At 25.2% G+C, this 72,089-nt stretch overlaps 2 protein-coding genes across 2 annotated transcripts; both read right to left on the bottom strand.

The window, feature by feature from the left end:
* Positions 1-1,465: 1,465 nt before the first annotated feature.
* LOC145844023 (uncharacterized) lies at positions 1,466-41,460 on the bottom strand. Its single transcript, XM_082951341.1, has 17 exons — positions 41,247-41,460; positions 39,120-39,189; positions 35,360-35,553; positions 34,304-34,372; positions 32,387-32,510; positions 31,933-31,971; positions 31,376-31,602; positions 28,082-28,159; positions 25,972-26,035; positions 22,393-22,586; positions 12,980-13,042; positions 12,324-12,453; positions 8,034-8,123; positions 5,440-5,602; positions 3,935-4,168; positions 3,704-3,876; positions 1,466-3,280 (listed from the first exon to the last, which is right to left on the bottom strand). The coding sequence occupies exons 1-17, from the start codon at positions 41,430-41,432 to the stop codon at positions 2,856-2,858; spliced, it is 2,523 nt and encodes an 840-aa protein (XP_082807467.1). The 5' UTR covers positions 41,433-41,460; the 3' UTR covers positions 1,466-2,855.
* Positions 41,461-63,381: 21,921 nt separating this feature from the next.
* LOC145844106 (protein transport protein Sec61 subunit alpha) lies at positions 63,382-69,431 on the bottom strand. Its single transcript, XM_082951454.1, has 10 exons — positions 69,324-69,431; positions 67,858-67,991; positions 67,458-67,642; positions 66,905-67,040; positions 66,449-66,602; positions 65,991-66,151; positions 65,608-65,805; positions 64,994-65,149; positions 64,690-64,802; positions 63,382-64,432 (listed from the first exon to the last, which is right to left on the bottom strand). The coding sequence occupies exons 1-10, from the start codon at positions 69,328-69,330 to the stop codon at positions 64,246-64,248; spliced, it is 1,431 nt and encodes a 476-aa protein (XP_082807580.1). The 5' UTR covers positions 69,331-69,431; the 3' UTR covers positions 63,382-64,245.
* Positions 69,432-72,089: the final 2,658 nt, after the last annotated feature.

Consider the following 72,089-nt stretch of genomic DNA (forward strand, 5'->3'; position numbering starts at 1 on the left):
AATCTTGCTGAGGTTCGAAACTATTCCGTCTTTCATAAAGATACAGCAATTTAATTACCAAGCACGAAATATCCTCATGCATAAAAGAACTTTATTAAAGATTTTATTTAATGTTTGGCAAAATTTTGATGGCACGACTAGCCACTAACTTATTATCAAGTCAACGAGTTTTACAAAACGAATACAGTAAACGTTTGCTACCAGATATTGACTTATAGTCCGTTCTCCGTTCTCCAGCTTTTATATATATATCACAGTAATATGTAGTTCATATGTAATACACAAAATTTTTCACACAGTTTCACTACGGAAGTGTCCTTGCTACAAATCATCACTACTAAAAAGCTTACAAAAACTGCTTGTTCAAGTAGGGTAGTTGTTCAGTATGTTAATAGAAAAATGTTGCAGTTTTATAAAAGATATTTTATAAACTTATACTAGATAAAGGCATTGGAAATTAAATTGTTTAATAAATTTCACGGAAAGTTTTGCTATTTTAATCTGAATTTAAAGGAGTTTTAATTAATTTTTTACCATTTGAAGCTTTTGAAAATAAGGAATTTTGTAAATTTAAACTGACAAAATTCGAATTTTTTTAGTTTTGTCAAATTTCCTGACTTTTTTTTTAAAACCCTCTTTTTTTTTCTGACATTTGTCTTTTTTTTTAGTTTTTCCTGACTCCCTGACTTTTTCTGACCTTGTAGCAACCCTGCTTACATGTTTCCCATAAAAAACATAAATAAATAAAAAACTAAATACAAAAAGTAGGTAGGTTGTACAAATATATTTATTAATTTCAGTTTAATATGAATAACTTTAAGAATATAAGAACAATTAATTATAAATTTAGGAACGATTGTAAAAATGTACAAAAATATCATTATGTACAATAAAAATAACGCACATTTAAAACTTATAAAAATATAAAATTGATCAAACTAATTTTGTAAAATAAAATACACAGTAATTTATTACTACCACATGGGAGCTTTTACAATTCAACGAGTTTTTTAATAAGCTTATCATTTTAAATAAACATAAATAAAGACATAGTAAATTGTTTTTTTTTTTCATTTTGTTGATAATACAAAACAACTTATCACGAATTTTATAATAAAGTTATAAATAAAAAGTTTTGATTAAAAAAATTAAAGCATGGAAACGATACAAAAATTTAAAGGCTTGTACTTAACTAATTTTATAATTTAAAAAAGTGCAGCTTAAGTAATGCTGAAGGAGTAAGCTAATACGAAAAAATTATACTAAAAATCTAAAATTGTTACACGCTTATATTTATCAATGTAAACTTTATAAATTTATAAAAAGGATTGATACAAAAGGTGCTGATTAAGTTTTAGAAACGTAAATAAAGTACATAAATTTAAAAAAAACAAATTACTTAATGATCAAAAAATTTGAAAAAAAAAATTATCTAGAGAAAGCTTTTATTACATATGAGCTTGAATTTCAAGTAAACTTTACAAGTTTAGTAAAACTTAAGTATCAAATAATAGTTTACAGAGAAAATTACATAAAAGTAAAGCAGGGGTTGATAAAACAAAAAACGAAATAGTATTAATAATACAATACTTTTAACTTGCAATTCTTACACTATCTTTTAATATTCTGACAATCAAAAGCAGATACAAGTTTTACTAAAGCAACATTTTAAGTTTAAAACCAAACTCATGCAAATATGTTTTAGATAATCTATGTACAATTAGCTTATACACAAGTTAGTATACAGTCACAAAAACTTAAAACCATGACACACATCTATAAGTAGTAAACTAAATTTAATTATGTTTCTTTTACTTGTGCATTGACAAATTAATTGTAGGTAATATAGAAGAAATCAAGTCATTGTAGGCATAGTTATTTAAATTTTACTTGTTTTTTTTTGTGTAATCAGCGTTGACTAAACACTGAATTCTAAGCACCTATAACATGGCTTGTTGAAAAACTTTCCAGATTTAAAGCTTTTTTTGGTTTTATAACTTTAATTATTGCCATAGTCACTCAAATAAAAGTAACCATAAGTTGTAGATTTTGTTATTTTATGTTTTCTGTTCGATTGTGTTTGCAGATTTATAAAATTTCCACAATAAAACTTATTTTCAACCTTATACTCTTAAAATAAAAAAATGAATGCAATGAAAATTAATGTTAATAAACTTCGTAAAATTTGTTTTGCTGCTGAGTTGACAGAAATATTGATATTGTCAAAAAAATTAAAAACAAATTGTGTAAAACAAGATAACAAAGGAAAAAAAAACTTTACATGTCAAAACTTAAAAAAAATATTTATAAAAAAAATTGAATTGGCAAAAAAAAATGTAAATATCTTTATTAGCTACCTGTTTCTTTCAATATGATTTAAAACGATATTTTTACCATGCAATTTATCTAAAACATATGATAGTACTTGATTGAAAAAATTATGATTGTTCTTAAATCTTTATGAACTGGCCAAACGAGGCAGACATTGGAAATGTGTATGAATAAAAAATTAACTTAATGGCTGTTAACTTTGCACTGTTTTGACTTAATAAATTTCTTTTTTTTTTTAACATTAAGTTTAACTAAAAATTGTGTAACATAGAAGATTTTTAAAAAATAATAAGGAATTGTTTAGTGTTTCAAAATTTTGTATTTCTTCATTCCAATATTAAAAAAAAAAAACCAATACAAACCTTAAAAAATACAATACTTCTGGTTATAAAAATTATATTCGAAAATATATTTTTAATCTTCTTATATATATTTTACAGGCTTACTAGATAGTTTCAGACGTTAGTTACATAAACTAAGCTAAACTCTTTCAAGAGTATATGATTCTAATGTCAATTTAAAATTTAAGTGCTTTCATTAACAATTTGAGGTGGAACGACATTTAAAGCTAAAGTTGAAAAGGAATTTTCGTATAATTTTTTATCATTTAATTTCTGTGAAAGTAATTCAGTAGGTGGTTTTGTCTCTAAAAGTAGTTTACTACTCTCACTTGATGATGAATTGGTATAACTTTCAATCATACTATAGTTTAATTTAAAATCGTCGTTACTCTGGTCTTGAGATGACAAAAAAGACGAAACTTCACAATCTTGAACAATCCCTTGATCATCCTTCAAACTGACATTATCGTCATTGTAAAATTTGCTTGTTATTTCTAAAAACTTTTCGATTCCTTTTTTGAATTGATAACCTTCGGTGGTTAAAAAGTAATCTCTACAACTCACAAACTGAACTGTAAACTTTCCGTTTACATACGCACGGTTTTTACCTGTAAGTTATTGATATAATAAACTTAAATATTTTATACAACTAAAACACTCAGTTACTTCAAAAAGTTTTATATAGAAGTCTACCTTAACAATATACAGTATATATACTTAACAACACCTAAATACTTAAAATAATTAATAGTAATTTTGAGTAAAAAGTTTAATGATCTTTAAAGTAACTCACTTATAAATTGAAACAAGACATCTTTTAAAACTTAAAACATTTTTTAATGTTTGTTTTGTAAAAAAACTGAAGTTCACAAACTTTAATTATGAGCTGTAAAAAGTGTTTTGTTTTCAAAACTTAACAGAGTAAACTCACTAAAATAGACTATTTTTATAACAATTTTAATCGTGAAGTTTTTGGTTAGCTAATAAATTAGCTTTAAAAGTTTATTTTAAATAAATATAAAATAAACTACCTTGAATATGGAAATAGAAAGCTTCAATATCGTACATAAGACGATAGTTAGTAGTAACATATTTTAAAAATTTTCCTTGGTCGCTTATTTCTACATCTGCATATGGCAGTACTAATGATATGTAACGCTTTTTGTTTGAGTACAAAGAATTTGAAATAAAGGACTCCATATACCTAATAGATATTACTTTTATTCTCAAAACAAAACAGTTTTTTATATTTTATAACTCACATATAAGCAGAATTAAAGTTACCCAACAAGCTAGGATTATAAACGCTTTTAGTTTCATTTTCGTATCTACACGTTTTATTTTGAAAATAATGAGGAAAGACAAATACTACAAATTCAGCTCTCTCATTGGCACTTTGAAGCCATTTAGTGTACCCTTCTATCAAGTCCTGCTCTTCAAACAAGTCAACGATAACGTTAATACCACATACAGTTGAAAAGTATGAACACAGATGTCTGCCAATAATAAATGCCTTAATTGTAACATTTGAAAATATTTTTCTAACATGACTTATTTAGTGTTACACTGTTTTTTTAGATTTTTCAAGTTAAATTAAGTTTGAAACACAGGCTAATAAAACATTAGTCAACAGATATTAATAAATTGATTAAAAAAGCTAAATCATTTAGGAAAAGTAGTTGAAAGCGTAACTTATATTTTCTTATAAATTAACTACCAAGAACTAATTGAAAAAGTATTAATCCTTTTAAACATTTAAGTAATGATATACTAAAATTGACAATTAAACCTTACATAGTTTTTTTTATTATATGACCAATTTATATCGGACAATATTATTAAAATTGAACCTATCTGTATATATTTCATTTAAAAAACCTTAAGTTTACTTACTTTGAAATTATTTTAGTAAAATAGTTTAAAATATCAAAACATACAAATAGTATCCATAAAAAAATTGTTAAATTACAAGGGCACTAAGCGTGAAAAAAGTTTTCTATTTTTATAGACTATAAATAACCATTTTTATAGATTTTTATGCAAAATCTATTGAGCTTTATAGAAGGGAAAGGGTCAAAATTGAGCGAAGACAAAATTGCACAAGGGCACAAAAATACTTTTGCACGAAGACAAGTTTGCACGAAAATAAAAAAAACAGAAAAAAAAACTAGATAGAAGATAAGTTAATAAAAAAACAAAAAGAAAAAAAAAAGTTACTGACCGAGGGTAAGGGGTAACAGTAAAAGTAAAAACAAAAATATAAAAATAACAAACTAAAATTATTACCATAATAAAAATAAATAAACAAAAATTTATTAATTAATTTAAAAAAAAACTACCAATCGAGGGTAAGGGTTAGGGGTAAAAGTAAAAATAAAAAAATGTTTTAATAATAAATATTACTTTAAAAAAATAAGTTATCGACCGAGGGTAAGGGTTAAGGGTAAGAGTGATAGTAAAAGAAAAAAAAATTAAAATTGATATAAAACTAGATAAAAAAATTCAACCCGTGCAAAAGTGTCTTCGTGCAATTTTGTGTGCTCGTGAAATGTTGTCCCCCTGTGCAATTTTTTACGCACGAGCAAATTTGACAGCTACCTTTATAGAATAACATATGTTTTTTTTTTAGTTTTAATTACTTAACCGAAACTTTTGAAACGGACTTAGTGCAATTAATTGTAAAAACATTGTTGTAAGTACAACACAAACGAAGTGTAAATTTAAATTTTATATTGTATGATTTATTTGTCTAACTAACAAAAAATACCTTATGTTTTCTGCATGAGCATCCCTTAACTCAGAGCTTCGGTCATCATTTTGCCATATAAGCCATATTGTGGTTGATTTCAGTACAATATCATTGAAAGTTTGCAAATCAAGCCACTTACTCATTTGAGGAGGCAATCTATTACTAATTTTGTAACACAGCCCTGGTATAAAATAATTATTAATTAGTATTTAAAATTCAACAACTTTGGATTAGTAGCGAAAATAAAACTTAAAAAATACCTGAGTACTTTAAAATAGCCTAGTAAGAATGATTTAACAGCTAACATTTAAATTTAGTTTTGCTTAATAATTTGACATAATAATAACGTAGAATTACAATAATTAAAAAAAAAGTTACAATAACTTAAAAATTATAACTTTAATTTGTTTTATCAAAACTTTAATTCTATTACCACAAACCTTAATTAAAGCATTCCTATTAAATTTTGTTTATAAATTTAAGTAAAACTGACTGAAAGCTGAAAGCAGAGCAATGTAAAAAATTTACTCATCATTAAAACAAAAAATATAAAATTAAATAGTAGACCACAGTCCAGAAATTAAAAAATATTAAAAACTATATTAATTTTATCTCATTTAACTTTTAACAAAAAAACCGGCTGAATGTGTGGCAACACTGCTTTAATAACACAGTAAGATAAAATATTAACTTTTCATTCGTAAACCTTGGTAAATATTAGTTATTTATCAAATATTAGTGTCAAATTTTGCGAATTGACAAATATATCAAAACATGAGAAATAGTTTTAAGTTTTTATTGTTGTTAAAATAAATTAAAAATAGGTTTTTACTAATACAGGGTTGCCAAAGATTGTTTGAAAAAATTTTCAAGGTTTTATTAATTTTTTCAGGTTGTTGAAAGTACATGTTTTTTCGTATATTTTTAGTATAAAAGTAAATCTATTGATAAGTACAGGTAATGGTATAAAAGTATTGAAAAGATACTGTAATGCTACTTTAAATATGTTTATAATAAAAAAATTTATACAACACAAAAAAAATTATTGTATATGATAGATTTTTAATATGTAGTCTAAGCTTCCTTATTTAAAATGTAAAAATTGACTAAGTTTCCAGTTTTTTAGTTATTTTTGTTTAAAATTCCAGGCTTTACAGTTTTTCAAGATTTTACAAGGTTATTTTTGCTTAAATTGTTGAATACCAGGTATTTCCAGGTTTCCAGATTTTTGACAACGCTGCTAGACAAATTAATAACAAAAAAAATTTAAAAATGTTAAAGAATATCTAAAATATATACTTTTAGTTCTAGAAAACTAAACTAGAATAGTGATTTTAATAAATAAATGTTTTTATTAAGGAAATACTTATATACAAAAGTCTGTTTAAATAAATTAATAATTTGTAATTCAAAGCCATGATCAGTCTTTAGTGATAGAAAAGTGACAATTAAAAAAAAAACATTAAACATTTTATTTCTAGCTTTAAAAATGCAAAAAGTACTAGCTTTAAATGATAGCAGTAAAAAATAAAGGAGTGCGAGTTATTTTCAACTAGAAATTTTGAACTAAAAGTTTTGGTGAGAGAAAATCACAAAGCTGTGAGGCCAAACAGGTTTTAGTTCCATAGTTTCTCTTTAATACCACTTTTTTGCTGAACTAACACAAAAAGCATTTTAATTAAAACAAAACAGCTAAAACGGATCGATCCTTTTTTAAACTTTATCAAGGCTGGAAATAAAAAAATTAAAGCCATCAAATAACTTAGATGCCTATAAAATGATTTAGACGGGGAGCTACCGTTAGTGTAGTGAATTAATAAAAACTCGTCAAAAATTTTCACAAGTAGTCACTTATGCACATATACTTTTAAAACGGGCACTCGCTTTATATGTTTTATATGTGCTTTCACATTTTAACTTTGTGAAATTATTAAAAAACTATGACTAAATAATGCTATAAGTAAGATGCTTGAGATTAGGACTAAAATATAATAATAACAAATTATACAGTATCCTTCTTTTATTACACTGACATATGTTTCTGTGTGTTAAACGAGTCAACACATTTCAACGGAGTACAACGTTAACTCGTTTAACACACAGAAACATATGTTAGTGTAATAAAAGAAAGATACTATATAAATTGTTATTATTATATATTCCAGTGAACTAGTTTCGCTAGGATCTTTTATTAACAAACGCTTAAATTTATATTTTTAATATATAGACTAAAAATATATAAACTAATAAAACTAGATATCAATAATTAAAATATAAACCTTGTTAGGACTAAAAAATACAATTTTGTACGGGATTTTGGTTAGGATTATCTCTTGCAAAAGTCTTTCCCAAGTTTAATACAAAGTCTAAAAACTTTGTGTAAAAATATAAAAACACACTTAAAACATTTAAAATAGTTTCTTTTTACAAAAAAAAATTCATTTAGAAACTTGAAATGATCGATTTATAAAAATATCTAACGCAATTGCATTTCGCTAATTATTTAAAACATATTGATGTTAATAGAGTAAAATAATACTTGGTTGTTTTAAAGTGTAAAAGCATTAAAGTATAAATCAGTTGTAAAGATACATCAAAAACTGGTAACTAACCTTTCTTCCATATGCAGAAGAAGAAAATAACGAAAAACATAGCCAAAGTCAAAACAACAACTGCAACAACTGTTAGTGTAGCTATTTGTCCTGTGAAATATTAAGCTGTTTTAAATATCATTAAAAAGTGCTAGGAGTTTTATGTATTAATAACACTAGTTAAGAATGATAATTTATTTTTTACATTAAAACATATACCTTGAAGAAAAAATAGACTTTTAAATTTAAATTTAAAAGAATGAATTTGATAATACTAGAAACAGTAAGTCAAAATAAGTGATAAATAATAAGAAATGTCTAGATCTAAAAAGTATTAAACTAAAATATTTTATAAATATAAGATTTATAATATAATAATTACAAAGAAACTCTGCATTAAATTTTTTTTGAGATACCCTTATGTTTTTCTTATTGAATTAGTTTCACACAATCTTATTTCAGGGTTGCCACAAAGTCAGGAAACAAAGGAAAAAAAAAGACAAAAATCAGTAAAAAATTGGGTTTTCGAAAAAAATTCAGGAAACTTGATACAAACATGTTATTAATAAGAAAGTTTATCATCACTAAAAACTGCATTTTGCTAATGTTATTTTCTAAAAAGATTTGCCTTTGCAATTCATTAGTTTTTCAGATTCTTGTTGAGTTTTTAGAATAAAATAAAATCTTTTAAAATCTTAATTAATTTTTTAAGTATTTGGTTATGTATTTTTGAATCAGTTTTAGTTAATAAATTAATTTAGAAAAATCAGGAATTTTTTATCAGCTCGATCTGTGGCAACCCTGTTATTTAAAAAATTAACTGTTAAATTAAAACTTTTTTTTTTTCTTAAAATATTTCTAAATACCATAATAAAGACTAGAAAAGCTACCTACAGAATCACAATACAGTTTAAAAATGTTCTTAATACAATAGAGTTAAACATTTAAACTTAACATTTTTAATAATAATACAAAAAGGTTGAGATAAATTATACAAATAATTATATTTTAGGCAACTACTTAGTTTTTAACAGTTCAACATTTAGAATTTTATGTAGATAGGCTGTAACAAAATTCAATGCTTTATGTATTAGTTTGAAATAGTGCTGCCGCGTCATGAATTAAAGATTTTTCTTAGACTAGAAAAAAGTTTTCAATTATACAAGATTTATTTTGAAGTATTTATAACTTAATAGTAAAGATACTAGAAACAAACAGCAAACAACAAGTACAGCTAGTGTGATAAGACTATTTTTAAGTTTTGCATGTTTACAAAACATATACTTAATTTTTACCACAGATGTTTTTGTGTTAAAACTTTATTCCGATTAATGAAACTACCTGCTGTACTTTCGATATAAATTTTATCTGGGCCCTTACTTTCAACTTTAACTTTATAAATTACATTTTTAATTAAACAATTACCTTTTAATGGCCAGTTATCTTTTATTTAAGGGCCCAGATAAAATTTATATCGGAAGTACAGCAGGTAGTTTCAAGGATAGATATGCTAACCACAAACATACTTTTAAAAATATAAATAAAAAACAAAGCACGCGTTTATCGGATTATGTCTGGAGCTTTTTTCACAGGTACGGACGGTAAAAGGCCAAACATGGAGTGGAGTATTGTTTCAAAGATCAAACATGCATCCAACGGAGTAAGTAGAATTTTCCCAACTTGCAATACAGAAAGAGCAGTAATTGCAGCAGAAGATAAAGACCTACTTCTGAATAAGCGGCAAAATTTATTGAATATTTGTCCCCACAACCGACGATTCTACTTTAAATAACTCAGTCTACTTATGCACTTATTTATTTCACAACATTCACATTAACAATCACAAACACTTGCAAATTTAATACTTCATGTTTTTAAGCTGCATAAATTATTGATCAATTTGTTAAATTTATTATGACGTAACATTTCTGCACAACTCAATTTAATTTACATTTTAAAAACTTGCCTATTCTTAGAGCTTTTTGAGGTAAGTGTTTGCTTTTATTAAATTTGTAATTTTTGTAGACAATTTTATAATTTTATGTCTTTATTCCACATAAACACTATACATAATCATACATGCTTTTTTTCTAAGGTGTGTTAATATTTTGTAGACTCCGTATATCTGTTCTTAAATTTATTTGAGAGCAGTGAAACGCCGTTAGTCGGAATAAAGTTTTAACACAAAAACATCTGTGGTATATATTCCGATAAGCTTAGCTTATCAGGATCTCCAGGATTTAACGCCTTTTAACGTTACATATTATACTTAATTTTTATTATTTCTTTGAAGTTTAAATACGCCTGTTCAAAATCGCGAGTCAAAAGTAAATAGATAAAACAGATCATTAAGTTAAAAAAGACGTATATGATTAAACAAAATTCAGGTTATAACTTATTTTCAGTACAATTCTTTCACTAAAAAATCGAAAAAATATAACTTTTAAAAGACCAGTTAATTACTTTAATGATTACTTATACATTAACTTAAATATAATTTAAAACAAACTTTAAGTATAAAACTAATAAATAAAGCAAAAAAGAGTCAAACAACCAAAAAAAATTTGTTCTATAAAACTAAGTAACAAACATAAAATATTTTGTATTCAATAAGTACAATATTATCTAATAAATAAAAAGTTTAAATAAATGATTTTTTAGTCTGCACCTGTACACAGTAATTTTAACAAATAGCGAAAATAATCTATAGTTAGGATAATATTTATTTTATTCAAAAATTTTTGTTTTGATAGTTTTCAACAACATGTGAATTTCTTTTAATTTACTGTACAAAGCTTTGAAAATTTTTGGGAGCTACTTGTGTAGGCTATACAACTTAATTAAACTTGCAGGATGATTGATATTAATTAAAAATGTTAATGTAATTTGTAAATTATATTTATACTGATCAGATAGATAACTCATTTTTGGTTTAACAGTTTTCTCATTTATTTTTACTTGAGTACCTTTTTAAAAGTATAAACTTATCTTAATTTAGAAAATATGTTGCTACTGATATTTATTAGTTTAAATATAAAACTTTAAAATAAAATCTAAGTTCATCTTATAACTTTATTAACTATAAAACGCTAAGGTAGGCTAAATAACTATAATAATGTTGTGTAATTTGTTATAGTGTTGTTATTAATTATAAACAAAATATCCAAAATTAAAAAGTAAATTTAAAACAGCACATAAAAAATTTTTATAATCTTAACATTAGAGGTTTACCAACCAAATCATAATGATATTATTTTTTAGATAGTTATATTTCTATAAATGAAATAATTGATAACTTTAGTTTTTTAACCTTAAATATTATTTTAGAATTAGGCAAATAACATGTTTTTCTGAAAATAATAAAAACAGTACAAGTTTATTTAAAAATTATTTAAAAGTAAATGATCAGGATTTCAATACTATAATAAAATTTTAGTTTGAAATATACTTAAATAAGGAACCTGTTCAGTGTTCACAAATTTGCTAAAAAAACTATTAACTTAGATTTTCAAAATATTACTAAAAAACCGTTTACAACTTAATAAAAAAATCCTTAGAACAACTAATCTCTTAAAAACAATCGATCAACATATATTGATTTTTTTAAATAGTTTTGTTCTTAAATTGCTGTTAGTTGATATATATCGAGCTATTTGTAAGAATCAGATAAATTAAGTATACTATTTGAGTATCTAACTACAAAATTATTCGAAAGTCAAACAGAGCTTTTGACCTTTAATGCCTTGTTTTTAAAGTTTTAAAGACCGTACTTTATTTATTACATTTTATAAAATTTGAAGATATGTCAAAAACTTAAAAAACTCTGTAGGAGAAAAAAAAGCTATCAAAAAGTTATTAAAAATCTTGTTTTAATAAAAAAGAACTATTAACCACTAAAATAATTTTTCTAAAGCGATCATCGAAATAACTTATTAAAAGAATAGATTTAGAGAAAAGTTGTAACAATCTTTAGAAATAACGCTCTATGAAATGTGAAGTATAAGCTAAAACCAAAAGTAATCTTTAGCTTTTTTTTAGCTGAAAATAATAAATTCAAAACGCAACTTATTTTTTTATATAAAAACTTACATACAATTGCTTGGGGCCAAAAGGAAGGGTCCTATTAGTACTTAAAAGTTGGTTATGCTTGAAGATGTTTTATCTCAGTTACGAAATAATTTTACACAACATCATAATTCAAAATGATTTGTTTTAATCAATGAAATACTAACAAAACAGTGATAAATATATAATAATTTTGATAATGTACTAAGATAACAATTTTTATTACAAAAGAAAAATTAAACATACTTTTTATTTCATGAGGTACACAATTTTCTGGAAAGTTTTTGCTTATGTAAATATGAGAAGTATCACTCCATGGTGCAGGCAACATTTTTTCTTTAATGTGAGAACCACTTGATTGTCGTATTTCTCTAAACTTTATTATGAAAGAGTATTAAATGTAAACTGTAACAAAAGAATAATTAATTCAATATTTTGTAAGTACAAAACTAAGCATTAAAATATTGGTATATGTAAAACGAAATCAAAAGTATTCCAACAATAAGTTTTGATCTCACAACTTAAACCACCAGAGAAATACTTAAAGTACACTGAAGTTTGATTATCGTTTTAGTAGAAACTTTTCAACTATTATATTATCTATCATATTAAGTTTATAATATTTTACCACAAAGCTACGGTTTGCGGGTAAAGTCGTGACTAAAGTTACTTTTTCTATAGAAGTTTAGAAAAAATATTAGAGTATTACTAATGGTCCTCAAATTAGTATGATATTCTTGATATGCTATAAAAGTGTTGAAAAAATAAAATAATGACTTAAATTAATATTCTTAACATGCTATAAAATTATAAAATAAAAGAATTACTTGAGGTTAGTTAACTATAACTCAAAAAAGGTACATAAATAGTTCCCTGAAAAAAGTTCTACCAAAAAAACTTACTTTTGCAAAATAGTGTCCAGGTTCAGCACAGGGAAATTCCTTTTGAATTGTTGTTTTGTTAAACTGTGGTGAAAAAATTATTAAAATATATTTTTTTTACTTCGCACGTAAACCATTAACAAGTTGATTAAAATTAAAACTATAATTGAATGTTTTCTTAATTGTTTCCCTATTTTAAAACATTTTTTTTAGTTTATTGAATTGCTAACTAATGCAGAAAACTTAGTAGTATATTATTTATTACTCATAAACCTTAGATAAACATGTATCGAAACTTTAAATTTATGATAAAAATTAAAAGAAAAAAAATGTTTACGCTTTTCTGCAATAGTTAAAAAAAAATTAAAGAGTTTTCGTTGTACCTTATGTTGAATTTTTTCACGAGATTCACAAATATATAATTTTTACTAAAAAAGTTTATTTTCTTAAACCAAAAGTTCTCAAAACCTTTTAAAGCTAAAAATTTATGCGCACACTAGACAAGTTGGTGTGTATACTTATATAGACTAAAACTTTTTTACGGTTTAATTACCTACAATAGTAAGTAAAAATATAGTTTGCTTATGAGACCGCTAAAAAATCTGTTTCCATTCTTAAAACAAAACAGCTAGAAAGAAGTCTTTAGTTTATTAAAACATTTTTTATTCCTATAGATTTTTTACAAGTATGTATAATCAAAATATCAAAAGGTAGCGTTTGAATACTAATTAAGATGTTTTTAAGTTTCTATCAAACTAAATTTTAGAAAAACTTTTATTTTTGATTTTCTTAAAAAGTTTCTGTTTGCAGTAATACCGCTTTTATGCTTACTATTGTGCGTACATAGCGCACACTTTGAGAAACACTACCCTAAATTTGTACAAACCTAAATGTAACTTTAAGTTTAATAAACTACCAAATGTAGTTTAAAATAGTTAATAAAACATAATGTACAAAATAATAATAACTATGTTAATTTATGTTAAATACTATAATTATAATTAGTTCAAATAGAAATATCTGTTTCCGAATGATGCTACAAATGTTTCATCGCTTTTCGCAGCTTTTCCGAAATAAAGTTGGTAGAAAATTAACGCCTTAAAATTATATTGTAAACAAACTAAAATTAATTTATTCATGCGAGCTAATTTCGAAAACACAAGTGCACAAGTAAGCTATTGATTTGAGTCCTGGACAAGACGTTAAAAGTTATCCGTGGTGTGCGAATCGATAACCGAAAGGTTCTTTGTGCACCAGGTCCTAGGACCTAATATTTTGACGGTCTTTTTTTTGTCGTTCAATAAACTGTAATAACTTTTAGGTTTTTTTAGGTTAACTCTTTAGTATCTTGCTTTATTGATTTTTATTTTTCTAAAATTTATTTCATAAACAGTGCATAATGAGCTCCATCAGTCAGGGTTGCCACAGATCAAGCTAAGAAAAATTTCTTGACTTCTCTGATTTTTTACAAAAATTTTCCCGACTTTTATAAATCAAACTCTTAATTTAAATTTGCTCTAAAAAACATAACTTAAAACTAGAAACTATATAAAGTTTTCAATCTAATTTTAATACAGATTTAAACAACAGTTTTTCTTTTGCTGAATTCAATCATCAAACTTCCACTACATCACTTAAATGTATCTCAATAAACAAAACTTTTACAATTAAAACCTTGAATTAATAACGAACTTTCACAACTAAAACCTTAAAACAATAACGAACTTTTACAATTAAAACCTTATAAGAATACATAACTTAATCAAACACTGTTTCTTTTTATTACATGTACTAAAATTTATTTTCTCCGTTTCTTTATTAGCACTTCAATTTCTTCATCTAATAAAGATATGGTTTCCTTCATCTGGTTTGATTTTCTTAACAGTTAAAAAAACCGTTTGCCTTATTTTATTTAAATTTTTCTCATCTGCTACCCCTACACTCGATGAAGAGAATCTTTTCTCTAAATGTAGCCACAATTTGGGGGCTTTATTTCTTTCCTTTTCGCACTCATTTATTTTTACTTCCAATTTTGCTTCCTCTGATTCCTCCATCTCTTCCTGCCTTTGTTCTTTTAAAAAAGCTTCATACCTGAATAAACAAAACAACTTCTATATTAAAAGTATGCTTAAACGAATTTTAATCATAAAACATTACTCCTAACACTAAAACTAAAACGTACACTCGAAAAATGCAACATACCACCTGGATCTTGCGACGGCTACCGACATCTGCATATCTTTCGAGACGTTGACTTGATATGATTCTAGTTTGTAAGCATACATGTAATCTTTAATTCTTCTTCTGGATGTAATAGTTTCTTCTTTCATATTGTTTTCAAGCAGAGCTTTGTTAATAATAAACCCTCGTTCGACCTCAGCCTGGCCATTGTACAACACAAAAAGTGATTGCAACAACTTTCCGAGAGAAGAATTGGTAGGAACTTCCAATATTTCAAAATAGAACTGGTCAAAACGATCTTGACTTCGCTTGAAGTTCTTGAAATTTAATACATGCATTAGACAATTTATCAAAGTTCTAAATTGATCAATGCTAGCATCACCTTCAGTGTTGGAGCACATTTCTTGCTTAACATTAATTGTGACTCCTAATTTTAAAGGCTATGCGGATTTAGGCATGACATATTTTTTATGAATGTAATTCCAAAAGACCTTCTGCTCTGGAGATTTTCAACCGCTCTTATAACAAATGCTCTACATTCTTTATTGAAATTTAAGACCTTTTGTTCCTCAACTAGGTCTTTTTTCCTTAAAATTGAAAGCAAATTGGTTGCAGCACAACCAAGATCAAGTACAGGTTTTAGGGAAGCTTGATCATTCAATTCAATCTTGAATAACTGGGGAAGGCAGAGGTTCGAAACTATCCCGTCTTTTTTAAAGATACACAGCAATTTAATTACCAAGCACGAAATATCCCCATGCATAAAGGCAACAATAGGCTGGGTACTTTGGTACAATGTCAAAAAAGGTTGCATGAGAAATGCTATATAACTAAAGAAATTCAATACCTAAACGTTTAATAAAAATAATAATGATTGTGCTAAGAATTATCAAATATCAAGATTTAAGTTATCATTTATTGCAATAATGTTATTGACCTTGTAAGTTAGAAGAAATTTCAATATAAATATAACAGAATTGTGCAAACAAAAGGTTTTGATTTTAAAGTGTCTCTATTTAGTTAAATTAACGATTTTGTTTCCTTTAATTGTATTTAAGTTAATTTAATGACTACTTTACATTGATTACTTATTACTCTCATTGAGCACTTGATTAATTTAAAATTTTGTTGTTTTAAGTGTAAAACTGTTTATACTTTAAGTTTGGAAAAATATTACTTAAAAAAATAAATCTACTAATATTTATTTAATATGCAGGTAGTGATGGTATATATTTACTGTTTTTTTAAATCAAAAACAAAAAAAAAAGCAAAATTTAAGATTTATAATTAAAAATCACAAAACAATTAGTATTTGTTTAATTTGTAGATAGTGTTCGCAGTTATTAACTATATGTTAAAATTTGAAATCAAATAAAAGTTTAAAACAAAAAGTAAAATACAGTTTATAGCAGTGGTTTTCATCTTTTAAAAATCTGTGCACAGTAAATTACTTAAAAACAAATTATGTGCATAGTAAATTTCTGAAATATAAAATATGTGCACACTAGACTAAAAAAATACAAATTATCATTAAAAAACTATTATTATATGGTTTAAGCGTCTTATCATATAAAAACGTGTCTAAAACTGTTACATTTCATTATTATTAGCTTTATCTAAAAAAAACTTAACCTCACTAAATTTTTTGTGCACAGTTAAATAATTTCTATGTACACATGCACAGTTGCACATCGTGGGACCACTGATTTATCGGCTAACCTTACGTCTAGTTCTACAATGGAGAAACAATATGCGACATAGTACAACTTTTTCTACTTAGAAAAATCAAAACATCGAAATAATTAAAAACGGGATTTTAGTAACTATAGAGATGATGCCCTTGCAGTCATACAAAGTTAATATCTAAGAAAGTTAAATCGAAAGCACTTAGGTAATACTTTAGTACTTTGGATTTTAAAATGGTAAATAATGGTAAATGCGGGAGTATTACAAACCGGTTTTCTAGACAGGAAACTAAATCTTAATTATAAAACATATATCCTATTTAGAAAACAAAATTCTACTACTCACGACAAATTTTAAAACGATTCCTCATAATAACTAATAAAAGACTTAACAAATTACCGAGTAACGTGTTAACCAAATAAATAAAGACTACAAAATAGCCACCACGTCCTCTAGTCATAATTCACTTTAGTATAGCAAAAACAAACAAATATAAAATACTTTAACTTGTTTCTACCAACTGTGACCACAAAAATAAGTAAGCAATTTTCAAAACTTATCAATCATGACTACAAAATATATATCTATTTAACAAAATATTTTATAGGAATACATTAAAAATATATCATGCAGTGGCATGGAAAAGTTAAAAACAATAAATCTTAGTCACAACAACAAGATATAAAACAATTAAACTCTTAAAAAAATAACAAACCTACGATTGTAGAAACGAAGAATGCCCACTAACTATTTACTGCTTAGCAATCAATTCCATTTACGAAGTCACGTAAAAACAGATGTCAAAAAAGACACAACACATATTTATCAACTACATATGGGATTCATATTTTATGAACAAAAAATACGAGTTAAAATAAAATATGAAAATACTTTGCTAAAATAAAACAAAACCAAACAATGCTTAAAATTTAATGTTTCCTCTTTAAAAAAAATGAGTTATAAAAAATAATCAAAGAAACACTATTTAATAAAAGAAAGATAACAACTATTCCTCAACAACCAAAAAAAAATTAAAAAGAATCAAATTGATTTATAAAAATAAGCAACGAAACACTATTTAATAAAAGAAAAGAAAGATAATAACTATTCCTCCTCGATCAAAAAAAAATTTTAAGATTCGGTAACTACGGTCATAGGGGAGAAAATTTTCCCAAAAACTAACATTGAACCTTGTTTAAAAGCTCGAATTATATACTATAAAATAGCATTTATATAAACAAAAATCTAGTTTTATTATCATGATATACTTAATTTTGTAAAAAGTATCCGATACAAACGTATGGACTGAAAGTTTTTCATAGTCAGTTTTCTCGAAATACAAAAATTCACTAAAATTCAATATTCTCTTTAACTTCCTGAGTTGGAGACTTCAAATTTTTAGAAAAAATAGTAGTTTTATAAAATTTTGTGTAAAAGAGGAACAAAAAGGCAGGTAGATTAAGGTAAAATAAACATAACATATAAAGTTAAAAGTTTAGTAATTGACTAACTTATTTTTTTTTTAATTATTCGAAAACCAAAGGAGAAAATAGGTTTATAGTGAAATAGTCGTTTTTTGCCTTCCATAAAAAATTTAAAGAATTCACTGATTTTGATTGCTTTTATCTCAAAAGTCACCTTGAATATTGTTGAGCGGTTAAAAGTGTCTGATAGCTAAGATTAAACTATACAAAACAAAATCACCTTATTTTTACAAATCCCCTATGGCCTTTAAATAAGAACAACAACAAATGAAACACAATATATAAAACTATTGTTATAAGCATTTTTTAATTATGCAAAGTTAAACGAATTATTTTTTGACTATATACGTTATATTTTTTATGTGTTTATATGTATAATTTGAATAAACTTTGTTTTGCTTTAACAGTACTGCAAAAATCAGCAAAACATTGTCAGCAATATCAACAGTTAGTTGCTATATTAAAATAATTATTTAGGTCTGTAACGTTTTAGGTTATATAGAAGCATTTTGAAGTAATTAGTTGGAAACACACAATTTAAGTAAGCAAAAATAAAAAATGGTTAGAGCCATCAAAAAAATCAGTCTCAGTCTTTTACAAACACTTCGAAAAGATCTTTCATTTATTAAAAACAAACATTTTCAATTCTGTAGAAAACAAAAAAAATATACTAGCAACTAGAGATATTTAGATATCGTAAATTAGATGTTTTTAGTTAAAAATTTAAGTAAAACTAAAAAAAATAATTAATGTTTTACTAAAATACTGAATTTTATACTTTTACTTCAAGATTAAGGGCATAGGGGGGGGGGGGGGGGTAAACACCCTTTTTTGGTTTTTTATCTTATTTTATATAGTTTTTACTAAGCTACAAGATGCTTTTTACAGATTTAAAAAATTCAAAATAATTTTTTAGATATAGCCGGTCAAAGTCGGAGGCTACAATAGGATCCTTATGGGAGGCGCAAACTAAAACGGCAAATAACTAGAAATTACTAAAAATCTATCTTCTCCTACATTTTTTGAGATAACTACCTCAAATTTTCAGGAAATGTTCCTTGCATGATTTAGAAAATTCTGTCGGAACAGAATTTAAAAAAATTTAAAAATAAAAATTTTATAATAAAAAAACTAAAAAAAAACTGTTTTTTTTGTTTATTTTTTATATAAAATTTTTATTTTTTAATTTTTTATAAATTCCTTCCTACAGAATTTTCTAAATATATCAAGGAACGTTTCCTAAAAGTTTGAGATAGTTATCTCAAAAAACGTAGGAGAAGATAGATTTTTAGTAAAATAGTCTATTTTTGCCGTTTTAGTTTGCGCCTCCCATAAGAAACCTATTTTTACCTCCGACTTTGACCGGCTATATCTCAAAAATTATTTTGAATTTTTAAAATCTGTAAAAAGCATCTTGTAACTTAGTAAAAACTATATAAAATAAGATCAAAAACGAAAAAAGGGTGTTTACCCCCCCCCCCCCTATGCCCTTAATAGAACAGTTATATTTGAGACTAGTCAGTTAAATTTGATATATTTTTTTTTATTTGAGAAACTGAGAAAACAAAACTTTAGATAATTTTTTTTGTTTACTGTAATTAAGAAAAACCATTTTTATAAACAACAAACAATTAATAATCCCCTAATATTGTGGTCGATAAAGAAAAAAAAAGTTGATGACATTTTCAATTTTTTATTCAAACTATTCCTTAAAAACACTGTTTATATAAATTGTTGCCTTAGTTTTTTTAATCCACCATTGTTCTGTATAGTCTAAATTAGTTCTTATAGGGCTTTATAAAAACTAGACTGTGTATGCATTTTCAATCTGTTGTGGTATTTTTTCTTGTGAATTTTTTTATAACGTATAATTAGAGCAAATTGGTCTTTTATTTCATGGTTTAGTTTAGTTTTATTTCTTTTGCATACGTTTTTGTGGGCATTCCACCTCTTAGTAAAGCTGTTCATAGTTTGTCCAATGTATAAATTTTTGCATATGTTGCAAATGTTTTTTTTTTCTACAGAATTGAAAATGTTTGTTTTTTAATAAACGAAAGATCTTTTCGAAGTGTTTGTAAAAGACTGAGACTGATTTTTTGATGGTTGTAACCATTTTTTATTTTTATTTAGTCAAATTTTCAATCCTTTCTGGTCTTTAGAATCAAAAGAGGCAGACTACCTTCATCCCATTCTAATACAATTTAAGTAATATTTAAATTGATAAACATAAATTTTCGGGGTGCAGAAGTATGCGAATTAGTTAAGTTGATCACATAGTATTTATTAGATAAGGAAAACATGTTTTAGTAAAACAAACTTCTATTTGGTTTTATAGAGACTATGGCTTAGTGATCGCATAAAAAAAAGACAGTTTCAGTTATTGAGCGGCTTTATTTAGACTTACAAAAGTGTTCAAAAAGGTTGAATTTAAAATAACCATAGATCCAATCTTGTGGGACTGATTTTTTGGATGTAGATTCAGACTTTTACAACAACACTTATGCATGCACATATAAAATCATTAATTTCAAGCTACGTATGTCAATGTAAAGTCATATCACCCTCAGTGTATGTTAACAATCAATACCAAAATCCTTCACCAAAAGATTAAATCAACACCTAACTATAAAAACTATTTTAACAGAGCGAAAGAACACTACCAATAAGCGTTAATCTTAGTCAAAGGAGGTCACGAGCATGAGTTCTACGCTTCACGCCACCATATTGTTCATTGATCGAGACGAAAATTGGTAGACGCTTATAAAAAAACAGTTAGCCAAAATGTTGGCTTAAAGCACCAATGCCATAATATTATAAACAGAAACTGTTAAAATTTCGTACTTATGGATGCCAAGCTTGAAAACCCAAATAATTTCGCACAAACAGAAAATATTAGAAGATTTAACAGAAAAACAAAGCTATGCAACTGCAAAGAAAAGAATATGTTCGATGGAAATTGCTTACTAACAAATTTAACCTGTAGAGGGACAGTGGTAAAAACTTAGAACTTTTAGCAATACGTAGATTCGTCGGGTTTAACGTTTAAAAGTAGACACAGTATATACAAACTTAAAATAACCTTTAAAAATACTTGGGATTTAAAAGATAAAAATTTATATTTTTAATTTAGGTGATAAATTTTTAGTACGGACAAACAAAAAAGGTACTTAAAACACGACTACATTGTTTGTAATGAGGAATTATTAAATTTAAAATTAAATGACGGTTTAATTTAAAATATAAAAAAAAACTTTTTGGCAGCTCCCAAAGTTGTTTAAACTTTTTTTTCTGAACATTTATGCATATCTATTATGTCTTTTTTTAAACTGATTAACTTAATGACGTAATAATACTTGTTTTTTTTTTAACTAAATGCGTACGTTTTGATTTATGTTATGTTTTGTTGACTGAGGGTTTTGCCAACTTTCAAAAGACAGTAAAACAATTAGTTGTTTCACAAAAATAAACGGGCCTAAAATTGTTTTTATAATTGTTATTAAACTTATAGAACTATCAATTTCTTAAGAAATATTAAAAGTATAAAAATAAAATAATTAAGTGTTTTTTACGAAAACTAATTTCATTACAAAAAACTACATGAAAATAATGGTTTAAATTTTTCGAACCAGTTTAAATAAGCTTTTTGTATGACTTTTGTATTGCTTCGAATCCTGGTAACAAATAAAGGCGTACTTGAAAATCGAAATTGTATATTATTTTACCTTTCTAACAAACTTTAACTGTTAAAATTGTAGTTTAATAGGTATATTTTCCTTATACTAATATATTTGAACATATTCAACTTATCAGCGAGATGATTTTTTGATAAAGATTCCAAAAAAATTATTGTTGACATGAAATTGAGCAAGTACTAAGGTTTTTAATATTTTTTTCATTGGTAAGCAATACAAAATCTATACAGATAAACAAAACACTAATACATTTTGTTTTTCATATTTTTTATAGGTTTTCTTATAACTATCATAGAACTAAAACAATTACAGTTTATTTATAAGTTCGCTTAATTTTTCTACTAAATTTTTAAAAACTATAAGCCTAAAGATTTAAAGTATAAGTAAATACCTCATGGCTGGAACGCACTTCTTCTCCGTAAATTTTTCTTTTTGTAGTTACGTTGTTTTGATATTCTTCGATGCTTAAATACTTTACGTTAAGCCAATAATATTGTATTCCAAATGATTTTGGTGCTTCTGCTATTTCAACCGTTAGTTTGTTCGCCTTGTTTGTTTTCATTTTTGGTGCAGTGGGTTTCCAAGCTACAACAAAGTAAGTATGCAATAAATATTTTAATTTCAATTATACAAAAAAGTGACTAGTTGAGAACTTACATATTATATGATAGATTATCTACAGTTGTTAGTTAGTATCTCTAAACCTAATGCTTCTGTAAATAAATTAAAAAACTAAATAAAATATTATCACAAACTACTTAATACAACATTCAAAAAATAAATTTAAGTAGAAAGAAGCAATTACCATCAAGTACTTAAGTCATAAAAAGAAAAGAAAATTGAAAACTTAATTTATACAGTATGTATTCAGCATTTTTTAACTGGATTTGAAACAGTATTTTTAAGATCTATTTTTGGTTTTACATATATTAAATTAATTTTAGGTAGAATATCGTCTGTAAACTTATTATTAAGGCTGAAATCTTTTTGTTCCCTATTTTAACAGAAATGAGCTAGAGATGAATTTTAGATCAGGGTTTTCCTTTTTTTTTTTATAAAGCCCCCTTTAAAGAAATACAAAAGCTACGGGCTCCTACCCTTAAATACGCCTAAGACCTTTTTTTTACTCTTAACCATCAACTCAAGAATATCTAAATATCTAGTGTTACAAATTATGGTCTTGCGGCTCCCCCTTTTACAGTTATGTTTAAGTCTTAATCTAAAATTTCCATACAATATCTAGCATAAGTCTTAAAACTACCCTTTTATACGCCTAATTTTATTTTTCTCTTCACCATCAAATCCAAAATATCTAGTGTACTTTCAGTATATGCCCCCTATTGCCCCTTTACTACTCATACCCCCACCCCCTTTGCAGCTTATTGCCCCTTTTTGGAAATCCTGTTGTAGATAAGCACAATGTAATTATTGTAGAGAAACTTTTATACAACTACATACCTGAAACGATAGCTTTATAGAACGTATTGTATTTATACTAGAAATCAGTCGAATCATTTAAAATGTAGTAAACTTATACAAATTATCACTAAAATATCAATCTTCAACAAAAATAAAGTGAATAAAAATAAAAATATACAATGAAATTTTTTGTTTTTATATACAAGGTCGCCAAATGCTTTTGGAAAATTTTCTCCAGGTTTTTAAAAGTACACATTTTTGGGTCTATTTTTAGTTTAAAGTTAAGTTTAAAGTAAAAAACTGTGTTAAATAGTACAAAAACATTGAAAACATACTGTAAAGCTACTTCAAATGTGTTTTTCAATATAAAAAATCTTTGTTGATGACAAATTATTTTTATCTATATGATAGACTTTTTGTGTTAAATCAGTTTTTTTTTTACTTAACATGTAAAAATAGTTTTAAATTGCAGGTTTTTCCTGGTTTATAAGTGATATTTTTCAACATTCCAGGTTTTTTAGCCTAAATTGTCAAATTCCAGATTTTTAAAGGTTTTTCCAGGTTTCCAAGTTTTTGGCAACCCTGTATATATTATTACTATAATAAACATATTTGATAAGTTAAAAATCTATTAAACAACTGTCAAACTAAACTTAGTAAGTTAGCCTTATATTTAAGTCTGAATAATATTTCTTATATATAAACACTTGCCCTTTAGCTTGCATGTTTTTTTCGAGAATGCATAAAAAATTTCATCGAAACAGACATTTATTTTACTGAACTGAATTCTGATATTCTTAAATTTAAGTGCTTGTAATAAAAACTATAACTAATAATAAAAAGCTTGTATAAAAACTAGCTTTTTCTATATAAGACTAGATATTAGTGATTATTTTTTATACTAGTATAAAAAACTAATAATGCGTAATAAACACTGTAAATTTAAATAAAACTTTCAAAGGTAAAAGTATAACCTCCTTAAGACATTAACAATTTTTTTATAACATTTTTTATCTAAGTTATTCGATTGTATTAGAAATCTTTAGGGTTATTGTTTAAAAAAAAGTTTTTGGGTAAAAAGCTTACAGTTTAAATTGAACATATTTCTTAAGTTTTAAAAGCTGTTAATAAATTGAACATATTCTAAGTATTTTTAAAGCATGGTAACTACAAAGATATATTTTTTTGTGACATATTTAGTTAAACTATTTTTAATTTTTTTAGGTAATAAAATTGGAAGAGAAAAATTAATAATCATCTCTTTACTTTCTTTTTAATTTATTTCTATCTAATACCATCAAAAGAAAAATAATCAGTAAATAAATACAATTAAAACTTATAAATATACATATTTATGATGTTAAGACATTATGATAAATACTTAATTATAATCAGATTTAAAAATAGCACAATTTTGAAAAAGTTTAATTGTAAAATATATAATTTAAGTTTTAAAACATGTGTTGGATATTTTAGCTAGGATTTGTTTAAAAAGAACTTTTGTCATAATTTTCTATGTTTTTTGAATTTAAGTACCAAACAATAATAAGTTCTTCAGCTTTAAAAAAAAAATTAAACGTAAGGTCAAACTTATAAACTTTTCGAAATAACGATATCAAACTGATAATAAATAAAACATTAGTAACATCACGTTTTAGTCTAAATCTAAATTAAAGAATTGAACATGAAACACATGCAAGTTCTAATGTCTATATGATTTTTAATTAAACTGTTAAAAACCATTATGCATTTAAAAAAAAAACTCTACCTTTATATTTTTTAGATCACTTAAGTTTTAAATTGTTATAAAACAAAGCCTTTGGTTATAAAGAGTAATTTTTTTTTAGATAGAACTATTTTATTGTTAAATTTTATTCTAAAGTATAGTTTATATTTAATTTTTATCGCTTGTTTATTTTAGATTGTTTTAATTATAACTAGTTTTATTAGTATACCAAATGTATATAGCATAAACACTTATTTAATTTAAACATTCGATTATTACGTCATTTTATATTTTTAAAATTTATACTACAGTATGATTTTATTTCAATTTGTATTCATTTTACCTTAGTAAAATACTATTTCTTATGAGCCTTACTACGAAAGTACTAAAATAAATTTAATAAAAATTAAATGTATTCTGTTATATTTTTTAAATAATTTAAACAACGATATACCAATGAAGAAAAGTTTAGAAATTGACGTATTTTTAAGTTTTTTTTAAAGCACTATTAACTTAACTTTTTCATAATGATTACAGTTATTTATTACAATTTTTATTTATTTTAACTGTATTATTATTAATAATGGATTTACTAATATGTTATAAAAGGCAACAAAAGAAATACCTATAAATAAATAATTTATACTTTAGAAAAAAAAAAGTATTTTTCAATATCTATACAAAACAGTTAAAATTAAATTAAATTTTCAAATTAAACTTGTTGGTTCTAACACGATAATTTTATATAATATATACCTGCAAAATTAACTTACTGATATAACTAAAAAAGAGTTATATAATATTTGTTAAAAATTTATTACATACTTAATACATTAGAAGCAACTTCATGATACAACTTGAACAAAGTTTCAGGACAGTGAACTTCGACCTGAAGAAAATAAATCATTTTTCACATACTTAATATCTTACATATATATCTTAACAATAAAGTTTATAGTTAAAAAAACAATATATATATTTGTTTTTAAAAATTAAACTAAGTCTTTGTTTTTCTATCTACTTGAAAACTTTAATTTTCATTAAAGCTATTAGTATATACAGCAACTTAAACAGTTATAATTTATATAACAAAATATTTTTATTGTTAATTTTTTGTATAACTGGTCAGGAAATTTGATTAAAAAAATTATACCTAAATTTACATTTTAAAAAATATAAAATTTATTTTACAAACTTCATTCATGAAAGTTTAGAAAAATATATCCACTGTTAAACTTAAAAAATAAAAAAAACTTTTAAGTACATATATATACTTCTCACAATAAACATGTAGATTGAATTTCCTAGTAAGCGTGGCAAAATATATTTGTGTTAGCTTTTATTTCATACATGTATTTTCATTAGTAAATTAAAAATCGATTTTTGTTTGCTATAAATAATTTATAGTTTTTCATTAAACTGAAAATAAAAGATTTTTAAACGTTGGTATAAACCAATTTATTCATAAAATATCTATGTCTAATACAAGATTTTTAAGATGCACTTGCAGGAATTTAATAAACTTATGCGAAGTTATTTTATAAGTACGTTTATAACTAAAAAAAATTAACTTGATGACGTAATCTCTTTAAACTTAAAAATCTTTAAAAACTAAATAAACCTTGTAATTATAAAACAAAATAATTTTCACGTTACATACGAAAAACTAATGTTTTAAGAAAAGTATGAGAGATTAGTTTTCTTATAAAAATATTGACGAAGTTATTTGATGGAAAATATATAAAATATACAATTATAATTAGTTCTTAGCATTTATTTTAAAATTTATACAAAATACAAAAACTTCTTTTTTTTTCATTATTGCATCCAAAAAGAATAATAACGAAAATGTTCCTATAAACTACATTCTAAACAAAACAAAAATTTATTTTAAATGAAACCGTTGAAAATTTGAGCATAAAATTGTTACAAACTAAAGTTTTTTTTGACATTATAAAAAACAATTAAAATATATTACTAGTACAGTGCAATACTCACTTATCCTGACGCTCACTTATCCGTACAGTTTTAAAAATTCAATATGTATTAAACACTAACATTTTTGTATGATACAAATATTTAAGCTTTCATACTGTAAGAAAACTTTAAGTGATTTTATAAATTCTACAAACGTCTATTCTTTCTTATTTTAGTAACACTTTAAATAATAACTAGTTTGTTAAGAGTGATATGTTTCCGTTAAATTGACTTTAAACTTAGTCAAAGTTTTTCGTTTTTCTTTATGTCTGTTTTTTTTTCTTTGTTTATTTTTTTTATTTAGAGAGATAGAGTTACAATATTTTTTGTTTTTAATGATAAGTTTAAATTATAATTTCTCTTAAACAAAATTTAATCTTTTTTTGATTAAATTAGTAGTTAGGGCAGGTGGAAATATAAATGACAAACTTTAGTTGCTTGACCCTCAAAAAATGTAATAGTTGCAGAGGGTTAGTAAGTAAAAAACCTTATAAAAAATAAATTAATTAAAATAAAATATAGATTTTATTATTTTTAATTTTATTATATATTACGCACAATTACTATGTATTTGTTTTTACCTTACCACTTTTATTATGCATTGCATTATATGCGGCAGTTATATCATTATATGAAAAGATTGATTTTTTGTACTTATCAGGAATTTTGGTTATCCGGACATGTTTACAGAAAAATCTTGCCCAACGTGCCGGATAAGTGAATAAGCACTGTATAATATTACAAGTACTAAATATTAACTTAATAATATCGTAACATTTATTGTCAATAATAAAAATGACGTAAACTTTTAAGTAAATATCTTTATTAATTTTCCAAAATTCTGTACTTTTATGATGGTCTTTGGTCTTTGTATTAATCAGTTTTTTAAGTTTATTATTTCAAACTTAACATTATGTAACAATCACAACGATCTACTTTTGTTCTACAAAAAACTAACCTTAACAGCCCAGTTGTAGCCAGGTAAAGGTTGATAAATACCCGAAAACTCCACATCCATGTAATCGGAATGATTAGTCTATTTTTTTTACAATACCTTTAGTTATTAACTTATACACAAATGATACTTTGAACTAATTTTAGTTAGAGTTACCTAATTTCTTTTTAAAACGAAGCTTTGATTAAATCATTGCTGATTAAATCATTGTCTATTTTTCTCAAACTAGCTTTTGTACAAAGATCATTTAAATACTGTTTTATAAACTAGTTATTTAAAACTAGCTTTTTTTTTACTTACAAAGCTCTCATATGGACTGCTATTTCTCGAAAGTACTTAAGTTTTTAAATTTATATTATCAGTTATAATCAGTTTCCTACAACAAACTAAAGCAATAAAAAAAAATATTTTGTTAAGACTTTTCCAAGTGATAATAACAGACTTTTTGTAACTATCACAAGTCATTATTTTCAATATTTATTTCATATTATAAAATCTGAGGTCAATAGAACCTTTTTTAAATTAGACTCTGTAGAGCTGTTCCCATTTTATGGATAGCGAAAGAAACATAGTAACTTGAATAAAGTATTTAAGTAAAAAATCAGTTGCTTTAAAGTTTAAAGTCAAAAATTTTCAGAACTAGTTTGACTTATTTTTGTTTAACAACTAAAACTTACAATTGATTCTGGAAAATATTTAGAAGGTTGAAATCAGTTAACAAAGTATTTAACACAAATTACAAAATTTATTAACAAAATTACAGTAACCTTTCGCTTAGGTACGCTCTGCTAGTTGGGTATGCTTTATTAACCCAAAAACGCTGTGTTCAAATTTGTTTTTGTTTTACTTTGATATTTTATAAAAACCTAAAACACGTACTTAATTTAAAATAAATTATAGTGTATTAACTATAAATAAACTAAAACTAAATGAAGCACAAAAAAGTTATGAATTTAGAAATTTTAAATGAAGTATGATATTTACAAGAATCATATTACAGTTTTTCTTATAAAAATAAAGAACAGTGCAATTTAAATTTGCATTACCCATGATTAGTATATAAACTAAAATAATGAACACTGAAAATTACATTTATATTTCCTATGATTGAAACATAATAGTAAAAAGCGTATAAAAAAACAATAAAGAACATTGCAGAATTAGATGTTTTTGAAAACATATCTGTTAGTGTAGCTTGTCGTTTCATTAAAATTAAAGAAAAAACTATCATTACTGTAAAAAGAATAAAATAAAACTAACCTGATTATTTGAAAAATTTTAAGCTAGCCTGAATTATCCTGGTTAGCTGAAGTGACCTGAGATTCTGGTAACCATGATAAATACATATAAACAAAATTAGTAAAATGTAAAATATATATATATATATATATTAAACACTCTTTCTTAAATCCATTACTGCCACTATTGCCTATGGAAACCACAGTGTACTATGATCACCACACCATTTTACTCTTTACTGGTGTGTTTTTTAACCAAGATAACCAGTTCAGGGTTGCCACAGATCAAGCTGAGAAAAATTTCTTGACTTTTCTTGACTTTTTACTAAAATTTTCTTGACTTTTCTAAATCAAACTCTTAATCTAAACTTGTTCTAAAATACATAACTTAATACTTAAAACTATATGAAGCTTTCAATCTAACTTTAATACAGGTTAAAACAACAGTTTTTTCTTTTGCTGAATTCAATCATCAAACTTCCATTACATCACTTGAACCATCTGTGTATGGTTGATGTATTTACAATAAACAGTTCCATCAGCAAAATACTTGTATTATTACCTTATAAACACAGCATGTCTGAAAAAAGACACAATTTTTTAGCATTTCTTAACATAAATGTATCTAAATAAACGAAGCGACATGTAAGGAACTTTTACACTTAACACATTTAACTAATAACGAACTTTCACAACTAAAACCTTAAAACAATAAACTTAAAAGAATAAAGAACTTAATCAAACATTGTTTTTTTTTATTATATGTACTAAAATTTATTTTCTCCGTTTCTTTATTAGCACTTCAACCTTTTCATCTAATGAAGATATGGTTTCCTTCAACTGATCTGCATCCCGCTTCATTTTCTTGGCAGTTAAAACGATTTTCCTCATTTTATTTAAATCGATCTCATCTGCTGCCCCTACACTTGTTGAAGACAATATTTTCTCTAAATCAAGCCACAATTTGTGGGCTTTATTTCTTTTCATTTTGTACTCATTTATTTTTACCTCCAATTTTGATGCCTCAATTATTTACTTAAACAAAAAACACTTTGATTCTAAAAATATGCTACATTAACTTTTGTGTAAATATCACAGTTTCACTATGGAAGTTTCCTTGCTACAGATCATCAATACTAAAAAGCTTACAAAAACTGCTTGTTTAAGTAGGGTAGTTGTTCAATATGTTAATAGAAAAATTTTGCAGTTTTATAAAGGATATTTTATTAATTCATACCAAATGAAGGCATTAGAAATTAAATAATTTTGTATACTCTAGGAAAATTTTCCAATTTTAATCTGACCCTAAAGGATTTTCAATTAATTTTTTACCATTTGAAGGGTTTTGAAAATAAGAAATTTTGTAAATTTAAACTGACAAAATATGACTTTTTTAAAATTTTGTTAAATTTCCTGACTTTTCTTGACTTTTTTTCTAAAACCCCCATTTTTTCCTAACTTTTATAATCTTTTTTTCCTGACTTTTCCTGATTTCCTGATTTTTCCTGACCTTGTGGCAACCCTGCCAGTTAAAATTCAAAAAATTTCTAAATAATAAGTAAGCAGGTGTAAAATAAATTTTATAACCCTTAATTAGTTTTTTTTAACGCAAGTAAAAAAAAGCATGATCAATGTTTTCATAAATCTTTATATACTTAAAATTAACAATAACTATACTTATTAAGAATTTTAAGGTACAAGGAAACACAGGACATATTTAAAAACTTTTTAATTTGAAATTAAATATATACATAAAAAAATGCTCAAGACTTCTAAAACTTTTAACAAGTATGTTTCGTTATTTTAGTGAAAGTTTTTGTTTTCTGAGGTTTCGGTGTAATAGTCAACTGTAAACTTTAGTGGCTTTTAACATGTTTGTATTAGGCTTAATGTAGGTAATTAAAATCAAAGAAATTCTTGAATACGGACTGCTGGCTGGGTTTGCACTTTTGCGCTGTGTTACCTTAGCGGCAAGTTACTGTAATTAGTATATTATAAAACCTTAAAAAAACAAAGCCTAATTATTCTAATTGTAAAACATACTAATAAAAAAACTCACAGTGCCTGAACTTCGATCAACATGATAAATTCTTGTATACTCCCAATCTTCAAAAATATCTCCGTTTACTCTGTCATCAGGAAAATTTTTTGCTTTCCACAATATCATGCTTATTGTATACCCGTCGACATTTGATATGCAAAGTGGAAACTTGTAGACTTTTAAACTTATTTTGTAACCATTGAATTGAGTTACCATTTTGTCAGGTAATTTGTTAATGTCATTAGCTGCAAAATTTTACTACTAAAGAACTGTTTTTTTTAGTAACACAATTATACAACTTCAAATAATAAATTACTAAAACTAAAGTACGAAAATTTTGTTTCAAGCTTTTTTTTAAAGCCAATAATCATAAGCAAAAGCATAATTATATTATAGTTTTAAGACGTTTAATTTGAAATATAATTTAGTTAAACTAATTCTAATTGATAACTCTACGTCAATCAAAAATCCCGTTTCTACTCGCTAAAAAATGTTTAATATACTAATTTATTATCGGAAATTTTTTAGTAAAGAAAATTAGAAATTTTTATTTAATTACAGACTTATAAACTTACAACATCGACATGGATCATCAATGTTCATTTCCATACAACCTAAAATTTAAAAATTTAAAGAATAAAATAACAAACTATACTTACTAATATGTGATAAGTAAGAAAAATTGATAAAAATTTTATATTTAGAATAGTTCTTTAAGTTTGAAAGAAAAACACTTATTACACAAAGAAATATTTATAAACTTTTTCTGACTTAAACCAAGTATGTAAGCTTTACTTTTGTTTAAATTATCATTATCCATAAAATAAAATTATTAAAAACAAAGAACTTTTTTTACTGATACTTTAACTCAGAGCAATTTTTGTTGTAAGTATCTATTTTACAAAAGTAATACAACTAGTTGTTTACAGACTGTAATATTTAAGTTTGTACTTTTAATTATGTACCCCTAAAGTATTAAAAAGCACTTAAGAGTCAAACAAAACTAAGTGTCAAACAATAAATACTCACTAGGTGTAGTCCATTCATTCAGAAAAAAAATTGCAATTGAAGATGCTTGTACTAAAGTCAAGTCGTAGATTTCATTGTATCCCATTCCTACTTCAAGAATAAAACTAACTTTTTCTGGAGTTTCCTAACAAAAGTATATTGTGAAATTTTATTGTGTAATTATATTTAAAAAAACATTAAGTTTCATTTTACCAGTTTTAAACGTTTCTATTACTTTTAAAATTTAATTTACCATGGATATATCGAAATTGAATACAAATTTTAGATTCCCATAATAATTATATTATTACAGTGTACAAAAAGTTTACTAAGTTGTTTTTGTATCAAAGCATTCGTATGTAGGTACAGTTGAAGAAGTTGACAAAACTAAATTGCTTACAACTTAATGTCTAAGCCATTGTCAGCTTCAATATAGTTTAGGCTCATTTGATAAGGTAATTACTAGCAATACTTCAGCTATCTTTAGTAAAACTGAGATGTTTTCATCATCATACAATGCGCTAGGATGGTCATTTTTTCTAGCCAGTGAGCAAGACTTACCAGAAAATAAAACATTTAAAATCCCGCGTAACTTTTTAGTTTGCACTACAAAAATAATACTCTTTAAATGCAAAATATCAATTAAAAATGCATATAAATAATAAGGATTACTAAATACGAAACAGCAAATTAAAAGCAACTTTCATTTATTATTAAATTTTCAATTTAATTTGAGTTTTACAAGATGCTAAAAATATGTTGCAGGATATTTTGGGTTTTTCATATCTTACATTTACCTTAACCACTAGACTGTACCGCACTACCATCAAAAATAGTTTCTGAGACCAAAAAACAGATGCTTGTGTACGGCAGTACTGAATCGTTTTTTTAAACTTAAACCGTAGTTTCTTGCAACTGTCTGGCTAATAAGTTCTAAAAAGAATAAAATCGATCGTAAATTATCTTGGAAACTATTGATGATGGTCGTGCGGACCAGCCTAGTGTTTATTGTATCATGGTAAAAACTTTTAAGCTTTGCTGAAGATAGGCTAATTATAGCTACTTATTAAACTTTGTTTGATTTTTTTTTAATCAACTTGTATAGTCATTTGTGTTGACCTTAAAAAAATGCTTAATTTACCAAGTAAACAGATGATTATATCTAATTTGTGCTATTAATACTATAATATAGTTTAGTGTGCAATATTGGACTCGGGCATAAAACCTGAACCACTTAAACAGGTTAAGTAAGACTTTTTCTCACCGCAAGCGATAATAAAATAAAATTGTTAATTAGTTAGCGCATTTTGTATTAGTCAAATTGACCTATATAAAATTATTGCTTGAGTAACACCAACTTCACTAATTTAAGGTTTAAATCTAAACAATTTAAACAGTAGTAAATTTTTAGTATATATAGCTTCATAATAAACTAATGTTAAATAAATAAATAAATACCTTTCTAAACTAAAATCTTTTATTTTTAAACGCTAGCTGTAGCTTCATCTAAACCCTCAAGTAATTAAATTTAGTTAAAAAATAAAATATAAATTTAAATATAAATTCAAACTGAATAAGAATTGTCTTGTACCTGATAGATCCCTTTTGGAGAAACACGGTTTTCAATAAAACTGAAGATAATAAATCTTATATTTAAAAAGCTATATAAAATCAGATAAGTTTTAAAGTACGTTCAAACTTTATCGGACTAATGAATTTACCTTTCTGAAATACTTGAAATAGATAATTTAAATTTAAAAGGGGTTACAAATCAATAAAGTTAACTAACTAAAAATTTTTCTATCTGAATGGTTTAGTTTATCTGGATATTCTAGAATAAAAAACATAATATTTCATAAGTGTCAAAATAGCATATATGCTTTCAGTACTAATATTAGAATAATTAAAACTTTTTAACAACATAAAAGATCCAATAACCTCATCAGATAAAGATGCTTTAAAACAGATTTTCTTTTGCAGAGATGCAGATGGTGTTGTAAGAGTTATCTGTTAAATTAATTATAAAATACAACTAAACAAACTACTTATAAAAACTTGTACTTAATCTAACAACTAAAAATATAAATAAACCCATAAAACATTAAACCAATAAAGTGATGTTTTAAATAAATTTTAAATACTTTAAAGATCTAAGATGTATGTGCTTTAAAAGTTACTTAAACTGACATGCAATAAAAAAAATAAGTCAAAAAACGCAATTGCTATGAGAAAAATACAATACGGTAAATATAAAATAAGTTTAATTAAAAAATAATTTACCTAGATTTTTTTAATTTATTACTTACTGAATAAAAAAAAAATTGGCTTTTTAGGATAGTTTTTCTAAATAGACTCATAATGAGAAGTTTTATTGACTAATAAATGTTTGCGAATAAAGACCCGATTGAAACAAGTTCATTGGAATATAACATTAACAAATTGCAAATTATTTAATTTAATGAACACTAACGTCAATACTCTATGTTAAACTAATAATACAATTCTATTGAGTCTTGAATAAATGTAAGTACTTCAAAGAGTGAAAGATAAATAGAAAAATATATAAACTACTAATATGGGTAAACAAACAATTACTAATAGTAAACCAATAAGTATTAATTGTACACATTATAAATTTACAATCATTTACTTATAAGATACAATTATTTGTAAATTAATAATGTATACGCATAATACTTATTTTAACTATCATTACTGGTTCCCACTAGATTTTAATTTAAAAGTTTATCTTGTTTAAAGAGTTTTTAAGTAATTATACAGTTGAAAGCATCTTTTTACAAAAAAGTAAATTATCATAACCAAAGTAATTACAAATATATTCTAGGCAAACAATTAAGCAAAAAAATAACAACAATCACAGGTGTTACAACTTTATTTAACTAAAATACAACAACTTTAACAGTGAACTACTTTAAACTACTATTTTAAAACTTTCAATCTTTTAATTTTGTAATTCAAAAAATAACAACATACTTTAAAATCCTTTTGAGTTAAAAAAGAATATTTTGTAGAAATAAATAATCCTGGGTATTTCTTTTCCTTATGTTTGTCTTTAAGGTATGTGACCCATACTGCTGCTAAGGACTCATCTTTATTTGTGTTCCACAACACATCATAATGAGGCTCGTAAGTGTCCGTTGAAAAAAAATTACCTCGGCAAGAAATTACTGTAGATACGAACAACAATTTTAGTATAGTTTACACAAAATACAAAAAAAGTATTACAGTTAGTTCCGAGACATCAAAAAAACTTAAACAATAAGTAGAAGTTTAAAAAATCTAAAATCAGGCCAAAGTTTGCCAAAGGTTTTTGAGAAATATATTCTAGGTTTTCTGAACTTTTTCAGATTTTTAAAAGTACAAGTTTTTTAATCTGTTTTTAGTATAAATTAAGTTTAAGGTAAAAAACTTTCTTAATTGGTACAACAACATTAAACTGTAAAGCTACTTTATATGTGTTTTTTAATTTGGAAACTGTTAATGTTCATAAAAAAATAATCTATTTATGGTAGATCTTTTTGTATCAAATCAAAACCTCATTTCTTAACATGTAAAAAATGTTTTAATTCCAGGTTTTTTTAGCCTAATTTGTCAAATTCCAGGTTTATTGATGTATAGTAGAAACATTTTAAATATTTTTTCAAACTTTGCTTATTTACTACTAGTATTTTTCAATTCCAAGTGAAAAATGAATTTAGCTGATTTTAAATTGTTTTAAGTGAATAACTATATGCTTCACTGTAGAAAAAATTACATAATACCGGTACATTTTTTTGATGTTTTTATTTTACTTTATTCTCAGGTTAGATAAACAGTAAAACTTTATTTTATTGTAGTAATACTTAATTTGAAACTATAGTTTTCAAATACATTCATCTCTCATACAAATAAGAAAGATATAAAATATTTAATGTCTTAGGAGGGTAAATATGTTTGAAAAAATAACAAAGGTTTTAATTTAAAACATGGAAGATAAATATTTTCTACTGCATTAAAAACTTGACAGAAATTATATTTCCTCTCACATTTTTAAAGTAATGAAGTTCGAACTCTTAGAATTTTTTACAAATAACTTCAAGAACTGATTTTATTTTAAATTTGAAATTAAACTTTAATACAACAAACTTTTTATTTACTTATTTAAAAGTATAAACTCTTAGAAACTAATTTTAAAATATGATTTTTATAAATAGTTCGTAATTGATTAACAATTTAACTGAAAAATTAAAAAAACAATTCTAACAAATTGTAGGATAAGATAATTAATCTTTTGTATTTTTAGTTTTTATCTTCCGTGGAAACCCTTTGAAAAATCTAACTTTGCTTGCTTTTATTAGAAAAGATTTTTTTTAATAGTAGTAAAAAAACAACCTGCAGCTTAGTTATTAATTTTCAAAATAAGAATATCTATTGAAAAAAAAAATTCATAACCCTGTGGCCTTAAGTACTTAAAATTCATTTTTATATCAGTGATTCTGTAAAACAAAGTACACAATGACTAAAAGAAATATTTTAATCTGAATTTATATTAGTAACACAACAGAAAAGATGAAAATAAAATAATATTGTTTATTGAAATACAAAAGAAAGGCGCTCAAATTTTTTTGTCTAAAGACCTTGTGTACAAAGGAACCTTTCGGTTATCGATAAGATTTACATACATCTGATTAAAAATAATTCTATTAGATATTAAATTTTACATTAGAGAAAAACAAATCATTTATGAATAAAGGATTAAACAACAATAAGACAACATGCATAGGCTAGTATTAGTAGCTTAAAAATTGTTATCTACATAACAAAAATAAACTTAAATAGTCTCAAAGTTAACTAATAAGAATAGGTCTTCTTTACAATGTTATACAATATTTTAATATTTTATCCGGATTTTTATTAATATTAATATATATTAATAAGGACTTTATTCCTTTAGTAACCTTCTACATGAATTTTGTTAGTAAGAATCACCTCCTTAAAAATATAGCGAATCAAGTTATTTTCGTTATCCTTAGAAAAAGTATTAATCGCTGCATGTATATACCTGAAGTTTAAAAACTAGCACTTAAAATAGTTATACCACCAAAGTTAGTGTTTTTATAAATTATTTAGCTTAAAAACTATAAAATAAACACTACTAAATAAAAGAAATTAAATTAATTAGAAAATAAAACAAAATTTAAAAATATAAATATAATTCACTAACAATAAAAATTCCACTAAAACATACGCAAAAGTTTGCAGAGCAGAAGCCTGGACTTTCGTATGCCGTGAGACAAGCTCAAGTTTAACAAAAGGGTTGATCATACCAATTTGATCATCAGACCACAAGCCTTTGGTAGACTGAGACAGGTTTCGTCCTGATTAGGACTCATCAGTCAGTCACAACCAAAAACATTGCAGTCTTTAATCTACAAACGGTTTATAATGCTTGCCACAAAGCAACCATTTGCTGGTATTGATCAGTGACAGCAGTATTGTCTTTTGCTGTGCAACGTTTAATACATTTTCCACTGGGCAAGACATCTGGTATGATCGTATTAAATACGATCAACAAAAACATTTGCGAAAGTCTGCAGAGCAGAAGCCTGAACTTTCGTATGCTCAGTTTAGCTCAGTTTAATAAAAGGGTTCATACCAGGCAAAAGACAATACTGACGTCACTGATCAATACCAGCAAATGGTTGCTTCATGTGAAAGTACCATAAACTGTTTATAGATTGTAGACTGCTGATGAGTCCTAATCAGGATGAAACAGGCCTCAGTCTACCGAAGGCTTGTGGTCGAATGATCAAATTGCTATGATCAACCCTTTTGATAATAAAAAATTTAACGCCAAGCTGACTTTTGCAAAAAACTCAAATTATCAGGATGAAGTCTGGTATTTTTAATAAAGTTATGTTTTTGAACTACTGAAACTAAATTTATAATTTTTAAATTAGTAAGTAGTATTTGAAACTTGTTACAGCTTATATTCTAAAAGTACTATAACCTGAATGAGGTTAAAAAAAGTGCATCAAGATAAAGAAAAAATATACAACTTAGTTATCATTTTAACAAAACTTTACTTTACAACAAGACTTTTTAAAAATGAAAAGATAGGTGAAGTTATGTAAAATTAGGGTAAAAGTTTTTTGAGTATAAGGCAAGGCTGACAAAGTTGAAACAATTATTCTACTGGATCTCAACGTTGAATACTGCCGGATTCTAGATCTAACTACAATTTATTAGGAAAAAAAACATTTACATTTAGTCTGGGCTAGATTTTGATTTTAAAAATGGTCTTATCTGGTTTTAATTAGAAGTGAATTAAGATTAAAATTTCAAATCCAGCAAAGCTTTTTCAGATAATAAGCTTTAACATTTGAAACCTCAATCTAAATGCACATTCAATTAAAACCAGAAGCACTTTTTTTTAATCAAGATCCAGCCTGGACAGTATACAAATGTTTCTTTTAATAAAATTTCAATTAGAGACAGATCTTGGCAAGTTTAGCCAGATCAGGCATTCTCCAGCAGTTACATGGTATAACACTAGTTGAAACAAGTAAATTATGAGTTTTATTTATTGTATATTTAATTTTAGAAACTTAATTGTATTTTAAAAAATGTTTTATATTAACTAGATTTTAAAACAAAAGTTTTCATTATATTATATAAAGTTTAAACATTTACAAAATTTATAATTTAAAGTGTATTTCTGCTTTATACTTAAACTTGATAAAAACACACTAACTTTGTGTAGAATTAACAAACGTTGAATTATCCATACAGCTTGAAAAACAAGTCTTCATTTCAAAAGATGTCTAAAAATTTAAGTATTTGTTCTATAAAAATTATATAATGTTTAATGATTTTACTGTTACGTGTAATACTTAAAATAACTTTTTTCTGATAAACTACAGTTAGTTTGTATTACTATGGTTTGAATATGTTTAAAATCATTACTTAATATCATGTTTTGATACATAGACAATTTATTAAATAATAAAATTAGCATGACTATTTAAGTACGTGAGTGTCAGTGAATATATTACAATATTTAGCAAAATTAACATTTCTAGAAAAAAAACAACATAAACTCGATCGAATGATCTTAATTTTACTAATAATATCAATTTGACTTGATACAAATCAATAAGAATTTGACCTATCTGAAACTGCAAATGTAGTTAAAATTTATTTATTTTTTTAAATTGAAAATCTTAACTTCTGTTTAGCGCAAAATAAGGAGTCTTTTTTTTGTTAAGAATAAAGATTTTGCTATTGGGAAAGTTTAAAACTGATTGCTACTATCATAGTAACAAAAACAAGAAAAAATAATAATTTTCTGTATTTCCTTTTTGATGTAATGAAAAATCCCTTAGACCCAACTAAACTATTTGTCTTTGTCAAATATAGACCTGTGAATCAGAAACCAGGAATACAAAGGCTATATCAGGATCTGTGTGCTTGAATGTGTAACTTATGTGTTTAAGATCACATGTTAGAAGTTATTTTAATTTAGATTAGTAAGAAAAGCAAACGATACATAAGTAAAAATATAACAAAAAAATTATATCAAAACTATAGTTTGATAGCAAAAAAAATTAATTCAAAGAACAGCTAAAACAACCTAAAGAAAATTAAATCAAAACTTTAAACACCACAAATCTAAATATATATTTGTATTATGAACTGGCTCATGTATATGGAAACTAAATACTATGTGTATGTACTCTTTATTGACTAGTATATTTATATTTATCTTAATAGTTATAAATAACCTAAAAATGTTAGATACTATAATTACAAAAAATAAAATAATAACTAATACAAATTATGTGCACCAATAAAAGTCTAAGGAACAGAACCAAACTTTGTTTAAAAAAGTTAAATTAATTCCATATACATTTACCTTCATTAACATATTTTTAAAATTAAAAAAAATTCATGATATTTTTCAAGTGTTGTAACAAAAGTTCATAAGTTAATAAGTTCATTAGTGAAAGTGAAAAGTAAAACTGGCAAATGAAACTATTTCATTAACTTTTTTTAATTTATTAAATATTTGTTTTTACTATTCAGAATTATACTTAAAAAACATTCTAATGGACTAACGAAATAATGAGAGATTTTCTTAAGCATATTTTTTTTGTATAACCTTTTCTTTAACTAATGTTAGAAAAATTTTCTGTAGATTTTAAACCTATTTTATAACACCTAAAGATAAGATTAATCTAAGTGGAATATTCTTTAAAAAAATTAAAAATTTACATTAAAAAAAAGAATTTCTATAGAATTATATAATTTAATAAGTATTTTATATAAATATCTTACAAAACTATATACATCTCAAAAGCTTATTGAAATTTTTATAACCCTTTAAAACATTGTTTAAACAAAAAAGAAAGCAAACATTAGTTTTAATACAAAAAAAAACTGTAATTAAGGCCAAAATATCATAACTGAAAAATTTGTATTCATATTTGTATTTGAATGATGTTAAAAAAAAACTTTAATTAAAAATTATTTCAGGTTTGCAACTATCTGAAACAAAAAATGTGAGTCACAAAAAACTAAACTGATTATTTAAATAAATTGATAAAAAGCTATGAAATTAAAACTATTTCAGTAATGGTAGTCACAAAGTAAAATATTTATTTGACAATTAAGCTTTAATACTTGAATAATGTGTTATTAGAAGATATAACTTCCTTCAATCAAATTGTCAATCTAAAAAAGTCCCAATTTCATTTAGATATACATAAAAACTAGTCTAAGTTTAAAGAATCAACTGTATTAGGTTTTAGTTTCCATTAAACTGATTGACTATACTGGAATAATGAATATTGATAACATGTAATACATTTAGTAAACTAACCATGTTTGACAATGAGCATTCTTCAAGACGACATTTATCAACTTTTTGCTGACTAAACTTTTGCATTTTTTTATGAGATACTGTTCGGACAGCAACTCCTGGTGCTAAATTATCAATATTCTTTTTCCAATCTTGCCTTGCAAAACAGGCATACCCAAGTGTCAGAAAAAATACAAAACAAAGCATTTCAACAAATAAAACTAATTATCTTAATTCATAAAAAATGCTAAATAAGTTAAAATTAATAGTCATTTCCTTATGTTAAAATATAGTTACTATGTACTGAAAACAACACCTATTTAGCTTAAAAGTAAAATAAAAAACTATATAATACTAGATAAAAACAAATTATACAGTAATCTTCCTTTATTCTACCAACATATGTTTCTGTGTGTCAACGAATCAACACACTTCAACTGGGTTGTTAATAGGAAAGATAACTCTTAATAGGTTTAAATTAATAGGTTAATGGGTTGTTAATATGAGTTATCTTTCCTATTAACAACCCAGTTGAAGTGTGTTGATTCGTTGACACACAGAAACATATGTTGGTAGAATAAAGGAAGATTACTGTATAATTTGTTTTTATTTATATTCCAGTGAAGTTACTTTACTAGGATCTTTTATTAGCAAACAATTAAAACTATATTTTGAACAGTTATAATACTAGATAATCATTTCAAGGTAAGATTAAAACATTTATGATAAATAAACTATATATTTATTATATAAGAAAATTTCAAGTTTCTTTTTTTAATACTTAAATTAATAAAAGTAAATTATCAACATTTTTCAATCTCCTTATTCATTTTTTACTAAAATATGTTTAGTTTTAAACACAATATTTTTCTACAAAATACTGTTGTTATCTGTGGAGTTAGTAAATGGGTTGCTACTCTTTAAGTCAAAAAAATCTGTCCTGAGTGACCTTAAACTGTCCGGAATCATCATAAGTTTTTTTCAAATCAAGAACAGATTATTTTTACTTTTAAAAACTAATAAAAATCAAGTTCTTCAACAAAGTTATCAAAGAAAAAAAAAACTAACTAAATCTCATTTAAAATCTTGAAAAAATATGTCCTGATATCATTAAAAAGCTAAAACTGTCCTTAGTTTTAAAAAGAAAAAACAAAATTATCCTTCCTGAGTCAGCCTGAGTTCAAAAACAAAATTCAAACTATCCTGAGTATCCTGAGTGTGTGGTAATCCTGTAATTTATAAAAATGAATCTTTGATAAATAAGACAGCCACATAAAAAATACTTAACTTAATCTGGTGAGCATAACATGCATTAAAATTCACTACATATAAAACATACATTCAAAAGAACTCTAGATCTACTTCTTATAGTTATTTATATAAAATATATAACAATATTTTATACAAGTTTTTTCAAGTTTTAAAAAGTTTCTTGGACCCTAGACGAAGCTTTTGGACCAAAATACTTAAGGCAGTTTAAGCCAAGTCTTGTTCTATGTCTTTCAGTTATAAAATTTTACTTCTTTTAAAACCAATAAGATAAAGTTTTAACAATATATAAATACACAATATATACAATATATATCTGTCTTCTTTATCTTGGATGCCAAACCTTTATTTTATGTTTTGTTATTTTAAACCTTTGAAATTATGTTCTGATAAGTCGTCTTAGAACGGCTATTAAGTTGCAAATCAAATAACCCAATATTGACGTCATAATTGACATATAGAAACAAAAAACCCATATAAATTGTAAATCTATGTTTTATCTTGGACGCTAAATCTTTATTTTACGTTCTATTGTTTTGATAATTTGTAATTATGTTCTGATAAGTTGTCTTAGAACAGCTTAATTGCAAAGAATTAAAACAATAGAACGTAAAATAAAAGTTCGGCATCCATGATTAGACGTAGATTTACAATTTATAGGATTTTTTTGTCTTTATATGCCAATTATGACGTCAATATTGGTTTATTTAATTTGCAACTTAACCGCCATTCTAAGACAACTTATCAGAACATAATTACAAAGTATCAAAACAATAGAACGTAAAATAAAGGTCTGATTGTCCAAAATAAAACGTAAATTTACAATTAATTTATATGAATTTTTTGACTTTATATGTTGATTATGACGTCAATATTGAATTATTTGATTTGCAACTTAACAGCCGCTCTAAGACAACTTATCAGAACATAATTTCAAAGAATTAAAATGACAGTCCATACAATAAAGGTTTGGCATCCAAGATAAAGAAGACAGATATATATTGTATATATCATATATTTATATATAGTTCAAACTTCAGCTTAGTTGTTTAAAACCTTTTATTGTGTGAATTAACAGAACTAGCAAGTGTAAATTTGTTAAGCTCCACATCAAACCCTATTAAAGTGTTTTGTATCAACTTATAACTTTTCCATCTATACACATACCTTAATTTTAGCAGACCAGTTTTTTCAAACAGGGGATTTGTTGGGGTCAAGGCAGGCACACAACAAACATACCTGATTATTATTTATTGCGTACAAACAATCAGTTTCAGGTAACAATCAGCAGCACAAATCTAAGCAGATATACAGTATTGAATGGGCGATTAAACAAACTTTAATTTACTATTAAAATGTCCAATTTTTTTAATATCAGCTATCTCATTTACTGCTTGCAATAGTTAAAATTCTACAAACTAATATTTTTAAGATTAGTCTAATACTTGTATTAATAGTCTATTAAAAAATAATATCAATTTTAGAAAACAATTATGAATCAAAAACTCCAATAACATTTAGTAATGCTAAATTGTTACAATAATTTATTTTGAAAACTACTAAGCCATTGTTTTATAAGGGTAACTTGTGAAATCTGCAAATCATTAACATAAAAGTAGCAAATCATATTTGCAGAGTCAGCAAAAAAAGCTTTTTTTATGTAATTTTTAATTTTAATCACTAAATTTACTTTTTTGATTTATTCTAACTATGTTTGGGTAAGGTGGTCGAGGGATAGAAAATTAATAAAATAAATATTTAAAAAAAGTTTTGTTCTTAATTTGCTGTGTCAGAAAACATGCATATAAATTATACTTTTATGCATAGTTTTAGAATGCTTAAGATTTCTTTACATTGTGCATTAGCAATGCATGATAAATTATAAAAACAAAAGTCCCCAGCTATAAAACAAGTTGTATAATAGTCTGCTTTTATCCAAAACTAAGAAAAAAACTTACTTATTTTTTCCATCGTAAATCACATTTCAACCTTAACTAAATTAACACTTTTTACTATTTCCACCTAAAATTGTAAGTTTTAAAAACTTTGATAATGAAAATTATTACTCTTTTTTTTTTCCAAAACTACATTTGTTTTTTTTTTTTGCAAAGGCAATTAATCTAGATTTTTTTTTGAGATCACCCATTTACAATGAATAAAATTTTAGATTTAGATATGTAGACTAGGTTACTCATAAAAACAGTGACCTTAGAATTATCAGCTGCATTTCAAGTTATATATGGCAAATATAAAAAAATTGCTTAAAATGTGAAAAATTTTAGAGTATTTGAAGAAGCGTAGTTAGAAGTGAAATCAATTTTTCTAAGAACGGAACGGACCCCTATGTACATTGTATGTGATTTTAAAAACTCAAACTTCAAGTTATTAGCTTGAATTTTTGCTACATGTGGCAATTATCAAAAAAACATAGTCTATTCTTTTTAAACAATTTTAAGAAAGTTTTGTGGAGGCTTTTTTTTGAAGTTTTCTATAATTTTTCGTTAATTGTAAGGTTTTTACAAGAAATTAAAAATTTCTTTGTAAAAATTTCGTCAAATCGTCTTTGGATGCGTTAAATGTGTTTATATGATAATTGCTGCATGGAGAAAAGTTTTTAACCAAAAACTTCAAGATCGAATTTCGAAGGTCCTATACAATGTACATAGGGGTTGTCTTTAGACTTTTTTTCCTATACCTACGCATCTTCAAATCATCTAAAATATTTATACAGTGTTTTTGTGATACTTGCCACATATATTTTGAAATGCAGCTGAAAATTCAAAGGTCACCATAATTTTATTGTACAAGAGTTTTTAAGGAAGTTCAAAGCTTAATGTGGTTTGATGACATAAATCACAGATTTCAGAATTTTGAACATTTTTTCCATTATATTTGTTTATTATATAATTTGAAATATTTTGTTTATTTTAGATGAATCAGGTAACTATGGCGTAGGAGTCGTTCAACCAACATAATTAAAATTTTACTCTTTAGAACGTCTAAAGGTTGAGATCCGCTAGTCGACACATGTACACATAAAAGTGTTATGACATTTTTATCGTGTACAAAAATAAAAGGAAAAATAAAAAATTATGCATTACATGTTAAATTAAGCTATAGTTATTTTTATAATACATACAACAAAAAACAACGGTTTTATGAAATGAAAGCAGGAGTCAGTTTGGAAGTCTTTATAAGTAATAAATCAAGTTTGTTTAAAAAAATATTTCGTAGGCCTTTGAACTTTTGTAAACTTATTTTGAAAATCACGAAAAACAGCAAGAAGCAAATGTGATTAAATATTTACTAAATTGATGTTAACAACATTCTTTTTCAACAACCACTAAGTTAGTAAAAATTTTAGTAAATAATTGTTTACGGTTAGTAGTTTGTCGACAAGACTTCACTAAGCTAACTAAGATTTAAAATTAGCTGATAAATACTTATAAACAAGACTTTTAGTTTTGTACAACATTTTTTGCTAAAGAACCTTTAAAACTATGTATCTACATAAACTTATATAGTTCTGTATTCTAATAACAATTTTCAAAATGAAAAATATAAGAAATTATACTTAATAATTTTATGTATACCTTAATTTTTTTTATATACAGGAACAATTTTTAAATAATAAACTGGAAAGAAATCTTAACTTAATTAGAAGTACAATATTAATATAAAATAGTTTTTGAATTTTTACTAGTAATCTACTGAATCCAAGATTCTGACTCGGATTTGGATTCGGCCAAACCCTAATTTCAAAATGAGATTCGGATTCAGATCAGGCCGAATCCTAAATTTCAAAATGAGACTCGGAATCGGATCTGGACGAATCATAGTTTCAAAATAAGATTCGAATCCGGTAGACCACTTTAAACTTTTTGAATTTTACTCAATTGTTTGTCAAAAGTTAAATGAATGTAAAACTAACTAATGATTTCACGCTTGACATAACAAAACAGTGCTTTTTCAAACTTTTAAAAGCTTTCTCAACTTTAATTTATAGTTTTGTACACAGTATAAAGACTATTATGAATTATTTTTCTAAACATATCTATAAAGGTTATCTTGAAAACTTATGGTATATATTTAACGAATAAATTTATGGAGTTTTTAGTAGGGAGGTCTAGTTTACAAAGACTATATAATTATTGTGGTGTAGTACTCGATAACCGAAAGGTTCATTTGTACACCAGATCCTTAAACAAAACCTTTTGAGCGCTTTTTTTATCGTTAAATAAACAATTTAAAATATCTTTTGTTTTGTTAATTTGGTTTTCAGTCTTCATTTAGACGTTATTGATTATTAAACTAATTGTGTCATAAATGACTTGTGACAATGATTGTAGGACTTAAATATTTTATTTTACTTTTTCCTAATTAAAAAAAAATATTATCATGTTATTGTGTCTTTTTTGGAGAGCCTCTTAGTTAAAATAAAAAATCTCAGTTATAATGTGCTTGTTTTCTTTGAGATTTTTTATATAAAGAAAAAAAGTCAGACTTAAATATGTAACATTAAAGCAGATGCTTGCATACTTTTAGCTATATACTTTTATGTAAATATTTTTTGTATATATAATTGATAATTTTAATTTATGACATATATGTTATATACAATCAAATCTACCGAGGGCTTGTGGTCTGATGATCGAATTGGTATGATCAACCCTTTTGACATATATGCCATAACTTTAAATTTTATACTTTATTTTCAAAAGAATGTTCTAAAGAACAAAAGATCTGTTAATAATAAAAATCTTAATTATTTTATTTGATGTTCTATTTTTTGGAGTAAAATATCATTATGAAAACAAAATCATAAAATAATTAAAGTTATATCATTCTCTTTAGCAATAAGTGGAGACCATTAATTGTTACTTATCTTTAAATCATATATTTAATGAAATTGTTAGTAATAAAATCATTGTCGCGCATTGGTTCAATAAAAATTTTGAATGCAATCATCGTGTTTGGCATTGCCGGGAAATGCAGGGTGAGCACACTAGCCAAAACATTTGTAATTACTTTCAGGATAGCTTAGTAATTGGAATATTACTTTGGATCATATTCATGTTTTTTTTTTGCGAGACAATGCAAGAAACATTAAAAAGTACAAACAACACAAAAAACCTTGCTTCTTGTTCAAGATGTGGATACAAGGCGGAACTCAACATATCTTATGCTAGAGAGACTGAAAAAGCTAAAATCAGGTGTCCGGTACTATGTGGCTAACTATAAAAACGATCAAGGTTCGATTATTACAACCAAGGAATGGCAACTGGTTAATCACATTATTCTACTACTCTAACCTTTTTTTTTGTAACAAAGGAGTGTAGTAAAAACAATGCATTGCTCTCAAGCGTGATCTCGCATGCAAGATCACTGACGAAGTTTGTTAACACTAATGAAAATTTAGAAGAACTATCAAATTTTTGTAAAACTTTAGCCAAAAATGTAGGAGAGACTTGCGAAAGAAGGTTCTATACTAGGGGTGGGCAACGTTTTTTATCGGGCCGGATCCGGAAAACTTTTGTCTTTGGCAGGCCGGAGTATTTCGAATTAGTGATTTACCAGATCCAGTATCCGGATAAAGCCTTTTTAAATCCGGATCCGGCCGGATGCTAATTTTAAAACATTATTCGGATTTGATTGGATACTAATTTTAAATCGAAATCCGGTCGCATCCTAATTTAAATAAAAGTTTCGAGTTTGGCCGGAATAAAATTTTATAGATAAGGTTGATTACTTTTCTGAATCCTTCTAATTCACAAAGATTTCGCAAACGTGACAACTTAAGATGAAGATTGAGACATGTCAGATGTTTATGTAATGTCTACAAATAGAATTGACATGGTAATTTACAAAGGTTGGTATGTAAAATACCAGATTTGAACAAACACTTTGCTTTGAGTAATTTAAAAAAAGATATTCTAACTAATTTAGAACAACAAAAAAATTTGGATAAAATGGTTTTTTATCAGTAGACATTAATTTCAAATGCAATTTTTTAACATTTTTTTTTTTTCAAAATCTTGTAATATTGAACTTTCTGGGCCAGAAACTTCTATCGCGGGCTGATCATTTTCCTCTACTGGCCGGATTCCATTATAATTCAAAAACCGGTCGGGGACCAGTCATTTTAACTCCGTTGGCCGTACATTGTCCACCCCTATTCAATACCGATAACAACAACTTAAACATGAATGAAAACAAACTACTTCTAGTCACAACAGCTGTTGATCCACGATATCGACTTTCCGCTTTCCCTTCTTACCTCAAAAATTATGTTAAAGAGCTGCTAGAATTTAATGTTAAAAAGCATATCTCTTTCGAGGCTGATTAAAAAAGTGATTCTCCTATTTTGCCACCAGAGAAACTCAAACCACAACCCTCTGTAAATTTTGATCCGAAAAAGTGTTTAACTTACTATTCTTTCTTTAAAATAGAATCAAACACAGCGACACAGAATGACGAGCAAAAAGATTTTATTGATGAAGAAATTGAAGCAGAAATAAAGGGCTTTTTTGCTACAGAGAATTTGAATGCAGAAACTGAAGAGGATAAAATTTTAAATTGGTGGAATTTGAACGAGACAAAATACCCACATCTAGTATTTTGTAGTATAAAAAAACATCTTTTGCAGTTTTATTTCGTTTTTTTTTTAAACAGTTGTTAAGGTTATCTATATTTCTTTTTTGTAATGGTAAAAGTTTGATCCTAAGTGGATTTTTTTTTTTATTACAACTATATTTCCTATTCTTTTTAGGCCTTTACTATAGTTGGTATTAAATTTAAACTTAATACGGCTCCATGCTATTTTCTATTGCACTTTGTTTTATAAATATGAACACATGCAAAAGTTTATGTTCTAATTCGTTTATGGTGACAATAAAAACTAACTGTTAAGTTAAACGTAAAATATTTTAATTATGTTTGTGATTTGTTTTATGCTTTAAGCATTTATTGAAGTCGATGAATTATTTATTGTGCATAACAAAAATACAGTAAATAAAAAAATAAAAAATAATAAATAATAAAGTTAGTAAAAAATACATAACAGTTAATTTTAATGTTGCTTTCATGGATATCAAAATATTGAAACTAAGTTTATGTGTATGTAGCTTGATTTTTTTTTTCAGCAAGACACTCGTTTTTTTGTTCGCTTTTATATCAAACTATTCTTAATTAAAAATGTATTTGTTTACTAACACATTAAAAATATTGTTCAAACTAAGTTTACTAAATAAGTAATAATATAATAAGTGTTTATTATTTATAAACTTGTGTTGTATTTTCATTACATGCAGCTCAAATCTTTAGGACTCCAATTATTAAAATATTCGGACTCGGATTCGGTCAAATTCAAATTTCAAAATTGAATTTTGCATTTGGCCGAATCCTAATTTGAAAATAAGATTCAAATAATTATAAAAATTTTTGATTAGGTAGATCACTACTTTTTACATCAATTTTTGAGTCTTGTCAATGTTTTGTTTGTACTTGTGTTTAAATTTTTTTATAAATAAAATTGTGCAAAAGTGTCTTCTTGCAATTTTGTCCCTTTGTGCAAAAGTATTTTCGTGAGTTTTGTGTGCCCTCGTGCAATTTTGTCCCCTCGTGCAAATTTGACAGCTACCCAAATTTTTCGATAAGTTATAATTTCATTTGTATTCTGTTTTTTTATTTGTTTGCATTAATTATAATAAATTAACTAGTACATTTTAACCAGCTGTACACAGATAAGTTTGGAAGTTTTAAATACGAAACATGTAACTTTTTTTCTATATCTTTATGCATAACAAAAGTTTAAAGTATCATTTTATTATTATTGTTAAACTGCAGTTGACTATTTTGTAAATTGTTTGAAAAGTCAAACTTTTTCTCACCGAAACAGGTCACAAATGAAATAGTAACTTTTAACTTACATTTTTTATACTTATACCTTCTAAAATTTAATAAACAGTATCTATATATGTTCAAAAACTATATGAAGTACAGTGCTCAATATATAAGAGCTTAATTATCAAAATATGTTTTATTCAACAATTGTCAACTTAAGCTTACGCCGTTTAACCTAGAAGGATCTTCAGAGTTTTTTTAAATGACAATAAAATTGTCACTGTACTTAATATAGTTTTATAACATATGTATTATAGCTCCTTTTAGAAGGGCACTCTATTGGAATTTTTTTGTCAATTAAAAAAGCTTTTAAGATCCTTCTAGGTGAAACAGCGTAAGCTTAAGTTGACAATTGTTGAATAATACATATTTTAATAAACAGTTTTTATGTATAATTTTTTTATAAATATTTTAATTCCTTACTTATTAAAAAAAAAATTAAAATAAAACTACCGAAGCAGTTTATATTATCAATAGCTTTTTTTTATAAAAACATGTAACTAGCTACTTGCAAAGTAAACAAAAAAAAAAGTTATAACTTATAGAAATTTAATTAAACTATAACAACAATTAACCATTTAAAAAAGTTAAACAAATAATATTGTGTAGTAAACATGAAAACTGACAATAATAATTGTAGTAAAAAATAACAAAATAATTAAATTTAATTTATGTTAACTTTGTAATATGTTAAACTAATAATAAACTTTACCGTACGACCAACAACATCCGAGACAACCTACGATTGGTTTCGTCCATATTAGGACTCATCAAGAAGGCATAGTTGAGAAACCGCTATTGAGGTCTAACCAAGCAGGCTAAAAAGCATAAGCATTAAAACTCTCGTTAATAGATAAAATTGAAAAAATTAGTCTAAAGTAGCATCTAGTAATTAAAAGACTTTAATTAGGTAACTTAGTATTTAGTTATGACTAGTAGTAACAATAAATTTAGTGATCCACAATCTCAGTTTGGTTACGAACTGTCTAACTTTAAATGTATTTCATATATTATTAATGCTATATATCGGAAATTTTTAAATTGACACTATTACAACTAAAATTCGGAAAAATGAATTCGGAAAAATGTTGGTTAGTAAACATTTTAAAATATAACTTTAAATAATGACGTATGAATAAATTTAAATAAATACAAACTTTAGTGATTTAGCAAGTAAAAATAAAGTAAACATATGTTTATTAATAAATTGCATTTTTGATCAGCGCAATATTTGAACATCTTTTTAATTGCACACACTGTCTTTAAAGTTTTGAAACGACGTTAACAAAGCTAACTCTACAGCCTGGAATCAATATTGATTGAGGAAGACCGACCTAAGCTAAATACGCACATAGCATTAAATTGAAAAGCAAAATTATCAAAAATTTATTGATTAACATATCTAAACTTTAGTTTTACCTACTAAATCTCTAAAGCTTATATTTATTTGAATTTATTCATACGTCATAATTTAAACTTATTTTTTAAACTGTATACTAACCAAAATTTTTCCAAAATCATTTAAAATTTATCACTTGAAAATGAAACTAGTATAGTTTTGAAAAGCTTTGTGAAAAAAATAAAAAGAGTAATCTGTTAATAATAAGTTGCAAATGGTATATAAATACGTTTAATTACCTTCCTATAATAGTAATTGATAGTTTATTCAATAAGTGTCAAAATATAATATAGTCGTAGTTTTTAGTAAAATTATTTTTGTTAGAAAAATAAAGAAGGTTTTAAACTATCACCAATAATAAAAATAAAGATAGTAAAAACAATATGTTTACCAGTTGTTTGCTATGAAGACGAACCTAAACTTTTATAGCTGGTTTTAAAATTAGTGATCCAACGGATCTACTAAATAGGATCCCAGCAAAAAAAAGGATCTTGAAGATTACTAGTTCGAGTAGAACACGAGAATTTTATTACAAAATTAAAAAACTGCTTATAATTTGTCAAATGATTTGTTTTTAATTGAACCTTTAAAGTTTTTAGATTATTAGATTTCGTTCCTTTTAATTAAACCTTATTGTAACTGATTTAAAGGAAAAATATGAAAACATGTTCTTTATTTTCAAAAATGTCTAAAACTTATTTTGATTAATTACTAGTTTATTGAACGACAAAAAAAAAAACTCTCAAAATATTTGGTCCTATGACCTTGTGCACAAAAAACCTTTAGATTATCGAGTCGCACACCACGGATACCTGCGAAGTCTTGTCCAGGAAATATAATGAAAATATTTATTGAAAAATTTATACAGTTACTAACTAAATAACTTTTTTGATAAGTATGCTTAAACGAATGTTTTTTAATCATGAATCTTCAACTTGAATTGACTCCTTTGTTTAACCTGTTTCAACCACATATTTTAAATCATTTATTTATACACATAAGTTCATAGAGTGAGACAATTTTTGAGTAAATTAAAATATATAAAAATTACTAAAACATATTATTGGTAATTTAGTAATAATTTTATGAACACATTATAATAAAACAATAATTTAACATTTGAATAGACACTTTACTCATTTAAAAAGTGTTTTACTATACAACTACAAAAACACTCTAACATTTAATAAAAAATCAGCTACCTTTTTAAAAAAGATTTGACAAGCCCCTGAAACAAACTCAAGTATAGTTTGTTTTTAATGGTACAAAAGTTAAACAATCAAGACAGATAATTACATCTACAGTCTTATACAAAGACTCTCGTTATGTTTAAACAAAGTCTTTTTTTATTTGTATACTAAATTGCCTCTTTAGCAAGTTTAAACAAGTTGTCTTCCATGATAGACTGAAAAAAATATACATTTTATTTAGCTTTAGAGCAACTAAATCTTAAGCAGTATTTCTAATGGGTTTTAGTATTATTACAACTTTTAGTTGCATTAGTTTTTTTATTAGGCTAACGTAAATAATGTGAATTTTTTGCTATTTAGGTGTTTTACAGTATGTACAATTCCACTATTTTTTTTAAACAGCACGGCTTAATTTATAGCAGGTCATAATTATATTACTTGTTTAATTTCTTTAATATGAAAGACAAGCTTTAATATTTCTAATAGCTTTTCTGTGTATGTTTGCCATCAATTCAATAACAGACGTATGCCATTCCTTAACTAACATCTTTGTGTGATACCCTGTTTAAAGTTTTAAAGTAAACAGTCTTACTATCAAGTATGATTTATTATGATCTTTTTTTGAAGAGTTTTGAACCCTTTTTCATTTTTTACTCAGAAATGTCATTAAATCATCTATTACGTTACTTTTCAGCTCTACAATAAAATAATAAATTTTTCTACTTCATCTTAACCTGTTGAAAGTTTAAGTTTTTAACATCGAAAACTTGATCAATCTTTTTTTTTGTAAACTTATAATCTAAATAAGTAGCTTTTGTCTTTTCCAAAGTTCATCGTTATTCCTTGTAAAGTGTTTTAATCACACTAGGCTTACTTTACATATCCGAAAATTAGATTGGGTTTTGATTACATTGGTTCAGTTTAGATGGTTGAAAGTTCTAACATGTTTTTTTTTGTGTTTTTGTTGCAAACAATTGCATTAAATGACTAACATTTCTTTAACTTAAGTACACTCATTCACCTCTATCTATATATTTTATCAAAAAAATTGCATAGTTAAATGATAAGCCGAAATTACTTATAAAATGTAAAACTTTTATTAGTTGGACTTATTTAGTTTATTTTTATTTACATTGAAATTATAACTTTTTTTAATTTTTTTTGTGCCCGTCTACAATGTTATTTTAATTATATTTAAAGTTAAATAAGTTATAACTTAACTAACATTATTAAGTTTATTGAATTTTAGTTTTGCATACTTATTTTGTTTTACAACAACATATATTTTAAAAGTAATAAATTTAGTACTGATATCCGATAAAAACTATGCACCTAAGTACGCACTCCGAACACAGCCAAAAAGTTCGTACTCAGCTAGAAGTGCTATAGAATTTTTAGCGTAAAATTTTGTACATTAAGCTAATCGAAATATGTTTAAAAACACTAATGATACAAGAAGATCAAAAGATCTCCTAATTCAAATAATAAACATTCAACATAAACATTTTTTTTACTAATTAGTTGAATGATTAAATTTTTTGATATAAGTTTTTAATTAATAAACAGCCCTGTAACATATTTGTATTTATAGATGTATATGAAAGCATGATAAACCGTTTGTAGTTGACGACTACAAGTTTTTCGGCTGTGACTGACTTATGAGTCCTAATAAGGACGAAACCTGTCTCAGTCTACCGAAACTTGTGGTCTGATGATCGAATTGGCATGATCAACCCTTTTGTTAAACTTGAGCTTGTCTCACGGCTAACGAAAGTCCGGACTTCTGTTCTGCAGACTTTCGCCGATGTTTTTTGTAGATTGTATTTTAGTTACTAATTAATAAAATAACTTAGGAAAGAGTTTTTACCATTAGTTTACTTTATGTATGTGATGTTTATAATATTTTTAGAAAAATATATACATTGAGGTTAGGTTACGTTTCTAAAAAGCTTTTTTAAAAACGTGTACAGCATAATTTTTTATTTCCAATTTCACAAATATTAAAAAAAACTTCATTGTGTCACTATTTAGTCTATAAAACAATAAAGTTACTGCCAGATAAAAAACCAACTTACTTTTACAAATTTGTCTTGTAAGGCATATAATTAAAAGTAAACTTCGCTGTTCGTAATTTGGTTAAAAAAAATGTTTTAATAACACTTTTTGTACAATTTTAATATTCATATATAAATCGTAAGATATTTTAAAGTGAAATTCATAGTTAATCATTTTCAAACTACCAAAAATTTAATAAAACTTTGTACATATATTTTATATATAAATTTCACTGTTGATTATTTTTTTAAATTTTTAAGGAGTCTAATATATGTTTCTTAGTTTTTTTACATATCGTTTTTATTTTTTAGTTATTTTCATTAAATAAAAATAACTCAAGCTAAAAGGTAGTATTTTAATTAATACCTACTGATAACTTTTTTTTAAAGAATGATATAAGCTTGCATGTTAAACACAGCCTTTTTTGACTATAAAGTGCGTAATCAATTAGAAGATAACTGTACTTCAAGGAGCAGATAATATAAAATAAAATTTTTATATAAAAATGTTTTTATAAATATTAATACAGCCGTATATGAAAATACATTAAATAACTGTATAGTTATTAATTTAATAAAACTATCTGTTTCGGAAATATTAAAAAATTTATAAAGTATTTTTACGATTTATACAACCTATCAAAAATACTTTACTTTATTACTTTGAAAATACGATAAACTAGTAAAAATAATAAATAAAAAGCAATTAATTGAATTTATAAATTTGACTATTCAAAAATTATCTTGGTCGTTTATTTGATAATTTTGAACTTTATTTAAATAATATTATTATATACTAGCTTTATTTCCAACAAAGTAGTATTTTTTATTATTTTAAAATAAAATTTGACAAGAAGAGTATGTCACATTTTTGAGCTTTCACTAATCCACTTTAATCAAGGCATTTCAAAATTTAAAAAACTATTGTTAACAAAAATTAGTTGTAGTAATTTTTACTTAAATAAAATAATCATTTGTTCATATGTTATTGTTGTTTTTTATTAATAAGTAGCTAAAGCTTGAATTACTTCCATGCAAAGTCTAATTCTAATACTAGTGTATTTTTTAAACATGCTATGATTTTCTATAAAGGCATCATAAAGTATTTACACTTTTTGTCTTTTCATATAAGTATATATTTTAAACATTCTGTAATATTTATACATCTTTAAACATTTCTATTTAAATTATTATGGTATAATGTTTTGTTTTTTGTTTGAATTTTGAGTTTAGTATGAGTAATAGTGACCTTTTTTTTTTAATTTTACTGTTCTAAATATTTCAAGTGTTCTCAGTAGCAAACAAAAACGCAAAACTGTGTCGTCTCGTATCCCAGCTCTAAACGAGCATTTCTACACTAACACAACCATAACCTTTTTCAACCACTTACAGCAACGAAGAAGTATAGAGCGATACGAAAAAGGACAGTTATGACATCAAGTCAACGCAGATCAAAGTCAATTCAACGGAAATTAGAACTATGCTTAACATATGCAAACAAGACGAAATTTTATTTTTGGATAAACTAACCAACAACCAAGGTGCTGTAAACAATGTGTATGACAAAACTAGTAAACTGTTAAAGAAGACAAGCTGTTGAAAGTAGCAAAAAAGTCAGAAAAGTCTTGTTCTTGAGATTTTTTTTTGAGCATAAAAACGATCTAGTTTTATCCGTCCTATATATAAAAAAAACTGTTACTAGCCGGGATCGGCTATTCGTAATTGTGCATAGAGAATAAAAATAAATGGTAATAAGAAATTAGAAAGCACAGTGATGCAATAAATAAAACAAACAGACAATAAATAAAAATACAAACAAATAAAATATAAACAATAAAGTTCATTTTGCTTCTCAACTCTTAATCTACTTCGGTTTATCAAAGTACTCTTTTTATCTTTTTTCAGTCTTATGTGTACAGTAGATCTCTAGTTGGCGCTGTCATTTGCAAGCAACTCTAACTCATCACATTTTATAGTCAAGCTTTTTAGGTCGCGCTTACATAAGTCTTTAAAATGTAGTTTTGGACGACCTCGAATGCGTTTGCCAACGACCAACTCGCCAAACAATAGAGACTTTGAGATTCGCTCAGCCTACATCCTTAGAACATGACCGAGCCAGCGAAGACTGCGCTGACTGAGGGTAAAGTACATGGTGGTAAGACTAGTACGTCTAAACACTTCCTTGTTGGTGATCTTTTGTTGCCCTGCAATTCTAAGGATGCGACAAAGGCATCGTCGGTGAAAGGTATTAATTTTGTACTTCTAGAAAACTTCAATATTTCACTACCGTATAGCAGAGTATGCATACACAGGACCAATAAACGTAATCCTTTGTGCGATTGCTTAACTTTAGGTTATCCCAAACTCTTCTAGTCAAACGAGCGAAAGTGCCTGAGGCCTTACCAATGCAACTATTTATTTCTGTGTCCAATTATGCGTTTGACGCAACATTTTAGCCAAGGTATACAAAGGTTTTGTATGGAGCTTGATACCAGTTGTTGAGGAACCAAAAGCATACTTTAATAGAATTGAAAAAAAGATTCTAAACAGAGTTGGAGCAAGTAGCCTTGCTTTACCCCAATTTTGATTTCAAATGGATCAGAGACACTACCATCATATTGGATGGTTGCCCTTGTGTTTGTGTGAAAAAACTTCACAACCTTAAATAAATTTAAAGCACATTTAATCTTTAGCAGTATAGCAAATAGTCTTTCTCTACTCACTAAGTCAAAGGCTTTAGTAAGGTCAATAAAAGTGATGTATAAAGGCATGTTCTGTTGATTGCATTTTACTTGTAACTAGCGTACATGTCAGTGGTAAATCTTTTAGACCTAAATTTAAATTGAGACTCAGGGTGTACTCTTTTAGACAGCTTCTGGAGTCGAGGAAGAATACTTTTGCAAAAGCTTTACCACCAACCCGTCCTAATGCCAGTCAATAAGAACCAATATAGGTAAAGTTTTTCTTTAATTAGTAGGCAAACATTTTAAAGAAGATCTCAAGCTAAACAAATAATAAGTAGAAGTAATTTCAAAATGTCTAAGAGCTACATGGATAACATTAAGAAAATAATCCAAAAACATAACTGAAAATACTAAAAATCAAAAACGATGAAGAAAATGAAACGCTTTGCTACTGTCGAGTAAAAAATAAATATCCCTTATCAAAACTTTATAGAAAAAGAATTAATCAGTTAGAAACCGAGTTATTGAATTAATTAGGTTCTACAGGTGGCGCATTCAAAAAAAGATGGTATAACCACAACAGTTACTTTAAAACTTACATAGAACTGTCAATAAACATATGGAAACTTTAAAATAACGAATTAGATGTAAAATAGGCTGGGAAATAGTTCATCACATTGAAAAATTCTACAATCCACATAATATTTGTAGCACTTGTATACTAAAAAAAATTGCGATCTCCAAAGCCCATAGAAGAGACAACCAAAAAAAAGCGATAAGAACTTTTCTGTTTTTGTTAAAACTTCAAATAACTATACTTCAAAACTTAATTCTTAAGTTGTCCGTAAAGTAAGTACTATGCATGTTTTCAAAAAGTTTTTCTATTACTTTTAAAAAACTAATAAAGTTTTTTAAGTACTTTCAAGCCAAACCTAAAATTTTCATAACTAAAGCTCGTATAAGCTTAAAAAATTTCGATAGCTACATCATAATTCAAAAAGTTACTTTAAAATATCTTTTTAGCTTCACACATTTAAACAACTGACCATTTTATAAAACTTTTAAGATTCTGCAGAAAACGAGGAGACAACTACTAGGTTTTATTTTTTTTAATTTTTATTTTAACTTTTTTTAGCTATTAATTACTAAGCTGCAACTTAACTAAAAGTTTTAATTTGCAAAACAACGCAATAGCATTAAACTTTTATTAAACTTTTTAGATTTTTGCTTATTTTCTGTTAAACAGCTCTTAATCTTAAAACAACCAATTTAATGTAAAATGTCTAAACCTAAAATATGCATGTTTATCAAGAATTATTTCATCTTGTGTCCCTAGTTATTCTTAGAGTTACGATTTAAACGTTCATCACTAAATCAGTCAATTAACTTTAACCATTAGATAAAAACTTGACTTTGTTTCGTTTTAAAGTTAATATTTGTTTTTATTTGGGTTTATTTTTGTTAAAATATCAGTATTTTAACTAATCTTTTAAGCTACTTTATTTTCCATGACTTTCAAATGTATTTTTTACATTTAGTTCAAGCACTGATGAGCTCTTTGGACGAAACTTTGCTTGCGTAATAAAATAAAAAAAGAATAAAACTGTATTTATTCTCCTTAAATAAATAGAAACCTTTGATTGTTGTTTTTTCAAAAGATCAAAAAATAAAATAGTAAACACTTTAATACTTAATTGTAAAAAGTTATTGGATAATAATAAACTACTTTATTACTTTTAAATTTTGTTAATAAAAAAGTAACATATTTGCTATTTTTTTAAAACTTTGTAGAATTTTTATATTATCGAAGTTTTTTTATTTATTTAATGGTTTATGTACAAAAGCTATAAAGTGTCATTTATCATAAAATAAAACAAATTTAAACTAAATTTAAATTTTGCTGTTTTTTTAACGACGCTAAAAGCAGCATTACATAATTAAATATAAAATAAACAGACACATTTAGAGATACATCTACAATGTAACCATCATAGCTTATATGAAACAATATTTTAATGAAAAATCTACTTTTATTTTGTTAAATTTATAAAATTAGACAGCAATCATTGTTTTATTATATACAACTTTTCCTTTTGTCTATTTGTTTATTAAAAAATATTACTTTATTGAAAAATTTCTGCTTCTTTTTAAGCCTAATTAAAACCTAAAAGTATGAAGTCAGTTGTCTTAATTAAATTATTTATAAATTAAATAACTTTATCAAACCTAACTTCTTAATTAAATTTAATTAAGTGAATTAGGTTGTTTAAGTTTAATGATTGTGACTATAAATAACTAATGTTTAAACTAAACTTTTCAATATTTTTTTTTTCAAGTTTTTTATTTTTGAAACACAAAACAATAACAAAAAATATTTTGCATAACTAATTTTTTCATTAAGCTTAACGTGTCAAAAAATAAATAAATAGGTAATTAATACTAAAAGCATTTTCAAATATTTAGTTTCTTCTTGTATACTAATTTGTATTTTGTCCTGGATAAGACGTTAAAAGGTATCTGTGGTATGTAATTTGATAACCGAAAGGTTTTTTCGTACACCAGGTCGTTGGATCAAATATTTTGCGCACTACTTTTTGTCATTAAATTAACAATATAATACAAAACCAGTACAATACAAGTACTTGATAGAAAAAGATTAATTTTGAAAGTAAAACATAAAAACACAAATAAAAACAGTTACATGACAATTCAAATTCTTTAAAAATGTTCGAGGGGGCACATCTAAAAGTGTTAAATGTATTTTTTTCAAATGTCTTGTGGTTCTAAACAATTACATTATAAAAATGAAAAAAAGTCTAAAAAAGTAGTTATAAAAACAGTAAGATATTAATTACAAAAAGTTTTAAAATTTAGTTTAGCCATATCTCAGAAAATAATTTAAACTTTTATAAAATAAGAAACTCTCATGAAAGTCTAATTAATAAGATTGTGGAGGTAAAGTATATTAGTTTTATAACTAATAAAACGTTTAAAAATAAACCAGGAATATTAATGATATTTAAAATTTGAACAGTCATATTTTGAACAGTCGTGCAAACAATAAAATCTAGGCACGCTATTTCGAACTAGGATAAAGTATTAGTCTACGTCAAAGTTAACTGGTCATAGTTTAATACAAAAATTTTATCAAAACATATAGAAGTGTATCATAAAGGTTACAAACTATTTTTTAAACAAAAAAAAAGGTGAAGGTTAGGATTAATTTTGCAGGCCTTGTTTTTTAATTGAATAGTTGTAAACTACACACTGCTCTTATTATTTTTGAAATGTTTATATATTTGCAATAATTTTGTAGTACTACCTAAGTTTTAAAAAAGTCAATACTAATTATGTCTACCTAAACTTAAATAAGCTTGTTACTTAGTTTTATTTAGACAAAACTAAAAATTTATCTGTTGCTATTTTAATTACGATTCACCGTTTGTCAACATAACATTATTAGCTTTTTAATATTTAATCCTAACAAAAAGTGATCAGTTTTTGTATTAAAACTTGTTAAAAAAAAAAAGACATATGGAACTAGTTCCGAATCAGTAAATATATCAATAAAAGGCGAGAGAAATCTTTATTATTTAAAAGTGAAACCAATATTTAATTTGTTAATTTATAAAGAAAGAAGTATTTTATGTCAAATTTATAACAAAACTTGGTAGTGTCAAATTTAAAATCATGAGCAAACTTAATAGAAATACTAACACGAAAACCTTTTTAAAACTACATCAGTAATAAACAATTATAATAAAATTAATTTTTTTTTTCATTTGCAAATACAAGTACTTAAAACTTTTTAATTTATAATAAGAAACTTAAAACGCTTTTTATTATCTTCATCAAAAAATTAAATTTAAAACTCAAGTTACAAGCTTTTGCAAATATGTACTAGTATCAAAATTTTTTTTTTTAGCATTGACTAACGAAGCTAGTATATTTTATGCAATTAAACCTTTTTGTTATCCTTTTATTATTATTTTATACAAAGTTTTACAAAAGGATTAATTTCTACTTCAAAATAACCTTTTGCTGAGAATCTATTAACTGTAGTTGTGACCAGTTATTAAAATAAATTTTTCTAAGTTAAACGAGCATTCAAAGCTGTTACTTTTAAGTTTCTTATTATAAATTAAAAAATTTTAAGTACTTGTATTTGCAAATGAAAAAAAAAATTAATTTTATTCTAATTGTTTATTACTGATGTAGTTTTAAAAAGGTTTTCGAAAACATGTTTTTAAACTAGCGTAAAATTAAATACTTGGAATAATCTAACATTTTTTGTTATAAATTCAAAAAATAAATTGTTAACAACACAAATTTGTCTTGAATTTCGTTTTTGTATGAAACTTTTTATTTTGCTGCTAGATATGTATAAATAAAGCTTTGTTAAGTTCTTTATCTATAAACTATGCTCCTTTTAATTGCTCATGTTGTTATCATTACATGACCTCTGAGTTAATAAATATCAATAACATGCTTATTCTAAAATTGAAGCTTTTTATTTTTGTTTGAGGTTATTCTATTATGACCCTATACTTGTGTGTTATTATTGACCTATTCCTATAAGGATCATCACTGTTTATAAAACAGCAAAGTAATAAAGTTTTTAGACTCTAAAATGAATGAATGAAATTCTTTAACAACAGGTCTTATACTAAATTTTGATTTGTGTAGCTGATAATTTTCTTTTTTAGCTTTTTAATATTACTACTAGTAATGTACGGAGAAGATTTAATTACTTTAACCATTTGTAGTCTTTCATTTTTGAGAAAACTTATTCTTTGTTTTTCTTTAACGTCAAAAATTTTCAAAGATTTATGCTTGTATGAAGGACGGAATCTTTTACTTAGGATCTTAGTCTAATGCTTTCCTTGTTGTTGGAATTTTCTGCTTGTTAACTCATGAGAATTACGTGATTCATATACTATATTTGGCCATTTTTAAATTTAAAATCTTGGTGTAGTATAGTATCATTGAAAAATTATACTTATCATTGTACCAATGTAGTGATCAAACTGAAAAAAATAGTTTGTTTTATTATAACTAAACTTTGGCACTCTATCAAACTAAGGAGTTAACAGTGTTTTACTGGATAAAATGAAAACCTTTATTGAACTTATCTAATACATATAGACTATTGAATTATAGAACATTTTATGTCTTATAAAGAATTAAGTTTTTTTATTTGGAGAAACATTTTTGAGCTAAATATGTAAGTTAATAAGATTTTAAGATAACATTAAGTTTAAATATTCATGTGCGAGTTTTAAATCTATAAACTAGCTACTTTAAAATGATTCGAAACATAAAGAATAATTTTTACTAAAGTTAATTTTTAAAGTACTAGTGAACGAAAAAATTTAAAGTTTAACTTTCTCAAACTATTAAGTAGAAAAATACTAAGAATTATGCAAAAAAAAAAACCGCAAAGTAACTACTTTTAGATTTTTGAAATTATAAACAAATTCTTAGTAATTCTTTATGTATATTAAATATCTATAAGTTCTTTAATTACTAGAAATATAATTACAATAATCTAGTGTTTTATTTTTTGGTGTAGGTTTTATAAGTTTTAAGTTGCTTTGAAACTATTAAATAACACTTACATTTACAATAGTAAGTCGTTAAAACAAAAAACAGTTATAACAACCATCGGATAATTTTATTAGCAAAAACACAAAATAAAAAATATCATAAAAATAAGAGGATAAAAGTTATAGAGATAGAAAGTACAAATATTTACCTAGGACAGCAAATAAAAAATCTAATCAATATATTATTTTCACTCTAAGGAGAATTTTAATCGTTTTGTTTTTGAGTTTATTTTAACACTAAAAAACTTGACTGGCTAAAACTATAAAAAAAACTTTAACAAAATAAAAAACACCCAAAATCCCACGCAAAACAAAAGCCTAACATAAACGGGAAATTTTGGGTCACATACAGAGTATAAAACTATACTATCTTATCGTTTCCCACCAACTAGGGCAATAAATTAAGGTAAGTTTAAAGTACAATGTAAATTGAATCTTGTAGGAAATTTATACATCTTTTTACATGAAAATAATTTGTAAGCTTTATCAATAATCATATACATTAACATCAAAACTATTAGTTTTTTTATTATTCAAGTAAATTGAGGCAAATACTAGTATCAGAAATTATAATTTAAAATTTTAACAAAAGCGTGATCGAACGGCTTTTTCATGCTTATGGTTTTTCAATGTAATTTTTTTTAGTTATTCTACAGAATTAACAAACTAAATTATGTGTCGTAATCTGATGGCTCTAACTTTAACCTATGTTAGTACAACATTTGTTTTATATAGTTCAAATAGCAAAATTAACTACGTGTACACTGTCAAACTTAAAATTATACAGTTTATCCAAAAGTTAACTCGTTTTCTGTTATATTAGGGCTAAATGTCTTTATCATTAGTCACTAGTAAATTAAATAAACTTAAAATTATAAAACGAGTTTCATCGATAAAATTCAATTAAATATAATATTTAGAAAAGCAAAGTTCCAACACCTCCAACTTCTTGTTGCTCTTTGACAAATATTTCAAAGTACTGGTAGATGATTGTTACAGCTAACAATATACCGGTTCCCGATCCAATAGCTCCGATAAAGTCGGCCATCACTGAAAGTGCACCAATGCAAAGACCACCGAAAGCAGCGGCAGTAGGAATGTATCTATTTAATTTAAAAAATATTGTAAACCAAATCGTTTTATTAAATGACTATCTGATTTTAAAAGATAGTATATTAATCTCCTAAGATTATGGAACAGCATTCTTTCCACACTATACACATAGTTTTTAACAATAGAAAAAGAACAATTACAAATTAAAAATATTGGCTTTTGAAATTTATGTAACTAACAAAAAAGTAAATTTTAACATAAACAAGATAATTTTATTGTTTGAACGTGTAGTTACAAATTCTCTTACCTATTCAATTCCTTGATCATTGAAGTGTCACGATGACCTCTCATTACCATTTGCTGTTCCTTCAATTGTTTAGCAACGTCTTTAGCTGAAGATCCAGATACATCAATCCAAGTCTAACATTATGTATATGTTAAATCAAAATATCCAAAAAAAAAAAAAGTTAAATATTAAAAATAATAACTGATATTATCCACAGTAACTAAAACAATTCAAAATGATTTAAATTGTTTATTAAATGTATGTAAATAAAAAAAGCTAAGTATATAAAACTCTACTTATACATTAAATCTACATGTTTACTTACTTTAGAGAAAAAGGCACATGAGCCAAGCATAAATATGAGATAGAAGATTGCATGTATTGGGTCGTTAATGATTCCGTAAAAGGATTCAGGGGGAGACAAGTAATAGCACAAACCACCGATTGGGTATGAACGGGCTGGACCGCCTCCTTCAACATCCTAAGAAATAAACAAATATATTTAATTAGAAAAAATAAAATACTAGATTTGAAAAATCTACAAATTTATTGCATATTACATTAGTTCAAACGTTTTCAGATTTATAATCCGTCCTCAGTAAACTTATAATAAATAAATCTATTTCAAATATATTCAAGTATATTAATATGAAAAAAAAAAAAATTTGTAAAAAATAGTCTATTAATTTATTTCTTGTTGTAATTTTGGCATGTAAATTTTAACAAAATAAAAACCTTAGAAATTATTTTATTTGGATAGTCTTTTATTGAAATTCATAATTACTTTAAAAACATTGAAATGACTAATTAAGAAATTGCTGTTTTTACAAATGTACAGACAGCAAAATTGTAAAAAAAAATAATTAATAAAATTTCAAAACAAAAAATAACTTAATGAATAGTTTTGAAAATTAAAACTAGTTTACACGAAAAACTTACACCCCATACACCAAGTAAGTTAATGAAGAAGTTTCCTTGGAATCTGAGTGAGAGCATTTGTGAAATAACATATAGGTTGGAAACAAGTGCAGACTGCAAAATAATGGGGATATTTGATGTGTAGAAAAGTTTGATTGGATAACTGCTTTGTTGTCCTCTGTAGCGTGCTGATTTGATTGGTAAATCAACTCTGAAACCCTGTTTATAAAAATTGTTATATTACGCATAAGATAAATTATATCTAAAATAGCATTTTTAAATGATTACATTCTGTTGAATCTATAGTTGATTAAACTCTGATGTGTCTAATTCAAACTAATTTAAAGTAAACTTCATATCTAGCAATATAAATATTTATAAATAGTTTTTTAATAATTAAATACCTGGAAGTATATGACCACTCCAAAAACTAAAAAGGTAGCCATTAAGTTCATCAAGTTGGGAAGGTTTTGACGATAGAAAGCCTCACGAAGACCGCGAACTTTATCAGATCTTGTAGCAAGAAGATGAAACAAAGCCACTACTGCTCCTTCAAATTCGGTTCCTAAAATTTATCAAAAAATTTAAACAGTTCTAAACCTTGTTTCCAACTTTAGAAAGAAACTAAAAGTTTATATATAAAATTTAATTAAATGTACTTTTAAACAATATTCAACACTAATAATTTTAAAATTTAACACGAAATTGCCCTGTAACAAAATAAGCTAAAACATGATTACAACTTTTAAATATTACCAATTTTTTTAGCTAAAAGTAGCCTGTAAAACTTTTATTTGTCAACTAAAATGTATAAAGGTATTTTAAAGTATACTGATAATTTTTTTTTTAACTTAGTAGTTACCTTTTCCAGTGTTGATGGTGGTTGGACTGAATGCTTTCCATACAATAGTTTCACAGATATTGGTAGCAATAAACAAAGAAATACCAGAACCTAAACCATAGCCTTTTTGGAGTAATTCATCAAGCAGAAGAACAATTAAACTGGCTACGAAGAGCTGTTATAAACATTAATTCCTTTTTTTAAACAATTTTGTAAGTTTTAGCTGAATGGACTCAATAATTATTGTTTTGCACAAAACTTAAAAATAAAATATATAAAACACAAAATTAATTTTAATAAGAACATACACTATACTTTTAACTTTCTTTATTATCTTTTTAAAACTTTAAGTATATTTATTTAAAATCTAAACAAAAAAAACTAAAAACTAAAGATTTATAAATAAATTTGTTACACAAGACAAAATAACTTGAAAAATTGGGTAAATTTAATTAATCGTTGATATAATGAAGATACCTGAATGATAATAAGAAGACATATTCCCCATCCCATTTCAGTTGGTGAGCCATACATTCCAGTGGAAACATAAACAATAGCTTGTCCGATCGTAATGATCATTCCAAACAATTTCTGTGCTCCATTAAACAATGCTCTGTTGTAAATAATTATATTACATTAGACATGCATGTAAATTTAAAATACTGTGATTTTTAACAAAAAACAAACTTTACCTTTGTTCTTTTAGTGTAATAAAAACAAAACAAAACTCGCAAACTAAGTATTCACATATAAAACATTAATTATAGAGCATGGAAGTTTAGCATGTGAATAAAATATTAGGCTACTACTTTAAAATTTCTCAACATTAGTATCTAACACAATTCTAATTATACAGTACATTTTAGATAAAATTATAATCTAGAACCACTACTAATACACTACAAAGAAAACTAAAACATATGATATCTGAGCTTGTTAGTAAAATATTATAAATTTTAATAAAATAACTTATATTTTAAAACTGAAATAATTATAATAGTAAAATAAAAATAAGTTCTAATTTTCAAACCTGTCTTTAGGAGTATCTCCAACTTCAATAAGTTTAGCACCAGCTAGGAGTTGCATAATCAGACCAGAAGTAATAATTGGAGAAATTCCGAGTTCCATCAGAGTTCCTCTGTTTGATGCCATGATTACTCTCATCCAGTAAAAAGGATCAGCAGAATCTGATGACATAATGCCAAACAGAGGTATCTATCAAAACACAGCTAAATTCAATAACTTGTAATAAGAAGTAATATAACTTTGTGCAGGTGCAACCGTTATCAATTTGTTTTAAATACGACTAAATTTTGTACTAAAAAACTTTAGGGCTATTGGTTTATTCAATATTTTTTTTATAAGTCAAGTTTTAAACATATTTATTAAACAAAAATAAAATGTTTACATTACACAATAATGATTATTACCTGGCAACAGACAAGGAATATAAATAAAGTAATAGCCGTCCATAGAACTTTTTCTCTAAATTGTATTTTCCTTTGTGGTTTTTCAATTTCAGGCAAAACAGCACAGAATGGCTTTACACACTCCAAAAATTTCACTTGAAGAAAATAAATGATTAATCTTAAGTTGTGAAATAAAATTAACATGTAACTTAAACTTTTTTCAAATGTTACACTACCATAATCTATATTAAAAAATAAACTTTAGTATAGCAATCAAAATGTAAAACATAGTTTTATTGTTTATAATCTTTACTGGGTTATTTTGTTTATATAGAGAAGAAAACTTAATGTAGGTTAAGGGCATAGGGGGGGTAAACACCTTTTTTTGGTTTTTGATCTTATTTTATATAGTTTTTACTAAGCTACAAGATGCTTTTTACAGATTAAAAAAATTCAAAATATTTTTTGAGATATAGCCGGTCAAAGTCGGAGCCAACAATAGGATCCTTATGGGAGGCGCAAACTAAAACAGCAAATAACTAGAAATCACTAAAAATCTATCTCCTCCTACGTTTTTTGAGATAACTACCTCAAATTTTCAGGAAATGTTCCTTGCAGTATTTAGAAAATTCTGTCGGAACAGAATTTAAAAAAATTAAAAAATAAAAATTTTATAACAAAAAAACAAAAAAAAAACTGTTTTTTTTGTTTATTTTTTATATAAAATTTTTATTTTTTATTTTTTTCAAAATTCCTTCCGACAGAATTTTTTAAATATATCAAGGAACATTTCCTGAAAGTTTGAGGTGGTTAACTCAAAAAACGTAGGAGAAGATAGATTTTTAGTAAAATAGTCTATTTTTGCTGTTTTAGTTTGCGCCTCCCATAAGGATCCTATTGTTGGCTCCGACTTTGACTGCCTATAACTCAAAAATTATTTTGAATTTTTTTAATCTGTAAAAAGCATCTTGTAGCTTGGTAAAAACTATATAAAATAAGATCAAAAACCAAAAAAGGGTGTTTACCCCCCCCTATGCCCTTAAATTTTACTATTCTAATATCAAAGATTTTTTAAGCTTAATTTTTTACATTCCATAACATGTTTGTATAGTTTTTAACTAAAAAAATAAGATTTAAATATAACTGCTTAACATTGTAATTTTTTAGTTTTGAAATTTGTTAGATATATTTTGTTTTTAATTTCATGGATATTTTGAAAATTAGGTTGGGAAAGCCTTTACTTAGGTTATAGTTGTATTAGTATTTCTACTATATTTTTAAAGGTTTATACCTATACGTTGCAAAAACTTAAACTACATTTACAAACTCAAAAATTTATTTTTTAAAAACGTTTCTAACTTTCTGAGTTTTTATTTATTTTATACAATAAATTAAGTTTTGATATGTCTAATTACTTAATTGTATTACATTTTATTGTAGTTTTTCTTTAAATCAATTTCAGTAAAATGATAATAAAAATTACTTACTTCCCATGACTTCTTTCAATCTTTCGAAAATCAGGCTACTAAACTAGTAAATATAACCTGTTAGTTGTATTGTAAATAGTTTTAATAACTAGCAACTTTAGACAAAACTGCAGAAATATTCGATTTTAAAGAGTTGGTTTTTATATATGATAACAAATTATACAGTACCCTTTCTTTTATCACACTAGAAGGATACTGTATAATTTGTTACTATTATATATTCCAGTGAACTTGTTTTGCTAGGATCTTTTGCTAACAAACACTTAATTTTTTTTCTTTGAATAGTTACATCTTAATGTATATTTATATTAATGGGTATTTCCTTTAACAAACTATTTGAAATTAAAGCATCAAAAGTAAAAACAAATAACAATCAAAATTTTAATAAGTTTTTTTTTTCGAAACTTGAATAATGAAGGTTGTATTAAAGCCACCACTACACAATATGGGTATATAAGAGAAGAACTACACATATTTTAGATCTGTATTATATATTTGATGTTTATAATGTTTTTTAGTCAAAATAGCAACTTTTAAGAAAAAGAACTGTTATATTTAAACATTTTTAAAGGTAAAACAACTTTTTTTAGTTAAGATGACAATTAAAAAATATATATAAATACTATGATAATTATGTTGTGGTTGATAAAATATCAAGTTGAAATTAACTTTCTGATGATAATATAAGCAAGTGGACAAGGGTGCTTATAAATACAGCCAACTTTGAGTTTTCAGCTTAAAATTTTTAACACTTTGCAAATACCACACAAATACCCACTGAAATTTTTTTGATGATTTAAAGAAACTTTTACCTTGGCAGAATTATTTTCTGAAAACCTTGCTCAATGCAAACTGTATGGGACCAAAAATTTTGACTTTTGAGTTTTTAACTTGAACAATTTTACATGTGGCAATAAATACAAAAACACCTTGTCGGTAATTCAAGACAATTTAAAGAAAATTTTATGGTGAAATAAATTTTTTGAAAAAAAACTGAAAACTAAAAAAAAATTACTAAAAGTGACAAAAATTACATAAAATCAAGATTTGCCTCCATGAAACTTTTTCAAATTATCTTAAACTGTGTACAATGTATTTATGTGATAATTGCCACGTGTAAAAAACTTCCAGCTAGAAACTCCAAGGTCAATTTTTGTCCCATACAGTTTGCGTTAGGGTGGTTTTCAGAAAATTGAACTTTTCCAAGGTGAAATTTTTTCAAATTATCTAAAATTTTGCACACAGTGTTTTTATGGAATTTGCCACATGAAAAAAAAAATCAGCTGAAAAATTAAAGATATTTATAAGCACCCTAATGTGGACTTAGAACAGCCAAAAACCTAAAGACAAACAATTGATAAAACATGGAGTTGAAAGATTAATAGCAAACTAATTTAAATAATTCAAGTTTTACTATAAACTATCAAATTACTCTGTTATAACATCAGGGTTTTAACTTTTTGAAACAAAAAAGCCAGCCAGGGTGATTATAGCTTAGCTTGAGCTACATAGTGAGCCTGAGTTTAAGAGAAATTTATGAAAATATAATTGAGCTTAAAACTGAAAACATTTACTATAATCAAGAAATTTTTTTAAATCATACTACAAAAATAACATTAGGCTTTATTAATGTGAAGAAATATCTAATTATAACAAAAAAGAGTTGATTTTGAAGTATTAAAAACGTTCTTTGTATAAAAGTTGACCATTAGGTTGTTCAACTAAGAGATTTTTTGAAGCCATCATTAGGACCCCTACACTATCAGGCCAACTAACTAGCCAGAGAACTAAGAAAAAAATTAACAAAAGCTTTGCATACAAGATTTATATAGGCATACTTTTTATTAAATAATCTGAAAAAATACAAGTAGCATGAGTTTTTTAATATTTCTAACTAGCCTGAGTGTGTGGCTACCCTATAATATATTTATTTATAAAGCTCTTAACATTGATTCATCCATAAACTCAAAAGAGTAGAAAAATAGACAAATATACTTATAAACTCCTAGACTGTAAATGGAGCTGTTAATTTCTTTTTAGAAATTGTAAAACAATTGAATAATTTACAACAAATTATTTTGATATATTTGATAAACACCTCTAAAGAATTATTATCAAAAATTTATTGATAAAAAATGTCTACTAAACTTTGAAAAAATACTTAATACTTTAAGTTGGTTTAAGTATTATTCGTAATTTTAAGTTGCACAGGTCTATTATAATATGTAAAGAGTGTTAAGATCTATGCTTTACACAAATGAATTCAAAAACATTAACAGCTTTATTGATTTTCTTATAAATTGATTTATTAGTAATTTTTATTAATCGACAAATTACCATAATTTCAGGATAAAAGTAAGATCACAAACAACTAGTTTACATAACTTAATAATGTTTAAGTTAGAAAAATAAATTAACTAAATTTCGAAATATTGATTTGACTTAAATAAAAACAGAGATCATGTCTTTCACCTTTCCAGCTAATTCTGTACTGCTTGCTGTAAACTTAACAACATTTGAATTGTAAACTTACTTTGTGGCACTATGATATTATATACGCCACCTATTGTAAGTAGCATTACACGTCGCTTATGACGTAAAGTTTATAGAGCATTTTAGGTACAATATAAAAAAAAATTACCATATTTTGAAAACAAAAAATCTTAATATAAGTAATTTCTAAACTTATTTTAAATAAATTTTTAAATATTAAACTTTATTTTATTTATTCACCATTTTTTAGTTATTCTTAAACAATTTAGCATT

This window comes from Thalia democratica, chromosome 9, assembly GCF_965202585.1.
Source record: "Thalia democratica chromosome 9, ktThaDemo2.hap1.1, whole genome shotgun sequence".
Lineage (NCBI taxonomy): Eukaryota > Metazoa > Chordata > Thaliacea > Salpida > Salpidae > Thalia > Thalia democratica.

Coding starts and splice junctions, on each gene's coding strand:
- LOC145844023 (XM_082951341.1), bottom strand. CDS start 41,432: ATGCTTTGTTTTGTATTTTTTCTGACACTTGGGTATGCCTGTTTTGCA. Junction 39,190..41,246: donor AATGCTCATTGTCAAACATG/GTTAGTTTACTA, acceptor TTAAATTTTTAG/ACATCTTTTGAAATGAAGAC. Junction 8,124..12,323: donor TGTACCTCATGAAATAAAAA/GTATGTTTAATT, acceptor AATATTTCACAG/GACAAATAGCTACACTAACA.
- LOC145844106 (XM_082951454.1), bottom strand. Junction 67,041..67,457: donor GGAGATACTCCTAAAGACAG/GTTTGAAAATTA, acceptor TATTTACAACAG/AGCATTGTTTAATGGAGCAC. Junction 66,152..66,448: donor CACCATCAACACTGGAAAAG/GTAACTACTAAG, acceptor GATAAATTTTAG/GAACCGAATTTGAAGGAGCA.